General features: G+C 39.7%; 4 protein-coding genes across 7 annotated transcripts in view; all 4 read left to right on the top strand.

Annotated features, from left to right (window-relative positions):
* Positions 1 to 19,856: 19,856 nt before the first annotated feature.
* Positions 19,857 to 30,372, top strand: LOC131228197 (uncharacterized). 4 transcript variants are annotated; one of them, XM_058224071.1, is made up of 5 exons: positions 19,939 to 20,079; positions 27,406 to 27,485; positions 27,576 to 28,260; positions 28,776 to 28,816; positions 29,111 to 30,372. In XM_058224071.1, the coding sequence occupies exons 3-5, from the start codon at positions 27,942 to 27,944 to the stop codon at positions 30,089 to 30,091; spliced, it is 1,341 nt and encodes a 446-aa protein (XP_058080054.1). In that variant the 5' UTR covers positions 19,939 to 20,079; positions 27,406 to 27,485; positions 27,576 to 27,941; the 3' UTR covers positions 30,092 to 30,372. The 4 variants fall into 4 exon arrangements, with proteins under 4 accessions (XP_058080056.1, XP_058080054.1, XP_058080055.1 ...); XM_058224072.1 differs by lacking the exon at positions 27,406 to 27,485 and having other exon boundaries at positions 19,983 to 20,079; XM_058224073.1 differs by lacking the exons at positions 27,406 to 27,485; positions 27,576 to 28,260 and having other exon boundaries at positions 19,857 to 20,079.
* A 9,869-nt stretch (positions 30,373 to 40,241) lies between these two features.
* On the top strand, positions 40,242 to 44,584 carry LOC131227632 (expansin-A15-like). The gene is made up of 4 exons (XM_058223435.1): positions 40,242 to 40,385; positions 40,503 to 40,632; positions 40,978 to 41,290; positions 43,810 to 44,584. Exons 2-4 carry the CDS (start codon positions 40,506 to 40,508, stop codon positions 44,111 to 44,113), a joined length of 744 nt encoding a protein of 247 aa, XP_058079418.1. The 5' UTR covers positions 40,242 to 40,385; positions 40,503 to 40,505; the 3' UTR covers positions 44,114 to 44,584.
* A 1,321-nt stretch (positions 44,585 to 45,905) lies between these two features.
* On the top strand, positions 45,906 to 56,990 carry LOC131227101 (uncharacterized). Its single transcript, XM_058222807.1, has 6 exons — positions 45,906 to 46,047; positions 48,569 to 48,935; positions 52,161 to 52,412; positions 53,136 to 53,204; positions 53,674 to 53,863; positions 56,100 to 56,990. Exons 2-6 carry the CDS (start codon positions 48,579 to 48,581, stop codon positions 56,507 to 56,509), a joined length of 1,278 nt encoding a protein of 425 aa, XP_058078790.1. The 5' UTR covers positions 45,906 to 46,047; positions 48,569 to 48,578; the 3' UTR covers positions 56,510 to 56,990.
* Positions 56,991 to 62,819: 5,829 nt separating this feature from the next.
* Positions 62,820 to 72,089, top strand: part of LOC131227083 (protein RAE1-like) — an 18,762-nt gene continuing 9,492 nt past the window's right edge. The window contains exons 1-6 of the mRNA XM_058222787.1: positions 62,820 to 62,976; positions 65,065 to 65,147; positions 66,225 to 66,311; positions 66,783 to 66,851; positions 66,965 to 67,158; positions 72,053 to 72,089. The exon at positions 72,053 to 72,089 is cut by the window's right edge and continues 105 nt beyond it. Of these exons, the coding sequence (XP_058078770.1) occupies positions 65,082 to 65,147; positions 66,225 to 66,311; positions 66,783 to 66,851; positions 66,965 to 67,158; positions 72,053 to 72,089 (453 nt within the window). The 5' untranslated portion in view covers positions 62,820 to 62,976; positions 65,065 to 65,081. The remainder of the gene's footprint in view (positions 62,977 to 65,064; positions 65,148 to 66,224; positions 66,312 to 66,782; positions 66,852 to 66,964; positions 67,159 to 72,052) is intronic.

Genomic DNA, 72,089 nt, shown 5'->3' on the forward strand with positions numbered 1-72,089 from the left:
TTGCATCGTATGATCGACTTGAACTTTGGATATGCTTCAATTTTGGGCTCAACCACTTAAAATTGGATGGAAAAATGGATGGATAATGTGGATAAGCCACATACATTCAAGGTGGGCCCAACTGAATTTATTCAGTACAATGAGAGGCCATTGAGTAACTCGGTACGCAATCCGATGTCCTTGCGGCCACGGAGACTGGAAGCAGATTGCGTGCTGAGTAACTCAGTGTGTTAAGCGGACTGAGTAAACTCTATGAGCCCTACTGTCATTCATTCATTGTATTAACTCCGTCCATCTCTTTTACTACATAATTTTAGGTATCTATGCCAAAAATAGAGCATATCCAAACCTCAAGTGGACCACACCACCAAAAACAATGTGAATTAAACACCTACTGTTGAAAAAATCTTGGGGCAACTAAAGTTTTTGATCAAGCTGATATTTGTGTTTTCCCTTCATCCATGTCCATCTGATTTATGAACATGTTGGATACAAATAAGCATTACTGGGAGCTTTAGAAAGTTTTCAACGGTGGAAATCAATACTTCTATTTTTTCCTTTGATTTGGTCCACTTGAACTTTGTATATGCATCAATTTTGGGTTGAACCCTTAAAATGATTTGGAAAAAGGAATGTACGGCATGGATGAACCACATGCATTCACAATGGGCCCAACAGAGTTTGCTCACTACTATAAGAGAACGCAATCCTATTTCGAGACCATGCCATATAAAATCTCCCAGAAGATCAGGTCCGTGGATATTCACCAGCCTTTCTCTTCATTGCCGTCTGTTTAGGGCCTGTTTGGCCTAGTGAATCCCATGGGATTAGGAGGGATGGGATGGATTTTAAGGTAATGATGGTGGTGTCAGTGGATTGGTTTAAGATCTATGGGATTGCTACATCCCGAGACAAGTTCACTGGGTCTGTTTGGCACGCCTGGCATATCCCGGGATTTTACCTTTCAATCCATCCAACCAAGGGATGGGATCCAATTTAAGGTAATGATGGTGATGTCAGTGGATTGTTTTAAGATCCAAGGGATTGCTTATATCCCGGGACAAGTTCACCGGGTCTGTTTGGCTCGTCATGTATATCTCGGGATATTGTCGATCCCATCCCTCCTAATACCATGGGATCGGTTTTAGGGCCTGTTTGGTCAGGCAGATCCCATGGTATTAAGAGGGATGGGATCAATTTTAAGGTAATGATGGTGGTGTCAGTGGATTGTCTTAAGATCCATGGGATTGCTTATATCCCGGGACAAGTTCACTGGGTCTGTTTGGAACACCGTGCATATCTCGGGATTTTACCTTCCAATCCATCCAACCAAGGGATATGATTAATTTTAGGGCCTGTTTGGCCGGGTAGATCCCATGGTATTAAGAGGGATGGGATCAATTTTAAGGTAATGATGGTGGTGTCAGTGGATTGTCTTATAATCCATGGGATTGCTTATATCCCAAGACAAGTTCACTGGGTCTATTTGGCATGTCGTGCATATCTCCGGATTTTACCTTCCAATTCATCCAACCAAGGGATAGGATCAATTTTAAGGTAATGATGGTGATGTCAGTGGATTGTCTTAAGATCCATGGGATTGCTCATATCTCGGGACAAGTTCACTAGATCTGTTTGGCTCGTCATGCCTATCCAAGGATATTGCCGATCCCATCCCTCCTAATACCGTGGGATCTGCCTGGCCAAACAGGCCCTTAAGGTAATGATGCTGATGTCAGTGGATTGTCTTAAGATCCATGGGATTGCTTATATATTGGGACAAGTTCACCGGATTTGTTTGGCTCGTCACGCGTATCCCAGGATATTGCCGATCCCATCCCTCCTAATACCGTGGGATCTACCTGGCTAAACAGGCCCTTAGGGTTAATGTTGGGTAGGGGGCCCATAAACTACCCCAAGAGCTGGGCTGGGCCGGGCTTGAAATTTAAGCCCAGGCTAATGATGAATGGTTCAATGTAGCCTATTGGCCTGTCTAATCATGGTGTGACTCGCCAATTATATATGGAGCGGATTGAGTGAGACTCGGCTTAACCCAAGACTGTGCGACCCTTACAGTGGGGCTCACCTTGATGTACCTATTATGTATCCATGCTGTCCAATTATCTTTTAGATGGGAATAAACCAAAAAAATAAATTAGGAAGTAGTTATGATCGACGCCTTATTGCTAAAACTTCTTAGGATGTACCTTAAGGTTTCTTCATTGTTTATTAGTCATCCAATTCATTAAAAAACAAATTATATAAGTTTGATCTAAAAAATTTGTGACCTATTAATGATGCAAGACAATTAACCACTTGCTCTAAAAGCTCAAACTGTTAGAGTATGGTGAATTAATCCATTTATCTCATAGCCCAGGCCCCACATCTCATGGGTGCATCCCATAGGATTAACCACTTGCTCTAAAAGCTTGAACTGTTAGAATATGGTGAATTAATCTATTTATCTCATAGTCCAGACCCCACATCTCATGGGGTAGAGCTGTACACGAGCAGAGTTAGCTCGGTAACTCGCTCGACTTGACTCGGAAATACTCGAATTGACTCAGCTCAAAATGAGTTCGAGCCGAGCACGAGTTGATTTTTGGTGCTCGAATTGAGTTCGAGCCGAGCACGAGCTTGACCCTGCTCAACTCGAATAGTACTCGAAATCGACTCGACTCGGACTCGACTCGGTACTTGACTAGGGGTATATATACCCAATCAATGTGCGGCACCCCCACCCAATGAGCGGATCAGCCTGATTTCTGCAGCAACTAATCCTCACAAAGATCAGGTGTCCGACGGAAAGACAGCTTGCGCCATCGTTTCTAGAGAGAGAGAGATCAAACCAACATTAATATCCAGCGGGAACAGCAGCTTAAGATTCGTCAATGGGAACCGAAGGGGAGGGGAAGGAGAGATCGAGAGAGACCATGGCGACGTATACCGAATAGGAAACAAATGGGAGGTGTTTGATTTTTTGCCAGAAAGGGAATGAAAATGCGGAGAAAATGGGGAATTACCGTTCCCTGTGATTCTTCTCCTGAGCTTTGTAGTGGTTCTCAATGAACTCCCTCTCCTCCTCCTCGATCTCCCATCCGGTGCCGGTCGTTCCTACCAAAAATTTTGCTCGAACTCAGAAACTTTGCTCGAACTCGGCTCGATATCTGCTCGAACTTGGACGAGCCGAGCACGAGCTAGGCATTCGAACTCGAAGGCTGAGGCAAGCCGAGTACGAGCTGGGACTCAGGCAGTGCGAGCTGAGAACGAGCTGGGCAATACTCGGCTCGGCTTGACTCGTGTATAGCTCTACTCATGGGTTTAGGACCTCGTTCGAACCCCCTTCGTGGGCCCCAAATCACATGGGCAGCCCACTCCGAGTGTGCCCCTGCATCCCACAGGCAACCTCACTCAAGCCCAGAGTGAAAATGTCCCTGCATTAATTAATAGTCAATCACCACTGTTTCCTATGATATGGCCTACTTAATAATTGGATATGCTTTATTTTTTTGAATCATGCACTAAAATAATCCGGAAAAAGGAATGGTTGGCATGGATACATAATAGATACATCAAGGCGGGCCATGCAGTAAGGGTCACACCATCTTAGGTGAGGTCAGGGTCTCACCTGATCCACTCCCTATATATATATATATACATATATATATATATATATATATATATATATACATATATATATATATATATATATATATATATATAGTCATGCTCACCTGCGCACCTTTGCACATGTGTCATGGATGTCTAATCCGAACGGTCCATGTGATGCGGAATCTCATGAAACCCCAAGGGACAAAATTTTACCTTGATCTAAAATTTTGGTGGACCATAGCAAGGAAAAATACAAATCAAGGGAGGAAACTGTTTTCATTTTTTATGGCCCACCAAAGTTTTGGATCAAAGTAAAAATTGGGCATAAAGGGTTTCATGAGGTGTTGCTTCATGTGGACCGTTCAGATTTTGAAGTAATATAATGTATGATGAGTTATCAAAAAAGTTTGCACGAGTTCCATGCACATTGTTGGGCGGTTAAGCATTTTGATTCACACGCGCGCACATATATATATAATGGTTGCAAATGTTAGTTAAATTGTTTATTTTTTCAATATTAATGGTGACACTTATTTCCTTTTTCAGGCTGTTTTTGCATGGTTGTGGATATTTTTAGCGATGGTTAGTAAATGACCGTAGGTGCTTAGCTTCATGCTTTTAAAAAAAAAATGGATAGTGTCATATGCATACGGTTATAGATGTTTTTATGATAGTTAGTGATGAGTATATTATTAGATTATTGATTGGGCACCATAAATGGCTTTTACCAACTTCGTTTGAAAATTTTCCTAGCCAAACAAATTGATGTTAGTTTGAAAATTTTCATTGAATTTACTAGCCAAACCAACCGAAATTAGTTTGAAAATTTTAATTGAATTTACTAGCCAAACAGACTGAAGTTGTGTGTTTGAGTCTTTAATGGCCAATTCAGATTGTTAGAATATGCGACATTAGGTGGTATGGAATTGCATTTTATCCCATGCAAATTCCATCCCATGTTTGGAAACAATGGGAATGATTGGATTAATTCAAGTATCATGTCATCCAATCTCAACAATAAATATAGCAAGATTTCTCAAGGATGTTGGAATCCACTGCATCCATGAGCCACACATTAATGTATGTGCGTTATCCGCACTTTTCATACATATGCACCCTTTACATGTGGCGTACCGGCAATGGCATCAGTTGTAAGATCTAATATGGCCATTACAGTTCCAAATGCATGTGTTTACTTAATATAGTGATTTTCCTGGGAAAAGAATTTGATCTCAAATGTGGGACTGGACCGTCAAAACACCGTGGTATTTTTAGACATTCTTGGGACTATATATGTTGGAAACTGAAATCAAGATATAGCATAAGAAGAAACTTTAAACTGAGCTTGAAGTACGTATCTAATACGCTTCTCTTAAAGTGTTGTCTAATATGACAAACCTTGGTGGCTTTGTGTGCAACTATCACGAAGATACCAGAACGGGATTTCGATATATGGTTTTATAATCCCAGCAAACTCCATGAATTGTGAAAAATAGAGAATCCACTTGACACGCTTACATAGAGAAAATGACAAAAATTCTGATAGAGGACTTTTTGTCCCTCAAAGAGCAGCGCAAGATGTGATTGTTATATTTAATACTCGATTTGCATGGGGTTTTTATAACGAGTAAAAGACCGTGTGTTTCTATAAATACACATTTCTGGAAATTGTGATTACGAAACTATTCAAAATGATCATGTCTTTTACGCAGCAATGCAACTTAAAACACACTGACCAATTTAATCATTTATCATGATCAAAGATGCATCAGCCAGATTCTACCAGTTGAAACTTCAAAACATTCCAATTTGACCCACTGATTGGTGCAGTGGTTTATATCTATCGATCGAGTTTTGCAGTGGTCAATTTCTATCGACCAGTCATTTAAATGTCCAATCTTGCAATGGACATACTTGTTGCAGTTGATTATGTGAAAACTTAGCCTAATCACACCGAATTGCATTGGTCCATTATAGGTTACACGGGAGTACCACACGGTGCATACATATGAAGTGTAAAGTACGTCATTGGTGCCTTTACAACCACACCGCCTCACAACCCACTGTCCCATGCTATACACATGCAAGCACAAGCACCAATGGGTGCATGTGAATGTGTGTTCCCATGCTACACAATAGAACATGCAAGTTATTTTCTTCTCTCTCCAATCTCTAAATGAGAATACTACAAACTCATAGCTTATAAACCCTCCCAGTTTTATCTATTTAATCAATGTAAGATCAAATATATTTATATAAAAAAAAAAAAAATCACTTTTTTAGATATTTTTTGGAGGAAAAAATAAAATTCAAAATTATTTGAATAAAGTTAGAGAAGAAGTGCATGTTCAAGACTAGCATTTCTATTATTTAATTTAATCATTCCCAAATAAAAGATAAATCCTAATAAACATGTTTTGAAGGCGAGATTAAATGACATGTGATTGAGTTAGGTGAAATTAACACCGTTCCCTCTATTGTGGTATGTACTTTGAATGAAACCTATTGGGGTGCTAAATGTATGATCTACATGTTATTGAATATGGGATCCGTTTATTTTTTATTGTCAACGAAAAATGATAGAGGGGGAAACAACGAGAGAGAAGTCATATATAGTATTTATAAAATTTCAAATAAATTGAAAGATCTAATTTAAAGCCCCGACTAGAAGTCCAACCAAAAGCCTTAGTTGAAAGCCCTGACAATTTGAAATAACAAAAAGTAAAAGCAAATAAAGAAGAAGAATGAGAAGAAGAAGAAAGAAATGATATCAGCTAATAAGAGAGACTACGAAAGAGACCCTTGCCGATGAAGGGTGTCCTTTATATTGAGAAACGAGGAGGAAACTCTATCAAGTGAAAAGTTATTTTTAAAAAAAGGGAGAGAGAGAGAGAGAGAGAGAGAGAGAGAGAGAGAGAGAGAGCTATATACCTTTGCTATATATAACATTAGTAGCAAGCAAAAAAAAATTGCCATCTAATTAGTTCCTGTTGGACGTAAGCCAGTGGGGCCCACTGGTGAGCAATCACTAGTGGGTGGGTCCCACATGTTTAGGCTTTATCCGGCCTTCTTTTCCATTTGGTTGAGATTTCAAATTCAACTTCGAATTTGAAATATGATAAGAGATAAGGATTTGACTGGATAATATAGTTTCATCCTATCTCATCCGATTTCTCCCTCATTTCCTATAAAAGGGATGCGTTCTCTCTCTCGCAAATATACAATCATACGAAATACCGAGAGTATACAAAGAGATATAGTGTGCATGGTAGTCTGTCCATCTTAGCTTGTCCTTGGGACGATCTGATCCATAGATCGTAATCCGAGGCCACTATATACCGTAGGATCAGAGGTGTGAATAGTTCCATCTGCTCCAGTAGTAGATAGGCGGGCCGTTGGAGCATCAATCTTCTGCTTTGTAAAGGTTCCAAACATCGTGTAGACCATCAGATCTTGAGGGCTCACCTTCCGCGCTTCCCAATAGTCGTATCAGAGCATATTTAACGGCGGATCTTTGATTATATTCATCTAAAAAGGTAAGTAACCCATCCTTTTTTTTTGGATTGGAATCCATGTTTTACGAATAGTATCAAATCAGCATGTGTACGGTGGATTAGTTTTTGTATACACGTATGCCATGTGCATGTAAGCCCGATTATGATGGACCAAGATGATCATGTAGATCTTTATGATTCCATACATCTTAATGTACACCATGTTATTGGTTTATGGAATGGTCCACATATTGTACCCCATGCGTGTACATCATATCCACCAATAGTTGTTTAATAGAAATACATCCACTAATAGTTGTTGTATTGAACTACACCACTTAAAGGCATGCTCACCTACGCACCTTTACACACGTGACATTGGTGTCGAATCCGAATGGTCAATAAGATGCGGAATCCCATGAAACCTCAGGAGGTGAATTTTCACACTGATCTAAGATTCTAGTGGGCCATAGCAAAGAGAAATTTAAATCGAGGGAAGAAAATATTTGAATTTGTAATGGCCCACCAAAGTTTTGGTTAGAAGTAAAAATTGGTACCAGGGGATTTCATGAGGTTCTGCTTCATGTGGACCGTTCAGATTTATCAGACTCATCAGATGTGATGAGTTCTCGAAAAAAAAGAAAAGAAGCTAATCTGCAATAGCTAATCTGTACATGCCAGTACACGTCATTGTAATCTGCATCAGCTGTTGTACATGTGTACACGTGTTGGCTACCATACATGTGTTAGCTACTGTACATGTGTTAGTTGATGTACGTGCATTAGCTATTGTACACGTGTACACGTGTTGGCTACCATACATGTGTTAGCTACTGTACATGTGTTGTAATCTGCATTAGCTACTATATATACGTACATTAGCTAATGTATACAGTATACACGTACAAGTTAACTATACAAGTTGTAATCTGCATTAACTATTGTATACATGTATACACGTGTTGTAATCTGTATTAGCTGCTGTACGTGCTGTACATGAGCACCGTTCTAATCTGCATTAACACGTGTTGGCTTACAACTACAAGTTAGCTACTGTATACATGTTGTACACATGTTGTACACGTGTTATTTAGCTACTGTCACAAAGATTTGTTGACTGATGTACACGTGCTGTACACGTGTTGGCTTACGTGTTGGCTTCCACGTACAAGTTAGCTACTGCATACATGTCTAATAGAATCTGCTATACACATGTGTACACATATTGTGCATGTGTTAACTGATGTACACGTGTTGGCTTACACTGTACAAGTTAGCTACTGTACACGTACTATACACCAACTAATGTGGGCATACATGTGTAATAGTTTCTGCTATACACATGTGTACACGTGTTGACTGATGTACACCTGTTGTACACGTGTTGGCTTACACTGTACAAGTTAGCTACTGTACACGTACTATACACCAGTTAATGTGGGCATACATGTGTAATAGCTTCTGCTATACACATGTGTACACGTGTTGACTGATGTACACCTGTTGTACACGTGTTGGCTTCTGTACACATGGCTTTTGTACACATGTTAGCACGTATACACATATCAGCCAATCCGCAACAATTTTTTTTTAGTTTTTCTAATTCTTCATGAGTAGATCTGTTGAAGGATGATGGACTCATATAAAAAATATAGTTTCCTTTATAATATATTCTTCACTGTTGATCTATTGCTCATTAGTGAACGAAACGATCATCAACCATGGTGATCAATGTTGATGAAAGGATCCATCATCAACAGTGATCATTATCAGTAATGATCGGATCCATCACTAATAGTCATGATCACAGGTGAAGATTGTACTCTCTTCATAATTAAGCACTTAATTTTTCCTTTCTAATGATGATGTTAATATGCATGAAAATATTCGGCTTGATGTGTTTAGATCTAAGCCCCCTTATTTTTCATTGAAAAATATAGAAAAACTTAGTACTTAGATACTCCCTATACTCAAATAAAGGTTGTGCATAACCTGAGTGAGAGTTTATTCTCCTACACCAAATGATGCATGCAACCATGTAATGGAAGGTTGCACATTATATAAATTTATTCTTATAAAAGCATTAAATCTCATCTTAATTAGAGAACTTGATTGTTCTACACCGCCCATTCGGGTATGTGGACTTTTAGATCTCATTAAGATGTGTTAACTACTTTTATACTTTGAAATTTTATATAACACGTAAAAATGCTGATGATTAGTGTCAATACCTTAGATCATAGCTAAGTAGTGATACTCATGCAATGTAGAAATGGCCACCAAAGCGTTAATCGCTGAACAGCTAAAAGGACAACATTTCGATGACAACAACTACGAAGACTGGTCCTGCGCAGTGCGATGCCTTCTAGACGAGGACGACATATCTCACACACTCGATGTTGTTTAAGAGGAACCCATCCTAGCTGAAAACGGAAATTTACAAGAACATAGGGTTGTGATGACTCGCTATAATAAGTGGCGAAAATAAAATCGTTCAGCCCGTAATGTCCTTCTTAGCACTATGCACAAAGAACTCGTACCTACGTATGAAGTGTATGAAACCGCTAAGGGAATCTGGGAAGCACTGACAGATGCATATGCGTAGAAGTCAGATGCGAGAGTTAGGGCAATGGAATTGGAATTTTAAGAGTATAGGATGCCTGTCGGCCGCCCCATCAAAGATCATATTTATAAGATGGAGCAAATGATAGGTTCCCTCAGGAATGTTGTGTGCAAATTGATTGAAAATCAGAAGATTATAGCCATGCACCGTTCCTTGCCTGAATCTTGGGCCCAAATCAAAAGAATTATGAACCATACTGATTCTATCACTACGTTCAGAGACTTTTGTGGCCACTTGGTACGTGAGGTTGAAATGAATGTAATTCAGCCAGGTTCGGCCAAGGCCTTTGTAGCAGAGACCCATAAGCGAAAAGCTAATAATAAACGGTTCAAAGCTCGCAAGAAGGCGAAGAAGAATAATCAAGAACAGAAGACCACAACACCTGCTCCAAATCTCAAGAAGGGGAATGGAAAGAAGAAACAGGAAAAGACAAAAATAATCTGCTTTGTCTGTGGAAATTCCGGCCATTATGCTCGGCAGTGTGCCCACAAAAAGATGGTAATTTCTCAGTCACAATATACTTTGTATGTAGGCGTTTGTTCTGAAATCTTTTCCGTTGATTTTATATCTAACGAGTGGATTTTGGATTCAGGCGCAACAAAGCACGTGACATAGAGTCGTCGAGGACTCGAGGAATTTCAGCCTGTAGCCAAAGGAAGTTACAAGCTGTACATGGGCAATAACGTTGTTGAAGACGTACTAGGGATTGACGTTCTCCATCTCCGTACGCGCATAGGACAAACAATAATCCTTCGTGATACTCTTTTTGCACCGGGGATGCGTCGAAATTTAATTTATGTTTTTAGGTTATTATTTGATGGTTTTGATATTCGATTTTCTGGGACTAGAGTTTCTTTGAGACAGAATAACCTCATCTTTGCATGGAAAAATTTAATTTCAAATTTATTTATCCTAGACGTAGATTCTGATAATGCCCATCTTGCTTTATCTGCTATGTCGAATAAAAATGTAGTATCTGAATCTCAAAAATGGCATGCGAGGTTAGGTCACATCGGAAAGGATCGTATGACAAGATTAGTACGTTCTGGTCTGTTAGACTCCTTATCCAAAGTTGATTTGCCATTTTGTGAACATTATGTGTCCGGAAAGACATCGAAGAAACCATTTCCCAAAGCGGCTAGGTTTAAGGGCACACTAGAGATAATCCATTCTGATATCTGTGGACCCTTTAATGTACGTGCTAGAAACGGATGTCAATATTTTGTCACTTTCATTGACGATTACTCGCGTTATGGATATGTGTATCTCATCTCACACAAATCTGAGGTTTTTTATTGTTTTTTAAAATATAAAGATAAGGTGGAAAATCAGCTTGAGAAAAAGATTAAAACCCTTCGATCTGATAGAGGTGGCGAGTATACATCTGAAACGTTTAAATCATATTGTGAAAACGTTGGAATTGTTCGGCAGTACACAATGGCTTACACTCCACAACAAAACGGTGTCGCAGAGAGAAGGAATAGGACACTATTGGACATGGTTAGATCGATGATGGCACAAGCCAATCTCTCTACCATATTCTGGGGAGACGCACTGTTAACAGCCATCTACGTCCTTAATAGAGTCCCATCCAAATCCATTCCTAAGACTCCATATGAGATGTGGTCTGGGAGACCTCATTCTTTAGCCCACTTACGCCCTTGGGGATCATTGGCATATGTTTTGCTACCTACTCAACATAAAGGTAAACTTGATAGTAAAACCATTAAATACGTGTTCATTAGGTACCCTATGCATTTAAAGGGATACGTTTTAGTTTATGAGGACCATGGACGATGGATTGAGATAGAATCCCGAGACGTGATCTTCGTTGAAGATAGATACCCAAGCCGAATGAAGTAAAATGTTCCAATAGAACTTTTTGAAATACCCGATGTATCTCAGGAGAGTGGGAGTTCTGCTCCTCAAGATGAAGATGCTCCTATAGTTCACTAGGACAGTAGGAGGACATCTCAGCAGGCTTCTGAGTTACGTCGAAGCGAAAGATGATTGATTCCCCGAAGATACTTCGATATTGAGGGGCAAACATTCTCTTGCGTTGCAGTTGATGATGATGAACCTGATTCATATCAGGATGCATTATTATCTTCTAACTCGGCCGATTGGGTAAATGCTATGGACGAAGAGATCGCCTCCATGGAGAAGAATAAAGTCTGGGAACTTGTTAATCTGTCTTCCAATCGCAAAGTGATAGGTAATAAATGGGTACTTAAGATCAAAAGAAAGGCAGATGGTACAGTGGACAAGTATAAAGCACGATTAGTTGCTAAAGGTTTTACACAGCAAGAAGGCATTGATTACGAGGAGACCTTTTCACCTGTTGCAAAGTTCTCCTCAATCCGCATGATCTTGTCCATTGTCGCAAGTTTAAACTTAGAGTTATATCAGATGGATGTAAAGACCGCATTCTTAAATGGTGACTTGGATGAAGAGATATACATGCAACAGCCCATGGGTTATGTGGACAAAAAACATCCAAAGAAAGTCTGCAAGTTGTTAAAATCTATCTATGGGCTGAAGCAATCTTCAAGACAATGGTACATGAGATTCCACTTGGCCATCACCACTTTTGGATTCACGATGAGTGAAGAAGATCATTGTGTATACATAAAACGGTCTGGAAGATCTTTTCTGATACTATCTCTATATGTAGACGATATCCTGTTAGCTGGTAATGACATGCAATTGTTAATATTGACTAAAGATTGGCTATTCTCGAACTTTAAGATGAAAGACCTCGGTGAAGCCAACTTTATTCTTGGGGTAAAAATCATCAGGGATCGCTCTAAAAAAATTTTAGGCTTGTCTCAAGCAACCTATATACAAAAGATCTTAGAGCGGTTGAGGATGGAAAATTCAAAAGTTGTTGAAACCCCTATGGATAAAGCTACCAAGCTAGACAGAAAATCGTGTCCCCAGACTGAAGCTGAGAAATTGGCTATGTCCTCAGTACCTTATGCAAGTGCAGTAGGGAGCTTAATGTATGCTATGCTTTGCACCAGACCGGATATTAGTTATGCAGTTGGCATAGTCAGCCGTTATCAGAGTAACCCGGGACAGTCTCATTGGCAAGCCGTCAAACGTATATTCCGCTATCTCAGAGGAACAAAAGACCTAATGTTGTGTTATGAAGGCATAAGCCTCAAGCTCAAAGGATATTCTAATGTTGCTTGGGGTAATGACGCCGACAAAGGAAAGTCTACTTTGGGATATGTATTCTTACTCAGAGGAGGAGTTATCTCATGGTCGAGTAAGAAACAGACATCTATAGCTCTTTAATCTATGGAGGCCAAGTACATTGCATGTTGTGCTACAGTTCAAGAGTATGTATGGGTTCGCAGATTTCTATTAAGTCTGAGTATTGTACCGAGTATTTGTCAGCCTATATCACTGAAGATAGACAATACTTCTGCCATTGACTTGGCAAATGATTCTAAACACCACCAGAAATCTAAGCACATAGAGATCAAGTATCATTACGTTCTTGATCAAGTGAGAGATAAGAAGGTCGCCCTCGGCTACATTCCTACTAAGGAAATGATGGCTGATCCCATGACGAAACCTATAGTTAGAGATCTATTTCAGGTTCACGTCAGGCAGATGGGATTAAGGAAAGCTTGACTGATGTACTTGTTTTGTAGTACCTTTGATCTTTCATTAATGAATATTATATTCCTTTTTATTCAGTATTGAACACTAATATAACTAGGTATGAAGATCATCAGCATTTACCTTAAAATCATGTAGGATTTCTATTTTTTGTCGGCAGGCCGGTCACTTACTCGCACGGGTTGACCAACCTTGAATGTACAAGAGAGGTACATTTAGGGCTATGTTTATACATTGAGGTATGAACTTCCCTTTATTGTGAATAATAAAGGATGAGGATATGAGTGAGTCGTATCTGCCTACAATCTTATAAAGATTGAAGATGAGACTGATAAAGTCGAATAACATAATCGCACCATTCCGTTACATGCGATCAATGTTATGGTCTGAAATTAAAGCCAGGTTATGAGGTTATGGATGAGTCGTACCTTATGTAGAATGACCTGCGTATTGTAGACCCGACATTCACCTAGTATTGTCTACTTTACGACGTGGATTGTAGCCACGTGCTGGGACCTATTACCTACAGATTGCTTTGATTCGATCTAATCATTATAACGTGCGAGTAGCGAGTCCCGTAGGTGACTTTTTGTGTCCTTAGCTACCCTCCTCTTGTGTATATGAGGATGAGATTGAGTGTTGCTACTTTAGTGTACTATGACGAAAGGTCCTTGATTGGCCAGACTCAGTTACGCTAGGAAAACAGCTTGATTAATTCCAAATTACACATCTGCGTGGGGAAGATCCCGTGACAGCAACACCAAGTTTCTAGAACTATAAATACGCACTTGAAGACTTATCCGTCGGCAGTATCAAGTTGTTTTTTATTAGACTTTTGCAAATAGTATTTTTCTTAAAAAGCATATACATATATAAGTATTGTTTTAAATTGGTTTTATTCGAAGTTTGTGAAAAATCAAGTTTTCATAATAACTCGATAAGTTGGATAAGTGCGTATGTTGGCCGAGTACTTCAAGTCGGGAGTTAACTCCATTCGGTGTGGTCATGCGGACTAGGACAGGCATTGCAAAGCTTGGGTTATTGAGTACTAGTCAGATGGTCACTTAGTACTTAAGCACCTGTGAGAAGATTATGGTGGTCCAGCTGGTCTCACGCCTCTAATTCTTTTGATCGCGATGTTTAGTTTTTTTATTGTTATTAGGCAAGTTAGATGGACAAATCTTTTGTGCCTATCCCACAACCCACAATGTGATTGAGTGGGAGATGTTGGACGAAGGCCAGTGGGGCCCACTGGTGAGCAATCACTAGTGGGTGGGTCCCACATGTTTAGGCTTTTTTCCGGCCTTCTTTTCTATTCGGTTGAGATTTCAAATTCAACTTTGAATTTGAAATATGATAAGAGATAAGGATTTGACCGGATAATATGGTTTCATCCTATCTCATCCGATTTCTCTCTCATTTCCTATAAAAGGGATGCGTTCTCTCTCTCGCAAATATACAATCATACGAAATACCGAGAGTATACAGAGAGATATATTGTGCACGGTAGTCTGTCCATCTTAGCCTGTCCTTGGGACGATCTGATCCATAGATCGCAATCCGGGGCCACTATATACCGTAGGATCAGAGGTGTGAATAGTTCCATCTGCTCCAGTAGTAGATAAGCGGGCCGTTGGAGCGTCAATCTTCTACTTTGTAAAGGTTCTAAACATCGTGTAGACCGTCAGATCTTGAGGGCTCACCTTCCGCGCTTCCCAACAGTTCCATATGATTCACAGCATGTTGAAATTGCATGGAACGCTAAAGGGCTTGTTTGGATTATTAAAAACCATGGGAGAATAAATAGTGTTTCTCATAAAAGCTTATTTCCAATAATCCTTGGGAAAGGAAGCATTGTTTTCCTTATTTGTTTTTTGTTAGATTTTCTTTTATTTCTAAATTCGATGCACGACATGAGGAAGGCATTTAAAAAAAACACAAACAAATAACCTAATCCCTATTAGTCTCGTGGGATTAAATAGTATGGAAGCCTTATTGCATAATGATTGCATGTATGGAAATTTCATGGTATTTTGACCATCCAATCCTATGTTTGGGATCAAATTATTCATATGAGAAAAACAGCCATGTGAAACTTATGTTTGGTGGACTATGGAATTGTAATCAATGGATCAATTTCACAATTGATGTTGGTCACCTGTACACATATGCAACTCTTATGTCGCATGTGAGGGGTGCATATGGATGGATAACGTGGATAAAACACATGCATTAATGCGGGGCTCAGCTCACAGATGTAGTGAATGTCGAAATTCACCAAAAATCCCGTAGTATCAACTGTTAAGACTGGATGATATGATACCTAGATCAATCTAGTCCTTTGCGTGGGGAACAATGCAATTCCATATCACCTAATTCCATGTTCCAAACAAGCCCTAAGCAAATCATAGCCATGAGCTGGATAACACATGGAACGTGTAAGATACGTAAAGATGGACAATGATATGTGTAGCATCCGTAGCATATGTGAGGCAATTGAAGCTAAATTACAGCACACAAGACACACGAGGTGTTTGAAGCTGCGCGTTGACACACATGCACATGCACATGCACAAGACACGTGTGGGACACAATCAGTTGGATGGTGACACTCAACACATTGGCGCATGTGGCATGTGGCACATATGGGGCATACTTAAAGATGAACAATGCCCCATTTCACACATTGACACATGTGAGGCAAATGAGGATGCATGATTGCATATTCGGATTTAACCCTCGAGAAATCCCTTTCCATGCGCAAGTAGCACACTCCCATCGCTAGCATCATTTCACTCCATCATGTCCATCATTTACATATTCATCTCTTGATTTTTTTCCCCCCTTCATCCCTCCACATGAGTTGCATGTGCAAGTTTCCCTGTCACAGGTTCTGAAAATTGTATTTATTTATGTATTTTCTATAAGAAAGTTCCGTCATGAGGTGCAAAAATTCAATGTTCATTTCCACATAATTTGAGAGAACCAGAAAGCATTTACACATGGAAGCTGGTGAAAACAAACAAAAACAAATCATGTTTCTGTGCATAAGTCATGATTTACATGTGTAAATGCACGTAGACAAAACGGGTCCGTTACAAAGTTGTCTTTATTGAACGTGAGTCATCACTGGCATGTCTATTCAATATTTGAGCCACGTTAGTGTATGCCCGGCAGCGGAAGAGACAACTACAAATAGGACATGAATTTCCTGTGGAAGCCTTTTGTTCCTGGGTTGGGATGCTAGGTGGTCCCACTATAATATTTATGATAAATCCACATTGTCCATCCGTTTTGGGAGGTCATTTTAGATGATATGACAAAAAATGAGGAGTATCCAAAACTCAAGTAGGCCGTACAATAGGAAGCGATGTAGATTCAGTGACCGCCATTTGAAACATTCGGATGGCAAGAAAGTTTCATAACAGGCGGATTTTTTAGTGTTTTCACTTCATCCGAGTGGGAATGACCTTATAAACGGTTTGGATGGCGTGTAAATATCAACATAGATTCTAGAAAGGTTCCAACCGTAGAAAACTTTTTCCCTGATTTTCCCTCTCGATTCAGCCCACTTGAGTTTTGGAGACACCTAATTTTTTGTTAAATGTACCAAAATGAGCTCTGACAATGGATGGAAGGTGTGGATTTCTAACAAACATCACTATAGGCCCCACATATCATCCCAGTGCAGGAACTTCATGCGAAAGCCTTTAGCAGGAAATCCTTCTTACATGAGTATATCTTAAATACGAAACAACAGCATTGAGAAATTTAATAAATTTCTATATAAAACAACTGCAATGCAAACTTTATCGGATTTCTATAGATTATTCAAACATATGCCCCTAAAATGAAATTCATGAGAATCTCTTAGAAGCCTTGGGAAATCATCATTAGACACTTATTATAATCTTAATTTTTTTTCTGTTATTCTCTCTTCCCACTATCCAAATATACTAAGAAAATCATCACTATACTTTAAAGCTAAAAAAGAATTCCAAACCTTTACTAAGATGCCTTTGATTGAAGAATCAAATAAGAAATTTGTCCAAGTAATGGATTCGTGGATGGATCTAGTCCACACATGCCATGTGTGCAACCATGCAGGGCAGACATGGGTTGCATGGTGCCACCATCATTGGCTGTGGTGTCAAGACTCTATGACACCAACTGCAATATATGCGTTCTCATCCGCATTAATTGTCCATCCGTTTTCTCATTTCATTTTAAGCCACGGGCTCAAGGTTGACGCATGAGTGAACTACATTGTAGGAAAGATAGGATATTGAAGCCTTCCTGGGGTAAACAATGATGTTTATTTGTCATATAAACTTACTCATTAGGTCACACAAACATGAATAAAAGGAAATTATATATATCAACTTAATCCAAAGCTTATGGGGGCCTTGCAAACTTCTCAACTGTAGGCATTCAATCCCCACTTTTTTTTGGTGTGGTCCACCTGAGCTTTGCATATCCATCAATTTTATGCTGATGGCCTAAATGAGTCACCAAAAGGAATAGACAGCGTAGGTGAAACACATACACTATGCTGGGTCTCACATAACCCTACCACCGTGGAGATTTGCAGATTTAGTGGCGAAAACCTTTGCAGGATTGTCATGTGCTGGAAACCTAAGTGGGGCTATTATGATGTTTGCGAGAAATCTATCCTATTTATTGATTTTGTAGCTATTTTAAGACTCGATACCAAAAGTTACTGAGAACCTATATTTATTACTTGAAGTAGGCCGCGAGTAGAGGCTGCGCTGAAGTAAAAGGTGGATGGGAAAACTCCTACTGGTGAAACCTCCGTAGGCCATGCCATCAATGCCGTTAATAACATAATTCCTATTAAGGTGTACTGAAAACACAGATATTATATTGATTGAAGACATCTGTAACCCCACTAATATTTAAACTGTGGACATTTAATTCTCCTGTTTTAGGACCACTTGAGTCTTAGATCTGGTTCATTTATTGCTCCAAATCTTAATATAATCTCAAAAAATAAATGGACGGGATGGATTTCTAACAAACATCATGGCTGGCCCACCTAAATTTACAAGTGCAGTAACTTCGTGCGAAAGGAAAGGCTTACGTAGGAAATCCCCGTCCCACCGCGGGCGCGGATTAGCTAATGATCGCGCCACTGAAGTGACGTCACAAAGTTCCGTGGCCCCGCCACAATATATATTTTGTATCCACACCTTCCATCCATTTATAAAAATCATTTTAGACAGTATCCAAAAAATGAGTTAAATCCAAAGCTCCTGTGGACCCGACACAGAAAATAGCGGGGACAATGACACCCACAATTAAAAACTTCTAAAGGCCACGAAAGTTTTAGATTAAGCTGATATTTGTGTTTTACCTTATTTTATGTCTATTTTAACTTTTGAACAGGTTGGATTTCAAAAAAAAATTATGTGGGCCTTAGTATAGTTTTAACGGTGGGAATCACTCTCCCTACTGTTTTTTGTGGTGGGGTACACTACATCTTTTTATCTACCCCATTCTTTAGCTCATGCCTTAAAATAATATCTCAAAATGGATGGACGGTATGGATACAACACATACATCATAGTGGGGCCCACAGAACTTAGTGGCGTCACTTCATTAGCCAACTGGCTAAACCTGTCGGTATCTAATCCGCGTCCTCCTGCCGAGGTCATGGCGCGGTCACCACGCAATCCGCGTCCATGCCAGGGCATGAGGATTCATTTCCAAAGTGGAATTACTGGGGCTATGCAATCAAAAGTTGTACAGGTACCATACACCTAATTCAAAATGAACCGTTTAAATCATGATGATTATTTTAGGTGGGCCATCAAGCAATAATCAAACTGAACCTATAATCTAACTTGCTGATTATGAAACATCTAATGGACGGCTAAAATAAAACAATATTCAACGGTATTGATTCAACAAAAAAAAATCACTAGCTAGTAGTTATAATCTTCCAATTTATATGATTAAAGGTCATTATCTATATGAGAGTCCACTATTTGGATGGTTTAATTGGAGCCAAAGGAAGTTCACTTGTACATTTTCCCGAGTGCACGAGTATGAACTACCATACTGTTCCAGAGTATAATCGAATAACTCCTCAAAGGGGAAAGTTCATGAGCCCGCCTTTTGGATGCTTTTACCTGGCGAGGTTCTCCAAGACAAAACGCGTGTAGAGCTTGACTATCCACACGCAATATCATAGACTGATATGAAATACATCTAATAGATCTGATGCTTCCATTAGGTGGACCACACATTCTATTTAGATCTCCTGTAATAAATATCAGGCCATTTATCTATTCATTTTGATCAAAATGTACATAACAAACGGACGTCCAGAAAAAGATCTTTCAAGAAGGACGTTTATTTTATAAATTTTGGCGCACGTGAGGAGAGAAAAGGATGAATTTATTATTCATAAGATATAATAAACATGGCCCACCTGATGGTGGGTCCGGATTCCTCGCACGTGAGAAATTGGCATGTGTATTTGCGTGTAGATGGGGCTGCCAAATTGGCACGAGTATTTACGCGTGTGTAAATGTTCAGAGTCATACACGCGCGTGGCAGAGCCACTCTCTCTCTTCCTTTCAGATCATATAAATTCCGGCTCTTGTCCACCGTCCATCATCAAAGCTAGGGTTTTTCTCCCCTTCCTTTCCCTTTCTCTCTCACACCAAGCACAGAAATCCACCATCGATTTCAAAGGTAATGCCTTTCTTCCATATTTCATTTATTTCCACCTGTCTCTTTCTCTAATTCAAGCTCTTTGATCTGTGCTTTTTCTTTTTTTAATTTACTGAAACCTGGTAATTTTTCTGGATTGAAACTTTGAAGTTCATGAATTAGTTTTTGGATGGTATTTTACAGAAAAGATGGATTCTTTATTGGATTCTGTTGTTGGTTTCGATCTCATTCAATCAGCAAACGAGACATTTTTCTTCTAGAAATCCTGTAATTTTGCTCGATTGTGAGTTCATGGTTCATGTCTTCCACTTGAGTGATTTGGGAAAGATGCAATTTTCATTGAATTCCCTGCCTCTCTGTATTTATATTATTCAATTTGCAATTTATTTATTATTATTATTTTTTTTGCTTTTAATTGCGTGGTTGGTAAGATTATGTATTCGGGTGCGATTTCTTAGCCCAGCTTGACACTTATTGGATTTCAGTGCATGTTTTGATGTTTTTTCATTCAACTATTTCTGTAAGAGGCGCACTCCTGTGGTATTAGCATCTCTGTAAGCTTATGGTGGTACTGGAAAGATTTGGGGCCCACACGATGTTTGCAGGCCATCCAATCCGTTCATCAGATTCCTCACCTCATATTATCTCTAAATGCGAAAAATGTGCCTGATCCAATACTCAGGTGGGCCACAACACAATGAACAATGTGAGAGAGTAGCCAAACTTTATTGCACAGGGGCCCACCTGAATTGAAAAACAGTGGGAGTTTCGGACTGACCCGTCATTCATGACAGATGAAGGTTGGAATGGCCTGGATTTTATATACACAACATGGTGTACCATCCACAAAAATCAGGATTGGGTGTTCCCTCCCAACTTGTACCCTGTTTTCTGGCCCACCTGATTCGTGGGTCAACCGAAATTTTGTGAGCTGGGGGTAATATTCTCAGGCGAATGTGATGGATGGGTTGGATTTAATACACCCATCACATGGGTCCCACATCTGCCTGGTACCACTGCAGGTTACAGTGGTACTGGTACTGATGGGGCGTGCCCCTTTTTGTAATATGTTTTTAAACATGGATGGTGCCTGCACCAGTTTCTATTGGTGGTTTGGTCCTAAAAGTTCAAATTGATGGCCTGACTGCTTCCACCCGTGCCATGCGCATGCATAATTTAAAAAAAATGACGAATTTAGACAACTAGATGCCTGTGCCACGATTGATAATTGTACTGCGTTTGGTTCGTATAATATTGAGTGTGTGTTGAAATCCCAAATCATTTTTTAGTTTTATGTACAAACAGCTGAATGGCCAATCCAACCAAGAAAAATGGCCAATCTGGACGTTTGGACCAGTCGGATGGTGTGGTTCAAAGGGTTTCTTGCCTGAAACAGGCTTCTAGGTGATCCAACCCATTTATGTGGCCAGTTCTGAGCCAAGTCCAACCGTCCAGTCTAGTTTGGGTTTCATAACACTGGTCATGAAGTTGGCTTTTTTGGCGTCATTTAGAGAAGGCCTTAACTGTCCTTTACACCTTATTTAAATGACACCCACTTTAACTGGAATAGGCACTTTGTTTGGAAACTGTGGAACCCCTTGCTGCATTAAGTTCGAATGGGGGAAGTCTGTCAAATTGGTCTGAAATGGCAAGTGAGCCTGTTTCATCAAGAAACAAGCACAATGGCACATCGGGCATGGCCAGCTCTGGTCTATGCAAATTTTAACATCCAAATGCGCTTTCTACTTGGATGTAATCTTTTGACTTAATATTATCACGGTAGAGTGTGTACTGTTTTGGCTGGTGACATTGTCTCCCTTATCATTAATGGGTCCAATTGAGGTGAACAAATCCTCAACTCCTGCAAAAGGGGGGTTCTCACAAATTTGTTGGTATGCTTGCTCGAAAACCAATCCAATTGGTTTTGGGTGAGTGGGTTTTTTAGTGCTTATTCATCGAGTGGGGGATTGGATTATGGTTTGCGGAGGTGCATCCAAATGCACAAACTAGGGTTTTTTCTTAAAGTTGTGATAAATCCCCCTACCAAATACAATTCCCAAAGTTCCGTTAATGCCAGGTCATTTTAATCTAATCTAGCCTTATTTCATATAAGTTAACTCTAAACAGACCCTAAATAGAAAGACACTGTAGCATGTACTGAGTGCATTACTGTGGAGCACCTATTTTTATGTGGAAAAAAGGCCATCACTCATGTGATTGGGTGTGGCCTACCTATTGTTGCAATTGTTGCATTGAAGGCCTTTGCTCTCTACACCTTGGTGCCGTGGTTAGATTTCAACTTCACTGTTGCACTCGTGAAACGTGGTGTCATGGACAACCTGAAGTTCATATAAGAAAATGCACTTTGTAACAATGTGACCATTGATAATTTAATGAAGAGAGCTCTGGTGCTGAAAGATGCACAATTTGTGGATCATCTCTTCATCTTTTGCCTCTTGGAGGGGATCTTGGATGTTTTCAAAATCCCTTGGGTAATGTTGGGATCCATTGAGGGCATGAAGGCATTCTTGGTTATCATCTTAAGCAGAAATGGAGGTTTGCTTTGCTCGCTGGTCTTTGGTCTCTTTGTGTTGAGAGAAACAACCGTTGTTTCAGAAATCGCAGCGGGTCCCTTTTGGATGGCCTTTACAGGGCCCTTTTGTGCCTCAGGGAGTGGGCTCCCTGATTGTAAGGGGTGGTCCTTGGTCAGGTCTAGGTGGAATCTGTATTCTTTGCCTTTAGGCCTTCTTAATAAAATTCTTTATTACCTCTTAAAAAGAAAAAAAGGTTGCCTTGGTAATTAAGGAAGGGAGCCTCATGTCTGGTCCATTAAAATGTTTGAAGATTTGCAATGCGTAATTGAGAAGAATTGGTTAATCCATTAACAAAGAAAATAAAATAAAAGGGCAAGTATTTAATTATACAAAATATATGGAGAACATATGACACTCAAGAAATAGGCGACAATTAATCCATGCTCTTCACAAAATCTCACTTGCTTTTTTCTTTGAGAGTTGAGTTGGTCTCGAACCTGAGACCTAAATGGCTCAATCTTGAAATGTAGGTGTTTTCCATTGAACTAAGAGCTTGAATCCCACAAATTCCTTCTCACCTTGATGTCCTTTTATTGCGTCAATTGCAGTTGTAGAAATTGCTCTCCTAGATGGTACCCAAGGAGGAAACCAAATGCTGGTCGACTAATGGGGTTTTGTCAACGACTCCTCACACCCTAAGTAGAGATTGGAAACACTATTGATTTTCATTTTTGAAAGGTGAAAACTTATTAGGCAAAAGCTAAGAATGAAAGAACTGAAAAGCAACATAATCAAAGAAGATAAAAGAAAGAGAAGAAAAAATGGAAAAAACAATTACAACAGCCCAACTCTGAAACTAGGACAACCCCAAAGAACCCCCTAAGACCCCTAAAGAACCCCTAGACTCCTAAGACTAAGGGGCCCTGTCTCTAAACAGAAGGATAGCCCTATCGAAAACGCCAACCAAGTTGACTCTTAAATTCCTGAAGCATTTGTTGATCCTTTCAATCCAAATAACCCATAGGATTGCCATTAAAAGGGTCCATTTCTTTTTTCCTATCTTTCCTCTTAGATCTGTGTGCCAGGAGCATAGAAGGTCGTCAATCGATTTTGGCATAAGCCATTGAACACCAACAAAGGAAATAACTTCCCACCAGATTGTCGAAGAGAACAAGCAATGGATGAAAAGATGGTCCACAGATTCTGCATCTTCACGGCACATCAAGCATACATTGGCTAAAATCATTCCTCTTTTTTGTAGAGTGTTGATCGTGAGCACCCTGTTTCTGCCTGCTGGCCACACGAACACGACAACTTTTGGGGGGGCTCCATAAAATCAAACAACTCCCATATGGCAACGTATCTCCGACGGTGTTGGGTAGACAAGAGAACCATAGTAGTATACCGAGAAAGACCCTAAGGGAACCAAGGACTAGTGAAGAGAGTTTTCTAAATCCCGGAGAAGGGGAGAGACCCTGGAAACGAGATGAGACCAAATTGACTCTTCAACGGGGATAACTTCCTTTCCATTCTTTCTATTACCCTATCCCACAAAAACATCGGAGGTTTACCAATTCGTAATGGGAGCACCTGGTAATAAGTAGGCAATGAACCTACTTTGCACCCAAAAGAATATGCTAGGTTAGAAATTACCTCTGGAGGGAGTCAGGGACATTGATTCCAAAGAGTTCACTTTTGGATAAATTTTCCTTTAGGCCTGATGCCACTTGAAACCAACAGATTGACATGCTAAAAAAACCCACCATTGAGTTGTTTGACTCACAAAACAATAGTGTCATCTGTGAACTAGAGGTGGTTTATGCACTGTGGGAAATTGTCAACCTGGAATCCCCCAAAAAGACTAGCATCCTAACCCCTGGACATCATACAACTAAAGGCTTTACTATTACAAAAAGAAAAGGGGACAAAGGGTCTCTCTGACTGAGACCCCTTGAAGCCTTGTAAAAGCCAAAATGAGAACTGTTAATAAGAAATGAAAAGTGAGCTAAGGAAACATAGGACTAAATCCACGCCTTCCATTTTTCACCGAAACCCCAATCTTCCCATCGTGTAGTCCTGGAAGGCCCAATCAACATGGTCACAAGCCTTTTCAAGATCTAGTTTGTAGGCCTACTCAACTTATTACAATAATCCAAGCATTCATGAGCTATAAGGACACTGTCTAGGATTTGCCTGTCGTGAACAAATGCACTTTGGTATGGGGAAATAATCTTGGGAATCTTGGGGAAACACTATTGGCTTAGGGATCCAAGACAGCGTTGTTGGAACCACCAGCAATAACTCAATGGTGAAGTTAGTTTTTTCTCTTTGGAATTTGTTTATTACTTCCTCTTAAATTATCCATATGGAGTGAAGGTGGTGGAAAGAGTGACATATCACTCATTTCATGAGCCTCCAATAGTTCTATGGCAAATGTGATGGGGTAGATGATTCTGAATTTTAGAAGATACATATATTTGTGGACCGTGGGCACTCTCCCTCTAAACTGCGGGCCTTTTCTCCCTGGACCATGAGCTATCTTTTATTCTTCTCTTATTTCTCTTATTATTTTTATTTCTTTTGTTTCTCTCTTTTGACCTTGGTTTCAAGCAATGTTGTCAAATCGCGTATGCGATTTCATGCGATCAGCATATGTTGTTCGCATATGCGATCGCATAATCGCATATGCCATGGCATAAAAATAAAAAATAAAATAAAAAAAATCTAAAAATTCTAAAAAAAAAAGGAGGGAAAAACTCATCTAATTAGTACACATGATTGGATTGGATTATTTTACTTATTTCATTATAGTTTGAGTGTTTCATTAAGTGATATATTTAATTACTTATATTATATTATATAAATTTTAGCAAAACAATCAACAAGCTACATTAAAAGATAACTAATTATTATAAACTTCGAACAAAGAAATTTTAATGATAAATGGATAACTTGAAACAACTTACAAGTTATAACTTACAACTTAATTTATAAAAAGTAAGCACAACTTATAAAATACAAAAAATAAACATAATTGAAATAATTGTAGAGAGATTAGAGTAAGAAAGAAAGAGGTGTAAGAGAGAAAGAGTAAGAGATTTAGAGCTTTGGAGTAATGAATAGTGAAAATGGAGGGGATATGAGTGCCTAATTATAGGCAAAAGTTCTCCAATTTGAAAAAATAAAAAATAAAAATAAAAATCTTCCGCTCTTGGCTATTGGGAAACATGCGATCGCATATGCAATATGCGATCGCATATTTATCGCATATAAAAGTATGCCATGGCATACTTGCCAGGATTGCATATGCCATCATGGCATATGCGATTTGATCAATAGTATGCGCATATGTGATCGCATTTGATAACAATGGTTTTAAGGGTATATATATTTTGGACACCACTTAATATAAATAAGAAGGGGGCTGGAAGTCAAGCCCTAGTTAAGAGTTTTTATTTTTTATTTTTCTCTCCCAAAGGCTTTTTTCTCTTTGACAAAGGGGAAGCAATAGGCTATACAAACACATTCTCAAAATTAAGGCTGCTAGAACTACTTCCTAAAATTTTACAACATTTATGGTGGAGAGCTTTCTCAAAGAAGCTGGTGTAATTAATACCGGGGCATTTTCACACCATGCTTGAGTGGGGCGGCCTGTGGGATGTAGGCGACACTCGGGGTGGGCGGCCCGTGTGAAGCGGAACCCATGTGAAGTGGGGCTCACGAGGGGGTTTGGTTGAGGTCCTAATCCATGGGGTGGGGCCTGGGCTATGAGATAAATGGATTAATTTACTATGATCTATCGGTTCGAGCTTTTAGATCAAGTGGTTAATTGTCTTGCATCAAAATTAGTATCAGAGCGGGAGGTCTCATGTTCGAGACTCCTCACCAGGGGTGAGTATTTTCACACTGGGCTTGAGTGGGGTGGCCTGTGGGATGCAGGGCCATACTCGGGGTAGGCGGCCAATGCGACGCAGGATGCTCGTGTGAGGCAGGCCCCACCTGTGTGAGGTGGGTGGCTCATGTGAAGCGGAACCAATGTGAAGTGGGGCCCATGAGGGGGGTTCGGCCGAAGTCCTAACCCATGGGATGTGGGGCCTAAGCTATGAGATAAAGCGATTAATTCGCTATGCTCTATCAGTTCGAGCTTTTAGAGCAAGTGGTTAATTGTCCTGCATCAGTAATCCATAAAAGGAACAAGCAATGGTCCTTGCCAGATGTTGTTGGAAGGAAACACCATAAAGGACCACTCACAACCTTATTGACCCCTTGAATAATTTCATTCAATCTCACAAGAAGTTTTTCACCATATTGAGTTATTGTCGCGCAGTTATGATTGAACCTAGGATCTTGCCTCTTTTTAGTTTTTTTAATTTAATTTTTGTGTTATATGGCATGTAAACAACATGCATGTATTTACACTGTAAGGTTATCTCCATATTGCTTTTTAAGGGTGGGCTGTTTAGGTTTTGTCAGCATGTCCGAGTCTTCATTTACTACTGAATTCACCTTTTTATCTCAATAAATTGCATTACATTATGCTCCATTCTGAGTAATATGAGTTTTCATTTGTGGTTCAATTGGGTTTACATTCTTTTTAACCATGACTAAATATCATTGACCATCTTCTGTAATATATCGTTTAGCTAGGACTACAGATGGATATCATGGCTGTATTCTAAGAATGAATGCCCTTCCGCATAAATTTCACATACTTCTTGAATTTCAGAAAGTTAATGATCTTTTCCTTCAAAAAATAAAATAAAATTGATTTTAATATCATCCACTATTTGAACCAAAATTCTTCCTTCTGCAGAACAAAGAGGGTTCCCCTCCACAACTGAAGTCTGACAGAAAGGAGTAGCTGTCCAGCAAGATCCAACATAGGATTTGAATGTAGGAAGTACTCAATATGACTAATAAATTATACCGGCAATCTTGCTTGTATTGGTGAGGAGAGATCCCAATTTTTTTCTTCAATTGCAGAGCTACAATCATCAAAGACCATCCAGCGAGATGTGACATTAAGGAACTTGCATTTTTGTGGCCCATATTCATGGTGGGACGTATTGTTTAGCTCTTTCTGATTTTTGGAGCTTTAAATATCGAAGGCTGGACTAACTGGCTTGTGGTAATTCATGGTGGTGGCACCAATCTGCATTCAATGCAAAGTCTTCTGCTTTCATGATCTCATCATCCTGTGAGACGGGATAAGGTGTCTCAAGCTACCATCATAACTGCTGCCATTTACCTTTGCTTGTCACCACAACAATAGCTAAGACGGGTGCTCTTTGTTGTGTGGCCGCTGGGCCACATGGAGCTAAATCAAATGCAAACAGTAGAGACTGCTCCATGGATCCCAACGAACCTCGTTGGCGAACAAACTCAAGCTTCTCTCCTCCACCATCGAGGAGATGGGACTGCAGATTCCAGTCGGATGTATTATCTAACAGATCTTGTGGAGCTCCTCCATATGGGTCATCATTATCCTCAAATAGTAAAGGAAGCAGAAGTATTCTGACCAGTGATCCTTATCCCAACCATCACCATTCTGTGTCGGATGGTGCACTTTCTTATTTTGGAAGCCCGTCTGACAATTTCCAGGCGCCTCGGTGGACCCCGCCCCTGCAAAAATTCAGCTTTGCTGAGTTTCCTTCACCTTTGGCCGCAGGTAATTGAAGTTCATTCATTCTAAATAGACACAATTTAGTTATCAATGTTAAACTGTAACCACTGCATGTTAATAATTCTTCTTCATCATCATCTTAGCCTTATCCTAATTAATTGGGGTCAGATACATGAATCCTGTTCCGCCAGTCCACTCTATCAAGAAATGTCATATTGTTCAGATTCATGATGGAAGTAATGGCATGAGTTCGACACCGGCTGTCAAACTGATGCAACCTTGCACCTTTATCCAGGCTTGGGATGGCAATGAGAGCACAAAATTGCCACAGGCACAATGTAATAGACTATTACATGGGTTTATTGCAATCAAGCGCTATCTAATAGTCTAGTACATATGTTGGTAATTTCATTCTTCTATTTGTTGTTTTTTTTTTTCCCCTATTTCTCGTTCTTGTATCTTTCATTTGGGCAAAAGCTTATCTTCTTGTTTCAGTGTTTTTTGCTGTTCCACTTCTCATGCCACTGACCTAGATTTATTTATTTTTCTTCTGCAAATAGGGTCAAGACCTGAGAGTTCCCCATTTCCTCACTCTACAGAGGTACCTTTCTTTTCTAGCTTCTTAGGTGATTGATGTAGGCTGCGTTTGGATGCACAAGTGAGCTGACTTGTGAAAACTAATGATTTTTCCTAGCATTCATAGTGAGGAAGTAGCCCTCAAATTGCAGCGATGCTCCTTGTAAAGTCCCAACTTGAAAGTAACATAATTGTAATTTGGACCTTAGGTTATTTCCACTTTACTAGAGTAGCAATTGCAATTGAATTCAGATGTGCATCCAACTGGATGCTTAACCGTAATTTTGTTGCTGAGTATCTTCTTTGCTTCTTGCTGCAGAGTCATTTTACTGCCGGTGCATCTGCAGTGTCCAACAGCTTTGGGTCTCCATCACCACTCTCAGAATCTGATCAATTGGAGTCCTCCAGAACACCACCCATCTCCTTCCCGCAGCGGAATTTCTCAGGCAGGCGTTCTTTTATGTCAAAGCCCGTTTACCCGCTTGTGTTCCGTAATCCCGTTTCAGATAATGAAGTTTGCAGGACAGCCGATATGGCTAGTGGTAGCAGGTCGACACCAGGAGAGAATCCGACATTGTCTCTCTCACCCGATGGCACTGCAAACCTAGCGCTGAAAAAGATGGAGGCTTCGCCTGATCCGAGCTCGAGTTCAAGAAGAGAAGGGTTCAGGTGGAGCAATGCTAGCAGTTACGATATGGGCTTTGACGGAGATATCATTGACATAACAGATCACATGGATTCCGGGAACGTAAAGCCAGCTTGCAATTCTACAGCTGATCAGAAATGTGGGTTATGCGGGAGGCTTTTGTCGCAGAAATCCCCATGGAGTTCTTATCGGATTGTTAGAACTGGCGATATGCCAATTGCTGGAGTACTCTCTTGCAGTCATGTTTTCCATGCAGAATGCTTGGATCAGACAACACCCAAAACACAGATCCACGACCCACCTTGCCCAATGTGTCAGAAGGTCGCTGGTGGGGCTGAATCATCATTGTCAATATCAGAGCCGCTGCAGATGGCCTTGCGATCCATTCGCAGGAACCAAGGGATATCCATTACCACTGACGGTGAGGGGACCAGCAGCAGGCAATCTTCCGATCAAACTGAGAGTGGATTGAGGAGAAACCGGTCTCTGCCGATGGTAAGGCGAGGCGGTAGTTCCCTGATAAAGAATCATTTCAAGAAGCATTTCTCTTTCAATGGGGTGACCGGAAAAGATCTTTTTGGTGTGAAAATGTTCCGACGAACTGGGTCATCCTCTGCAGGGGCCCGTGGGAATGAGGAGCAAGTTGGGTGCTGAAGAACTACCCATCAGTCATCTACAAACTAATCAAAGCGTGCCGGATGGTGGTTGCTTGTACCATTACAATGTGATAGTAGCTCTCTGTTCTGGGTTTTCTTCTTTTTGGAAGCTGTGGTAGAGAGCATGTACATGATGTGTCCAGGAATCTGAGATCCTTAGTTCCATTTTATTTTCATAGACATTTCAGTGTCTGTTTGTTGCATCTGGGCACTCCATTTTCGTCACTGTACTTGCACCTCGAGAAGTAGTTTTATGTTGGATATTCGGCCCTTCTGCTATGTCATGCACCATATCGCAACTGTTATTAACCCTGTAATTCATAGGGTCGGCCACTCATCCTCGTATCGAGTCATTGTATTCAGTAATAGTAACAGCTGGTGTAATGGCCGGCGATATGACCATTACAGCTCTGTAATGTTCCTACATTTTTTGAAGGAAAAAAAATGTAGTGGCCCATATGTTATGGCTCACAATGGCTGTCGTTACAGGCAATTTGTTTTTTCAAATCAGCTGTTACACCCCACAATTTGTTTTTCTCTATCCGGCCATTACACCACTGTTACTGTTATGTAACAGCCATTATGTAACCGTTTTTTAATACCTACCTTCTGGAGCGGCCAGCAGATGGGCCACTCACCCAAAATTCTAGCCTGTTTGTTTTTAGTCTCATCCCAAAATTCTACTCTGTTTCTTTATAGTCTCTTCTTTTATGTGGGCAGCCACCCACGACTAGAAGATTTGGGTGATCATCTGTGACTGTTCATATGACGTAGTTTATTTCCAAGGGCAAAATGCTTGTAGAAAAGGAGTACATGTTTAGTTATGACTGGTTGTAGGTGATCACTTTTCTTTTGCTAACACCCAAATTGAGATTTTGGGAGTGTTTGGATCCTTCAAATCATCAAAATCTTGGATTCACCTATCCAAGTATTTGCTTTTTAATCTTTGAGGCCTCCAGAAAAAAGGCCATTTCAGGATTGATGAGTTCACATATCATCTCCGAAGATCCAAAACTAATTGACTAATATTTTCTCCGTCACTCCCCTATTCTTTCCCTCCCTCTTCTGGCGACAATCTGAATGATTGATGTTCAAACTTAGCCCATCGTCATGATTATTATTATTATTCTTAAGCATTTTGGGGCATGGGGATCTTCTGTTTGAAGGATTTCTAGGGTATTCTGCAAAGATTTGGGTCCATGTAATTTTGTAAATCTTTATGAATTTTGGCCCCACTTTTGAAAGGTGAAACGGTCTCCAAATGAGATGAGCCTATCAAAATGCTTGTTCAACTATCTTTCCAATAAGTCCAAGATCAATTGAATTCTGACTTGTAAGGAGCACGTTATGACCATTATCTTGGGATCGTGTGGTGGTAAAAACGAAAGCACTATCATCTTGGGATCGCACACTATCATCTTGGGATCGTGCGATGCTAAAAATGAAAGCAAATGTGAATAATTCACTAATGCTAGTAGAATTTAGGCTCATTTATAAAAAGTCAAACAATCTCCAAATGAAATTATTCCAATTCTATTTGAATGCTCATTTGCATGAATTTTCAACCCAAATCCCTTGCCCAAAACATTATGTGAGCTTTTGAACACAATCTTTCTTTTCCGCCATCATATCATATATATAGAATATCCTCAAGCCACGCAAAAGGTGGGCAAAACCTTTTTTTTTCATCTTGGGTGCAAGAACAGGGATGATCCATTCCTTGGGAGGCTCACAACATCTAAATCAATGGACAACTAATGGTATGACTTACCAAGCAGTGTGGCCCACTAATGAGTGGATTGGCTTGATTTTAAGGTTAAGCGATCAATGTTATGGTGCCGCCTTTTGTAAGGATAGGATATTTCGACCCATTCTCAGGATAAAAAAGGGTGGCCCTGAAAATTGTTGAAGTGGTTGGATGTGATCATCTCTCTTTAATTAATGACCCAAATATTTCAGTAGGGATTATGCTATTACATAGTCTAGATAATTTTCTAATTTGTGGGCAAAATGTAGGACATTGATTCAATTGATCCTGACCCTTGAGATATAACTTCTTTGAAAGAGGAAGGGTGGCCACCATTTTAAGGGGGGAGGATGGGCCATGGTCCAAAAATTAACTTGATTGGGATAACAGAATGGCCTATAAACAGATGGATAAAACAACATTGTAAAAAAAAAAAAACCAATGGTCCACTTAAGGAAGAGTCGTTTTTGGGCTATGGCCCACCAATGCGCTTCCTCATCAGATCATATCCACCCTTAGAACTACGAAGCACGTGTCAATAGATTGAATGGATGAAGTCATCCAATCTAGAAAGCTTTTGGAACATCCTCAATCCACCATTATTCGGATCACACTAACGGTCTGGATCACCAAACCGTGGGCCCCACTTGTACAGATTAGGCGAATGAGGACACCATTCCTCTTAATTATAATCCATTCCATGACTCCATCACATGGAGGCATGATTAATAGATGTAATATCATAATGTGGCAGTTGAGATTATCAACTTTCTTTATCCATACATCCAAAGGATGATGATGATGAGTGGCTGAGAACTGCCCTTTATCTAATCAGTTTATAGTAATAAAAGATTATAGCAGTTGAGAGGAGTACACATGTCCTCTTAATATCACACCTTAAAAAAGATTCTGAGATCACTCCAATCATGCAATTAATTTTAAAAATAAATTAAAATATAAATTTAAGGGGGTTGAAAGATGATGATCCATTACTAACTCTCAATCTCTATATTATAAATAATCATAATAATAGTGTAATTATCCGGGGCTCTGCAGCTCCACCATAAGTTATGGTGCTCCTACTTGCATCTGGCTATTTGGACATTCCAATTTTTCAATCTGAACCGTCTGTCAAGTTCAGAAAACATTTTTTGGGCTGCCATGCAAAAATCACATTGATCAGATGAAATGCATTGCTGATTTTCCCTTCTTTTTGCTGCCATCCTTTTTTCCGAACCATTTATGGAACGGTTAGGATTGCCTAAGAAAAATGGCTCTTTATAATGATAAGCAATCTATGATGATCTACAACAAATAGATTGATGAAATTGTTTATTGGACCTATTTTTGTGCAAGTGATCTTGACCGTCCATATTAAAGGCTAATGATCAGATTGGTGTGATATATACGTGGGCTGGACCCAATGGTAGGTCCAGATCGATCGATTTGATTGTTGGACCCAATGGAAGGTCTAGATCAATGCAACTAGGATGGCTGGAGCATTTCTTAATTTAAAAAAAAAAAACAGAAGACCTAACTACTAATACGAGAAATGATCCAGTGCTCTTAGGCTACTATAAGTTATAGTGCTCCTACTAGATGTATTGAGGCATTTGGAGATATGGACGGTCACACGAGTTGCCTGTATTACGTGGGGCCCACCGTGATGTTTGTGAGATATCCACCCGTACATCTGTTTTGCCAGCTCATGATTGGACATGATCCCAAAAATGAGGCATATCCAAAACTCAAGTGGGCCACACGGCAGAAAAGAGTGGGTAGGGAAATGCCCATCGTTGAAACCTTCCTGGGGCCCACCGTGATGATAATATGCCATCCAAACCGTTCATAAGGTCATTCTCACTGGATGAACTGAAACCACAAAAATATTATCCTGATTCAAAACTTCTGTGGCCGCAGCAATGTTTCAATGGTGGACGTTTAATCACACTGTATCCTGCCTTGTGGCCCACTTGAGTTTCAGATCTGTCTCTTTTGTGGGCTCATGTACCATCATGAGCTGTAAAAACGGATGTACGGGGTGGATTTGTCACAAACATCACGGTGGGCCCCACTGAGGATACTACAATTCTTCGGTATTGTGGGGCCCACCGTGATTTTTTATGTGCAATCCAAACCGTACATCTGGTTTGCCTCACCATATATCCCAACAATCCTCCTGATTTAAAACTCAAGTGGGCCAAATTACAGGGGAAAATGTATAATCATACCTAAGATCTATGTAATATATGTTCCCTTGTTGTCGTCCACCATGGATAAAGTTGCTCTTCCTACAAATGATCCTAACCATTAGAGAAACAGAACTGAGTGGCATTGACCGTCCAAGTTTATAAATTCAGGCCCATCAATCCAACTCCATGATCATTTCTGTCTGGAATGAATTTTCTGATGGCCTATCCATGGTGAGATCTGCCTCTTGAACGGTTCTTATCATCCCTTTACGTGAACGGATAACGAGAGCACACTATCAGTTGATGCTCCGGCGATGTACCCTACCAATACTCGTTTTTTTCAAAATCAGGTCATTGAGAACTGTGAAGTGTGTACAGCTAAGCTGAGAGGGTAGAAAAAAGAGATGGGAAAGTAGAAATACACTGCAGCCTACAGTTTGGAAGTGCACTCGCCTCTCATCAGGCCATCCTCACCGTCTATATTATTTTCATCTAAAGCCATGAAAATATGATCAGAAGGTGGGCTGCAGATGTAAATTGGATAATTCCTCTTAAACCTTTTTTATTTTTATTTTGCCTTTTTACATGTGGGTCCAACATGACTGGGTAGACTGACTTGGGCAACATAAGCGCCATGTGGGATTAATATTAATCAGATCCAAACCGTCCATATCGTTTTCTGATATATTTTCACTGTGGATCTTAAAATTCAATACATTCCAATATTTAGGTAGGCCACACCATAGGAAACAGTGAAAATATGGCTAAAACCTCTAAATTCACTTGGTATGGCCCATATAGGTCTTTTAATGTGATGATTAACATATAATCCATTAATCCCAGTGTTTTTCGTAAGATCAGCGGATTGGATGGAATATACATAACTAGGTTGACCACACAAATAATTTAGACGATTTTAGTGGTAGGACTTCGCGTTCAACCGTTTCACATGGTGTACCCTACCAGAGAGTTTAATTGATCTAATTTTTGGGAATCTGTCGAAAAACATGGTGTCCCACCTGATGGACGGATTGGATCTCCACGATCACTGTATAAATACGCAATTCAAGCAAGTGTTTTAGTTTTTAGATATAGCATCCGCATTGTACCGTAACAAGCAGCGCTGATAAATTGTATTTAACGTTGTACATTAACTCAAATTAAACCGTCCAAATTCCAGGACCCATTTTAATTTGTGGACACATTTTTTCTATACTATTAGGACCGTTGGCCATTCATCATTTCAACCCTCCGATGCATGCCCATCAACTGGCTAGTTAGATAATACAAAATCAGTGTACTTTTCTTTTGTTAATAGTTCAACTAGATTGGGGCATAAATTTTGGACGGTTCAGATCTGAGTTACTTATAAGCCATGTGTGCAGAGTTCTTAGTGTCTGTGTATCAATAATAGTGCTCTAAAGAGTATCTGAGTTTTCTTAAAAAGAAAGAGTTTTTGACATATTGCACACTACCTTTTGGCCCAACCACAAATAACACCTTCCCTTGGTCTATTTTTAGGGTTAGGATTTTGAGAGAGAGTAAGCTTAAGCTTAGGGTTTTGGGAAGGGGAAGAGAGAGAGGTTAGGGTTAAGTGTCAAGAGAGAGAGAGAGAGGTTAATGTTAAGTGTTATAATCCCTAACACCCTAGTCCATAGCTCAAGTGGTAGACCAAGTGAAAGATACATTGTTTCAACACTGAGGTCCGAGGTGGCTAACAGTGAAGTGTGAACTGATGGTGGGGTGTACTAACAAGCTAACAAAAAAAAGGTGTTATAATCCCAATGGTTTAATAGCTAACTTGATGCGTTCTATCAATCCTGGAGCTTTCGCTTGTTAGTTGGGTTCTTAACAATTGATATTAGAGCCAATACAAATAACACCTTCCCTTGGTCTATTTTTAGGGTTAAGGTTTTGGGAGAGAGTAAACTTAAGCTTAGGGTTTTGGGAAGGGGAAGAGAGAGAGGTTAGGGTTAAGTGTTAAGAGAGAGAGAGAGAAAGGTTAATGCTAAGTGGTATAATCCCAATGGTTTAATAGCTAACTTGATGTGTTCTATCAATTCTGGAGCTTTTGCTTATTAGTTAGGTTCTTAACAATTGGTATCATAGCCAATACCATATCTTGTGTTTGAGTCACAAAAGAGGTGGCCCGTGGAAAAAAAAAAACAACATCGACTAGATTGAAAGTTGCCGTGATGTAAAAAAGCTACTTGAATAGCCATAATACATCTATTATCAATGAAAAGGGTTACTCATACAACTAGAGTGCAACCGGCATAAGTGAGAAGTGCTACTTAAAAAAGAGGCTAGAGTGAGTGCTGTGGCAAAGTGAAACGTCATAGAAATTAGCTGCAGAGTGTGGTGAATTGTTATGATCCCAATAGTTTAATAGTCTCAGGAGTTTCAACACCCGGTCAAGGGTTTGAGTATCCATAGGTGGTAAAATTCCAATGTGTGTGTGAGGTGTGTGCGCGTGTTTAAAAAAAAAAACCGTCTAACTTGATACATTTAGATTGTGCGCGTGTGTAAAAAAAAAAAAAAAGTCTAACTTGATACATTTAGATACATTTTATCAATCTTGAGGCAATTAACTTGTTTGTTAGGTTTTAACATTAAGATTCGGGTTTTGGGTATTTGAGAGGAGTAATATTGTCATTTTCAAAGTCTTTGAGGTTAGTTTTTCTATCCAAATATTTACAGCAAGGTATTTTTTTACTATATTTGAAAGTATAAGCTGCTATTTGAAAAAAAAAAAAAATGCAAAAGGAAAGGGTATTTGAAAGTAGGTGTTATTTGAGAAAAATGCAAAAGGGGAGGGTGGTATTTGTCTTTTGGTAAAAAAAGAAGGTGTTATATGTCAAAACCTCAAAAAATGAAAAGAGATAAAAAGGCTAGGCTTCTATAGTAGAATAAGCTGTACATGGGAGGTGATTGTACCCTTTCCTTTTAAAAGTGGGCGGTTTGCCACATGCAATGCACTTTGATCAAAGAAAACTTTAAGATCCTGAATTTTAGGTGGACAGCCTATCTTCTATTATCATCACAGATTCTTATTTGATTGATGGTTTCAAATGTCAGTAATAGATTCCCATTAGGAATAACCTAAGTCTAAGGAGATTATATTATTCTAGGAGCTTGCTTAAGTCAAAGAAGCATACCCATCACCCATGTGCCTTGTTGTGGGCACTTTATAGAAAATGATTTTGCAGGAAAATGGAAGAATCATCACACACACCTCTCACATGTGGGTAATGTGCCACATGTGTAGGATATCCGACTGACCTGCGAAAATGGTTGGTCCCACCATGAAGCACTGACTACAAAAAATCAGACTGGTCTGTTAATCAGGTGGGCCACACAGTATGGAAACAATGGATGGTTTAAATTAGAGCTGTTAATGGTCTGATCGACATCGATATGTGGCCTATCTGATAAGTGAAACTAAATGATTTTTCTGCCTTATGATCTCTGTCGTCGGGCCCACATTTTCCACGGCATGGATTTTGTAAAAACATGACGCGTTGGCATAATGTGATTAGTTATGAGAATGGCATACACTTGATGAAATGAAGAATGACCACATATTCGACATGTGTAGGAGATGTGGTCCACTTGATTGGTGGAATGACCTGATTTTCTCACTATAATGATGATGTTCCCATGGTTTACACGGTTGGGATGTCCCACATGTGAGATACTTTAGTGGCAAAAAATGCGTAGAAAGGTAAGTTTGCATGTGATCATCCATCCAATATAATTTCTAGAGAAAGTTTTTTAAAAAAAAAACGAAGAAAGCTATGATACTCGACATAAAGAAATGTTTTTTTATTTTAAAAGAGGAAAGCTTTGATACTCTTGTAGAGTGTGATGAATGATATACATGCATTTAAAAACTATTTACAAATTGCATACTTGGCATATGAGTAATTCAAATGAAGCTGTCCGGGTTAAGTGTCCCAGTTTAGATATACATGAACCGAAAATTACGCTTATTTTAACTATCTGATCAATTGGATTGGTGGACATTCATCCAATGGTTAAAATTGAAAAAAAAATAAAATCCAATGGCCATGAGCCTGAAATTAGGGTTGTTCAAGCAATCTGATTTTGGGACTATGACTTAGAGACGAAATTTTCACAAATTAGTCTCTTTAACTTGATCCAACGTATCCTCGCGTATAGTTTTTGAGTGCCCGCATATTAAGTGTCACACTTTGCCAGAGTATTAAATAACTCAACTTAAAATAATAATGCATCTTGATCGAATCAAACGGTTGTTAACTAATTATTATTAACTAGTGGACTAAGATTCGTTCTCTCTCCTTAATCTCCTCTTTTTAAGCTATGCTTGGGTTTTAAGAATCTCTCTTTTATTTAAGTGGGATTAGGAAGACTATCTTAAGATAATTCATTCAAATGTTTCAGTTGAGACTTGGAACAGAGAAGAAAGTACTTTTGTTACAGTCCACAACCTTTTTTTCACTCCAAAAAGGGAATCTAAAAAAACAGCAGACCAAAAAGTCAAGTACTAGTAACTGTTCCACAGCTTCCATCACCATTCCCCATAGTGCTTTCCACCTCCTAATGTCTTTTGGTGGACCATCTTTTTCAGGTGGGGCCCACACCCAAAGTGTTTGCCACCCTTTGATATACCTCTACAGGATAAGGTTCTCAGATGGGGAATAATATTCACACCCCATCTTTTTTTTCTTTTTTTTTATGCACACCATTCTTTTTCTAGTTTTGAGATTAGAAGGGTGCCTGAATTTACCATTGGACTCTCAAAAGTAGAAAAGAGGGGTGTTTGTTAAAAATGTAGGGGTGTAAATAGTAGCTTTCTTTATGGCAAAGAAACCCAAAAAGGGAAATGCCATCGGCAAGCATCCTTTTTATTTATTTATTTATACAACACTACATGAAGTATACATGAAGTATATATGTAAGAATTCTATAAGGTGGGCCTTATTGATCAACGGTCCAGATTGTCCTAAGGGTTGGATAATGTGATCGGGTGCACCAGTGGACCCCACTAAGTTGTGATGTTTCTAGAATTCGTGTAAGGGGTGAAATGCTATAGTTGTAATACACAAATAGTATCCAAGTGTAACTTAGATTACCAAATTTGTTTTGAGCCATATGGAGAGGAGTTCTAATGGGTTTCAAACTCCTTTGCCCTATATAGCTATAAGAACAGGGCTGGGTCCCAATCCAAAACATCCACATGAGCAAAAATCCTACCAGAGCTTCTCTGAGGATGTAAGGAGAGGAAGTATGGGTGTATTTAGCAATCAATGTGTGATAGTGCTTGCAAACCCAAAACCATTCCTTTATTTGAACTTCTCTCAGCCACTACCGTATTTTCATTTTGCACCCAAAATGAGAAAATGGGGTGAAAATAGGTCAATGCTTGCAAGTTGGACCGACAAAAGGGATATAGCAAATAAAGCTGAAATTTAAACCCTCTTTTATTGATATATGCACCCTTTTCACTACTTTTGGCAATATAATTACATTGGGGAGATACTGAAGCGGTGAATGGATTCAGATGTTTAGATGAGTGTCATGCACCAGTGGGGGTTTATGAAAACATGCCATACACCAAAATCCAAGTTGGCACGCTCATCGGGTGGGCCATACATGCATTTTGATATTTGGAAGCCATATGGGAAAAACTGGATTCTAAATAATGATTGTTTGGATAGATGAATTTTATGATATAATCATTAGGCATATCCACAGTCAAGATTCTTTAGTATAAAAAATTAAACGGTTGTTGCCTAATAAACTTAAAATTTTCACTAATTATCTAAATAAGACACTCAAATTTGTAATCCTACTTACTATGGTAAAAGTGAAAATAATTATATTTATAATCGTTACAATTTCTATTTTCACATTTTAAATTTCAACTTGGTGAGTGGATTGGCCTAATTTATGAACCAACAGTTAGTTTGAGGTAGGCTAGCCAAATGATTGGCTTAGATCTCACACACATGTGACAGTTGGCACATGTGACTCAATTCACCTCTTAAGTCCCTCCTTGCAATATTACAACTTGGTATTATTTTATTACCAAAAGTAGAAAGAACAGATGCATATATCAACCACTTAGGTGGGTGTAGATATCACTTCCCAATAGCAAAAAGAAGCCTTGTGCTTGAACAGTTTATTTTCAGTTAGCTGTTGGGATACTGTTCTTTCAATATTCCAATTTCTCATTTTTCACCATTTGTTCATCCTTTTAACTTCACTTGCAATTCCCTCCATCCACATCTATAAATACACCCTCCTTTCCTCCCACCTTCCTCATCTCATCTTCTTTAATTCCTCTACTATCTCAATCTGAATTTTGAGTAAGCCCAAAATTCCACTCTCTCTCTCTCTCTCTCTCTCTCTCTCTCTCTCTCTCTCTCATCTTTTGAAGTTCTTGATGTTTAAACACTGATATCTGAAATGGGTTTTGTTTTCAGGACATGGGCTTTCTTGGGATTTCTCTACTAGCCCTTCTCTCCTTATTCAGCTCTGTTCATTGCTCCGGAGATGGATGGTCCAGTGCCCATGCCACTTTCTATGGAGGTGGTGATGCTTCTGGCACAATGGGTAAGCCCAAAAATCAGAATGCTATTTTCAGCTGCACATCTTCCCACGTCCCATAATTCCCAAGTGTCACATATGTTAGTGATCTGAGCCATCCGTTGGGCGATCTGCATCGCGTGTCCACAAAATGGCCTGTTAGAAAAAAAAAAAAAAAACATTTCTCGACGGTCCACATACAATGTGCATACATGGCCACCTGACTACTGGGTTGTGCCTGGTGCACAAATTCACAGAATGGTCTGAGTGATGGACATCTCAGATCTCTCACATGTGTGCTATGTTGTAGGAAGCCATCAAAATCTCTAACTTCCATTGATTATTGATAGTTTTTGTATGTTCTTTTTACAGGAGGAGCTTGTGGGTATGGAAATCTTTATAGTCAGGGGTATGGGACTAACACAGCTGCATTGAGCACTGCTCTTTTCAACAATGGAATGAGCTGTGGAGCTTGTTATGAGATCAAATGCGTCGCCGATCCGGAATGGTGTAAGCCGGGATCGATCGTGGTCACTGCAACCAACTTCTGCCCACCTAACAATGCACTGCCAAACAATGCAGGAGGGTGGTGTAATCCACCCCAACAGCACTTTGATCTCTCTCAGCCAGTCTTCCAAAACATTGCTCAGTACAAAGCTGGAATAATACCTGTTCAATATAGAAGGTAATGAAAACCTGTGAAGCTACTAATTTTTTTTCTATGACCCCTTGTTTTGTTCTTTATTTTACCAAAAAAAGACTCCTTTTCTATTTAATATTTGAGATTTTGATGCATTACACCCTCCCTTTTGGCCCAAAGACAATAACATCTTCCCTTATATGATTTTCCAAATAACATCTTGTTTTCCAAATATGGTAAAATACCGCTTTGCCATTAATTTTTTGGATGGAAAAATTAATCATGATTAGGTTAGTAAAATCTTTATAAAAATGACAATATTATCCTTCTTTGAGATCCCAAAACGAATCCTAACCTCTTTTCTCTCTCTTTTATTAAACCTTATCCTCTCCCAAATTGAGGGTAAGAAGGTCTTTTTCCATGGTCAAGAGTCAATCATGATGGCCCAAGCCGAGAGTAGGTGTTGTTTGAGAAAACAAGGTGTTATTTGTCTTTGAGCTAAGAAGGAGGGACTACGTATCAAAATCCCATACTCTTTTTTATCTTTATAGTTTAACCCCTTTCTTGCTCTTTAACTGTCATGTATCCCTTCCTTTGTAAAAGATATAGGCTGTAGACCATACATGCAAAAGAAGGAAAAGTGGGGTATGTATGAAATAGTGAGGGCACAAATATCAGCTTCTCTTTTCCCCCCTCTAATAGTTTAATTCCTCAAATGAATAGGGAGGCCCCCTTTCCTTCATCCAACTAAGGCCCAAAATCCAAAATAGAACCCAAGGACCCCATAGGCCTTCTTTTACTTTAAGGACTCCATAAATTCATATCCAAGACCCTCAAAATAAAAAAGTTCTCATTTTACACCCCATAAGGTTAATTCAGTTAATAAAGAATTTGATAAAAGCCCTCGTATAAAAGAGTTGCGACAAAATCCCCCCTACAATGGTGGAACTAGCAATTTAAAGAGGTGGAAATAACTTCCTCAGACAACCCCCTCCAAAAAAGAAAAAAGGAAAAAAGAGAAAGACTTACCCCATCTTCAAAACACCCTTCATCTGGTCTTTTTGAAAAACACCCAAAAGTCCAAACCTCACTCCCTCCCACCATCTAAGAGGACTTCAAACACACCCAAGACACCCTTTTGCAAACTGCTGCTAAGAACCCAAACAATGCACCAAAAAGCCCCAAAACTAATGGAATGTACCAAGCTAGGCCTTTTAAACTATTGGGATCTTAAAATACCACAACGTCCCATAACCGACATTCACGGTGGCCCGCTGCATGGCAGCAACCACTTTCGCCTCTTTTTGGGGTAGCCCTAGCCCTTTTCTACTTTGAGAGGACAAGGCAGCTGCACTATGGTCATGTAAGAAGCTCTTTATATTGTAAGCCGGCATCACAATTCACAACTTGTGACAGTTTTCACTCTGGTCCAGGTTACCCTTTTCATCAAGATATTCCATAATAGTAACAGTGGTTGTAACGGCCACCACTGTTATCTTTATGATACAGGCCATATTAGCCATTAAAGAGCCCTTGGAGCATGGATTTGGAACCCCCTGGATTTGAAATCCTCTTATTGTGTTTGGCACCCTAAATTCAGAATCAACTTTAATCCAAAAGTAACTATGCCTATGCGTAGTATATTTACAAGGGTTTGAATTTAGTTGCTAAATCAATTTTAATATCTTTAATTAGTGAACGTATGCAATGTTTGACACAATGGTTGTAATAAGCCCCCTGAAATATATACTTTGCCCAAAAATGATGAAATTCCAAGTCTCGGATGGGCCACAAGCACAAGATCACATCCAAGTGACTAACCAACGATTTTTAACCATTGATTTACATGGACAATGTTTGGACGACGCCGATCATCGTATTAAAGTAATTCTAGTGATGCAATTGATAATCTAATTATTTTGGGATATAATTAGTGGGCCATGTTTCCGGTAGATTAATAGTCTAGTGACACATGTTACATATGCAACTCTTGGAAAGATTTTAGATGTAATCCAAGCATTTACTGTGGTTTCAAACCCCCTTTTTGAGTGGATTTGAAACCCCCCTAGATTTGAAACCCCTAGTTACTTTATGGTGCCAAACGACCAGGGGATTTGAAATCCCCTCAAATCCCCCCAAATCCATAGTGCCAAACGACTCCTAAGGCCTATTTTTTATTTTTTATTTAAAAAAAAACCAGTATTAGCGTTGTAACGGACTATTATTCGACTGTTATAGCTTTCACGGGAGCATAACGGGCTATTACAGGGGCTGTTACAGGAGTTACAGATAAATTTTTCTATAACGATCGATGCGCCCATTACAACCCTGTAACGTATACGGATTGCCACTGTAACCTTTACACAGCGATCTTTACGGCCTCGTAATGGCCGTTACAACACATCATATTTTTCATAGGTCATGTAGGACATAGTGTTGGCTTTAATATCAATTCCCAGTATCATGGGATATATCAAACCAGGCTTTTTTAAACCGTTAAAATTTTAGCAAATCCATTTCTTCCCTCGTATCTAACTCACTCCTTTTATTATCTTTCCTAACAGGGTCCCTTGTCAGACGAAAGGTGGCATCAGGTTCACCATCAATGGCCACTCCTACTTCAACCTGGTCCTCATCAGCAACGTGGGAGGTGCTGGTGATGTTGTCTCAGTCTCCATCAAAGGGTCCAGAACTGACTGGCAGCCCATGTCTAGGAACTGGGGCCAGAACTGGCAGAGCAACGGCTATCTCAACGGCCAATCTCTCTCTTTCAAAGTCACCACAAGTGATGGACGCTCCATAATCTCAAACAACGTGGCACCTTCTAATTGGGCCTTTGGCCAGACCTACAGTGGCATGCAGTTTTAAACACCCCAACTGCCCATAACTAACAAAACTCCCCTAAATCTAGCACATTTCCTCTAACTTTAATAGTATTAACTCCCTTTACATACATATGGTCTTGTTATAGTCTGGTGGGCCCTTTTTTAAAAATGGGCCATCGATGGTTTGTGTCTGATTTCATTGGTTTTGGCCAAAGTAGCAGTTGAATTTACACCATAAGGTTGGTGTAAATCCTAAGGTCTGACATATTTAGAGGACTTCTGCTAAATTTAGGGAAGAGTGTGACTTTTAGTGTGGTGAGGTGGGCATGGTTTGTCACCCACCCATGAATGGCATTGTAGCATTGGTGAAGATGGGATTATATACCAATGCAAGTGTGTATTTCTTTTGTTTTGAGTGAGAAAAGGTCATTTTAGTTATGTGGGGCTATAGACAGACTGCTATGTGTAAATCTTTTGTTTGTGAGAAATAATTGAAGGTTGAAGCTTTACATCATTTATTTTCTAATTATGGTTGTCGACCACTGTAAATATATTATATTTATGTGTATTTTAGGGATGGCAATGGGTTGCCTTTCGTTTAGCTTAACCTGCCCCGTTTACTGAACGGGCCAAGAATTTCGGCCTAAATCCGATTCACAAAACATCACCGTGCGCCCAACCCGACCCACTTAAAATTCATCAAGCCCAAGTTTGACCTGATCCAACCCGTTAAATTTGTAATCGGTACGGCTCAACCAACCCAATTTGTGGACACATTCATTTATGAACTTGTTTTCGGTTTTGGGCTTGGTCAGGTTGGGTCATCTGGCTCAGCCCATTGATAAGCTATATGGGTGGTTAGAGCGGTACTTGAACCGAGTTAGCTCGGTTAACTCGCCCGACTTGACTCGAAAAAGCTCGATTCGACTCAGTTCGAAACTAAGTTCAAGCCAAGTCAAGCAGATTTTTGAGCTTGAAAATTTTTTGAGCCGAGTTCGAGCTTGTCCGAGCTTGACTTGACTTGACTCAGATTGAACCTCAACTCGAATCAACTCGAATCAAATTGGCTCGTGACTCAGTTATTTTGATATTCATGTTGCTCGCAAAGTGTTCGATGAAATGACTCAATGAGGTGTTATTTCGGGTACATACATTCTCAGTGAGATCGGCTAGTGGCGAGGAAGGAATGGATACAAAAAAGATCACTACAAAAAGAAAAAAAAAAAAACTTCACATTGTAAAATTACTCTCAAATCATGTTTTTGACGTTGCCCGCACAATGTTTGATGCAATACTTGTATATTGTTGTTACTGTTTTGTATTCTGTGAAAAATTGAAGGTGTACTGTATGTTTGAGAAAATGTTGCGTAGGCTCGAAATAGCCTGATCTACTGACTGAACCTAGCTGAGCTGGCCAAACAGGCTCGAGAATCGAGCCGAGCCAAGTTTGACCTGGAGTTAGTTACCCGCCGAGTAGTAGTGGCAAGCTCGACTTAGTTCAACTCGTGTACAGCTGTGTGGGTGGGTCGGGTTCAACCCGCGCTGACCCATTTACTTAAATAGGCTATATTTTCTAACCCAAGCCGGACGCACATGTGAATTTAGAGTTACCACACATCTACATGTGGCATATATGCTGGATAGGCTGTGTGGATACAATACATAAGATTGTTATATATCTCATTTTTTTTCCTCCATACTATAAAATGATCTAGAAAAATATATGGACGGCATGGATGAAACACATACATCATGGTGGGGCCCACAGAGTACTGACCACCAGCCAATGGCTTGGGGCAGAGTAGCCAAACCATTTCCGGTGGCAGGGGGAGTAACCAATCCGTTTCCCTCACCCTCAGCCCTCAAAAACCCCATCCAAAGCCCAGAGCTATGTTCCGAATCCCAACGCAAAAAGATCCAGCATTCGGAGGAAATACAATCCCATCAAGAAATCCTCTGTGAATCCGCAATCAAAAGGTTAGTTCATGGCCGTTGGATGGAATGCCTATGACATCGATCCGTTGATTGTTCATCTAGGGTTTTAGGCCCTCAAAATTTAACCCTGGCCGCGTTTGGATGCCCAAGAGATTTGGATTGCGAATATTTCCGTTGAAACAAAGAGGAATCACCAAACTGTAGCGATGTTTCTTGCGATTCGGAACTCGGAATGTCGATACGTATGCTGAGGATTAGCTACAGGTTGGTGATTTCCACTTCATCAGATTAGCTATTGCACTCTGATCCCATAGTGCATCCAAACGCAACCCTCAATGGTTATTAGTGTTGTTTATGCTATGTAGACTGCTCGGTGGCCTGAGCTGATTTTTAAGAGTACAGTTGTTGCTTGATTTTACGAAATCTAGATGTTAGCATGAAGTTGTAGAAAATTTCTTAGGTGCCGTTTGGATTGGCGGCATTTTGATGACCTAGATATTTCAATTATATTAATTGCTGGGAACTGTCGTCTTTATGTTTGGATAACATTTTGAAGTAGGTGATAGTGATTCTCAAAACTTGAATACCTGTGCTTGGTTCAATTACAAGTTGAAAATTGAAGGTGGTATTGATCATTTCTATAAAATGGTCTGGTCATTGATTTAGACCATCCATCATGTGGGCCACACACCTGGTTGATCATCCCTGTTGAAAAATCCCGTTCTTTTGGTGATCCTCAATGGCTGGTGAAATGGTTGGTCAATATTGATCATATTATGAAGGATCTGGCAGTGATCCAAACCATCCATAATGTGGGTCCAACACTTGATTGCCAATCACTATAAAAATCAGTTTCGCCAGATGAATTAACTGTCCTTTTAAGAGAGAAAATACAGCAATGTTACCCATTTAACAACAGTGGGCAGATGTTTGGTGTGTGGGCCATCCATGGTGATGCCCGTTGTATCAATGGTTTGGATCACTGAACCTTGGGCACAACTTTGTATGTAATGAAATTCAAATGTGTTGTACAGACACTTCACTCTCAGCCCATGTGTTGTTTATCTTTCATCTTGGAGTTGCAAATTATCTATTACATGCTATGGTGTGTTGTAGACTGCGTATGACATACATGGTTCTGTAGACTGGTTTTAGATTGATGATTGAGCTATGATGGGCCCTGCCATGGATGACCCATATGCCAAAAATTCCACCCGATTGGAAGATCCTAGCTATAGAATCTTCAGCTCATTTTAATTGGTTGTTGCATCTCCGATGAGACCTACAGATCCAGTTCCTCTTTTACCTGACAATTCTGATACTGCTAGCCAGTCTTTATTATCTGTCTGGGACACGGTGATCCTGGAAAAACCAGAATGCCAGCTGGTCATGTAACTTAACCACTGGTAGCTCGCTTCTCATTCCAGTCTGGTATTCGATCAAGCATGCATTTATGCTCATTTCCATGGCTCAACAACTGATTTGATCATCTGTTTTCTGGGCACAAATTGAATGATGAGGGTTTTAAAATCTGGGGAATTTTTGGTGCATGGGCTAGCCATGGGGGACCCGTCATTGTATAAATCACACCTTGGATTTTATTTGTACAAATTGATAACTTGATCATACTGTACAAACTTCAGGCTGAGCATTGCACAATACCTCTTAATAAATACATGGATGCATTGTAGAGTATTCTATTACCTCTTAATAATGAACTGAATTCATTTTAGAATGTTTTATTTTCTGAAAAATGTGAGTGGTTGATTTAGAGAGTAAGCTATTACTAGTTATAGTTTTTAGAGTATTCTATTACTTGCCAAAGTTGAGTGGCTAATTTGGAGAACAAGGGCATAGGGAACAAACTCTGACAAAGGCTCCATATCAGCGGTAACCTCGTCTTTTTGAAAATGAGCAGGTAGATTGCAATAGCTTTCTTTTCATTATCTTTTTAGGAAGAAAAATCATTAGGATTTTGGGGCTTATTGATGCAAAAATGACGAGGGAGCTGGTGATGTGGCAGTGCTCCTGTAAGTGTTGGTTCCCTACCCAAATTGATTGAAGTCCTTGTTATCTGTTGAATGCAAACAGGCCCTTCTATTAGTTGCTGTAGTTTATGCTTTACAGCTGGTCCTTTGTTGTGAATTTCTCCCTTTTGCTTTCATTTTGGCTCTCTTCTTTTCCATGGATGACTTAAATGAATTAGTGCAGTTGCAGGCTGGTGTTATGGTTTTTGCAATTCAATCACAACTGCAAATGTTGGAAATCACATGGAATTATGTTCAAGAAGACAGGGGATGCAACCGGCCAACTAAAGAAGTTAAACGAATATAGTGGAAAGATTTGTTTTTACATATTTGCGAGATTCTTGAAGGTATAGATTTTGGAAAAATGTTCAAGTCTTGCTGAAGGAAAAGTATGTTTTATTACTACGTTCTCTCTCATATGATGTCACGGATTTTAGAAAATAAGAGATAATATGCATTTTTTTCTCTCCATCTACATAACTTTTATTCCTCAAATGGATGTGTTCTTGTTCATCACATGTTTTCTTTCTTGCTAGTTTGTATATTATGGCAGCTGCGACAAGGCTATTTTGCCGCCCTCCAGCAGCAGCAGTAGCGGCGGCTGCATTCCCTTTACGTTCAAAAGGCATGCGTCGGGACCTCACCAATTGTAAAAATATTTCGAATATTAGGAGCACTAAGTGGGTGAAAAAGAAGGCTGTTGCTGCTGCTGCTACTGAATCACTTGTGAAGAGGAGGACCCGTTCGGGGAGGGAATTCGACCAAGAGCATGTCCTCCGTCAGTATATATCTGAAGGTGGCCATGTTCCCGTCATGCTTGGTGAGGTCTTGGAGGTCTTTCGTAGGCAGCAACTCCACTCCTTCATTGACTGCACGGTTGGAGCCGCTGGTCATTCTTCTGCAGTCAGTCTCTCTCTCTCTCTCTCTCTCTCTCTCTCTCTCTCTCTCCCCCATTATCTTGTGATTCTTCTATTATTTTTCCATACAAGTGCTTTCCTAGAAACCTTGCTACAGTATTCAAACAGAAACCTCTTTTTGATGTTTCCTATGTGGTTTTTTCTTTATAAAGATTTCAATGCAATTTTATGTACATGCTTCAATTGCATGTAGTGATTAGCAATTTACTGATTTCTGGAGAGAGACATGTAGTCATGTGGAATATGTGTCTTTTTCTTCTCTTTGTAAACTAGGCTGCCCCACTCATTCATTAGCTGGACCACAAGTTTGAACAAGTATCTCATTGGTGATTCTCTCCGCATCTATCAATTGTTCTTGCAGGAGTGTGGCCCACCTAATGACTGTCATCTAATAGGTGGGGCTATATGTGAGAAGAGAAGGAAATAAAACAATTGGAGGTGAATTTTCTATAGGCGTTTGTTTTCTCATTGGAAAAGGCAAAAGATGCTTGGTTGGATGATTTGCCCCCTTGCTGAATCCTTTCGGATGTTTTCCTGATTAATATCAAAGGAGGACAAAGTCATTGATTGCTATGAATTACTTGGGGCATCTATAGTGTGGAATATTAAGCTCGGAGCAAATCTTTCTAAAGATGAATTGACCCTTTTCAAGAAGATTATGGCTAGACTACATCAAACCAGATACCTTAAAAAAGAAGAAGAAGACGAAGACACCAAAGTGCATCCATCACTTGAAGACAGGAATGTTTTGGTGCATGAGAAAAATGGAAGATTCACTTTCAAGCCTATGTTTTGGATCCTTACCTAAGAAGAAGGCTTTCTCCATGTGCTAGAGTTTGTAAACCACCAATCCTACCAAGGGAGCAAGCTTTTGTGGCTTTTCTTCTTCTTCTTCTTTTTCCTGAAAGGTAATGACAATTTTATTGAAAAGAAAGCACCGAGATGGCGCAAAAGCTATAGCCAAAGAACAGTAAAATTAAAATGTTTCAAAGCATCTATACAAGAAGCCCAATCTACAACATACAACATCGCCCTACTTGCAACCCACTCCACTGCATTGTTTTCGTTTCAGAAGCACCTTCCATTCCTACCCCCCATTTGGCCCAAAGGATGACCGATGCACAGCCTCCAGACAACCCTTGCTTCTTTCCCGAGCTCCACTCCATGTCAGGCCATACCATGTCAGGCCATAAGTAGATTCCCGGTCGAGATTGACATCGACCAAGGCATATTGAAGCCTCTTAGAAGGTCATACCACAACTGTAGCACAAACAAGCAATGGACAAAAAGATAATTGGCTGATTCAGAACTTATGATGCACATGAGACACATTAAGCATAATCATTGACTATTTTGAAGATCGTCGATGGTTAAGCCCGTTCCCCTTCCTATCAATCTACAAATGCCGCGTCTTCTCTTCTGCACTACTCTCCACATCTCGAATAAGATAATAGGAGCAAACTGAGAAGCACCCCGACTTATCTATCCGCTAGACCATCCTATTTAGATCCCCGTTCACCGGGTAGCATAATTGGAGACGATCCAACTGGGAGATATACTCCTAACTATTGTCTAGGTGGAATATTCGGCATGGGGTTAACTAAACTACTGCATCTCTACACCAAGAAAAGCAATTAACAACCAGAACTACAATATGGAGAGGGTTGGACTATTCTTGAAACACGATCTGCAAAGAGGTGTCCCTGAGCCAAACATCCTCGCAAAATTGGATTCTCTCCATTACTTGGAGAGAATCCAATGGCCTTAATACACTTAAGCTTCGTGAAGATGATCCCTTTCCAAATTACCTTGTCTTATAAGAGGATGAGTCCCAAGCCCACCAACTCTCGTCTTGGCACAAGTACTTGCTAGCTATTATTACTCTCTACAATGCACCCTCCTCCAACCCAAATCTCCAAAGCCACTTTCCCAACAATTCGAGGTTCGTAGACTCTTAAGTCCCTAATGCCGGCTCCTCCCTCTTCATAAGACTTCACACCTTGCTCCATCATAACAGTTGGAATTTCTTCTTATCTTCTAACGCCTGCCACAATAAGCCGTTCCTTGGCTTCTCCATTCTCATTAGCAATGACTTTGGGCATCTAAATAAGCACATGCGGTATATGTGCAAATTTGACAATGTTGCTTTGATCAAGGTGACCTGACCAGCAAGAGACAAGTATTGGCTCCTCCACCTTGATAGCTTCCTTTCAAATCTTTCCTTGACTTTGTCCCTCAAGTGTTTAGCCGGTTTCCCAATGCAAAGGGGCAATCCAAGGTATGTGAAGGGGAAAGACTTCGCCACACACCCAAAGATCCCCATTAACTGCTTAAGCTCACTCATAGGCATACGAATTCCCTACATCTCACTCTTAGCGATGTTAACTTTCAGCCCCAATACCACTTTAAAGCACACAATGAGCATTCCTAACTTGCCACCATAACTGCATTTGCCTCGCAGAAAAGGATTGTCCTGGGCGAATTGTATGTGAAAAATTGGGGAAATCGACCCTCCACCTTAAACCTATGGAAGAATCCTAACTCCTGCTCTCCACCTAGCATCCTGCCCAATTCTTTTGCCACCACCAAGAAGAAGAATGGGGAAAGCGGATCACCTTGTCTTAAGCCTCTCAAACTTGAAGAAGTCTTTGCAGAAGCCATTAACTAGAATTGAGAACCTAGCTGATCTGACACACTCCTTGATTCATCCTTTCCATTTCCTTTCACACCCAATCAGGCCCAACTATCGTCCCCAAAGCTCCAATCAACATGGTCGTAAGCCTTTTCTATGCCCAAATTATAGAAAGCTCCTTTCAGACACTCCTTATCTCTCGAGCCAATGCACTCATGAGCTATAAGTTCACTGTCCAAATGTGCCGCATTGCAATGAAAGCACTTTGGTTCTTGGAAATGATGCTTGCTAGAACTACACAGAATCTGGAAGCTAGGACATTGGCAAGAATCTTGTACGGCCCTCCCGTCAAGCTGATTGGTCTGAATTCCCTCAAACTTTCCACTATTGCTTTGTTGGAAACTTTAAAATTTGATCTGACTTGATTATAAACTGCTGTAGTTTTGCCATTCAAAAGGAAAAAATGCTGTACATGTTTTCAGCTGTTTTTTCACTAATAAAAGAAATTTGATCTCAGAACCCCATTCTTACATGTTATCATCCTTTTCTGTGTTTTTTTTTTTTTTTTTTTCAAATCAGATAATTCGTGCTCATTCTGAGTTGCAGCTGTTTGTTGGATTGGACATTGATCCTATAGCACACAAAAAGGCTCAATCATATATCAAGGCAAATTTGAATGATGATTCCCGCAGTGCACCTTCAGGGTTGAAAATATATACCCTTTCGAAGAACTTTAGATATGTAAAGTCTGTACTTCGTGGAATTGATGAAAATCTCTTAGATGATGGAGTGGATGGGATCTTAATGGACTTGGGCATGTCATCTATGCAGGTTTGTTTAAGCTTGAATGAAAATATTTCACTGCTCTTTCACATTTAGTATTATCACAGAGTTATAACACTCAGGTTTTAGTTTTTATTTTGGGGCCCATGATTCAGGTATCCGAACTGTCAATACGATGGACCTCACTGTGGATGGTCCGTGCACTAAAAATATCCCATACCATTAAATCTATGGCCAGAAAATATATGGGTTAAGATATAATACAGCAATGGTCCATGTTCAACCATGAAAGGCCCTAGATTGGACATCTAGGATTTTTAAATCTGGTGGATTTTTGGTGCACGAGACCCATCATCTCTCTGATGTGGATCATTGAACCATGTAAGCCTCTCGTACAAACTGGAAAAGAAACTCTTGGTCCAAGCATTGTACATGCCTCTGTCACATATTGTATTGATTTTAAGTTTTTTATTTCTTGTAAATTTTTTAATGTTTTAATTATTTTGGAGGTTAGAGCAACTCTGCCTGTGATCATTCCCATTTTGAATCTTAGTAGAATTTCTGATTCAATATGGGAAGGTTGTAAGATAGGCATTAAAATGCTTATTTTTTCTTTTGGTTGGGAACATGCTTTGATTTTTTTTGCGATAGAAAGAGGGGAAGTTAATCTTGCAGCAAAAGATGCAATTTTTTAAAGTTCATGTTCATTTAGCTTTTATGTTTGCACTCTACACCTTTGCACTTCAACACCTCATGTTTACCTGCTCGCAGGTGAACAATGCAGAGAGAGGATTTAGTGTTCTCAATGATGGGCCTCTTGATATGCGGATGGATCCTCGGGTGAGAGTGGTTGCCATAGTTCATATTTTCTACTTTCATGTCATTCTTTGCTTTTGAGCCATGTTTCAAGAATTTATCTAGTGTTGCACAATGATATCTTTTTTTATCAAGCACTCAATCAATGTATACGTGGTCTCTGTGTAAGAGATCTAGACTGTTCGGCCATGGTATCCTGCCATCGATAGGCCACATGCTAAAAATTACACGAGTCAGATAATCCTAGCCATCATTGGAGGATTTTTGCCCATGTGAAGTTGACCGCTGGTTGCAGTACCTAACTGCCCGTTTATAATCCTTAAAGTGTCCTCCAAACCACCCTAGTACAAGTTGACATTAAACCCTAAGCCCTATATTATCAATGATGTTCACATAATTGAATGGCTTAATATAACCTACCCTGTATGTTTTCCAAGCATGGAATCTCTATATATCTTTGTATCATTTGACTGATTTAACAGGTCTATGACAGGGAAGCTTAAAAGCAGAAGACATCTTGAATTCGTGGCCCGGGGATGAAGTGGGTCGAATCTTGCGTGAGTATGGGGAGGAAAGCAATTGGCGCTCTCTTCAAACAAAGATTGTGAAGGCCCGTTTAGGTGGTGGGCTGCATTCTACTGGAGAACTAGTAAAACTTGTCCAAAGTACATCTGGCAGGTCAGGTAGATACCTGTCACTATTGCATAGCAGCTCATTTATTCACTTTATCTAGTTTGTAGTATAATTTTTCTAGGAATCATGTGCCAAATCTCAAGGATTTTCACCTTTTTCTTTTTCATTGAGAAAATTTATCTGATAAAATTGAATTTTATGACTAATTGTACATAATTTCAGGTAACGGGTCTTGCTTATCAAGGCCCCTCCCTCCCTCCCTCCCTTTTTTCTGAAGAGTACTAAAGCTCTCTCTCTCTCTCTCTCTCTCTCTCTCTCTCTCTCGAAGAGTACCAAATTTTTTCTTGTTAGATGTATTGTCATCATCTTTGGTTCTCTATGATAGAGCTGGGCATTGAGTCGAGTTGGACCGAGTTAGGGCTTATGATGCAGGACATGGAAAATTAAATATGATATGCAAGATTGCAGGCTTAGATCACACCAATTCAGAAACAATCACACGTTCCGATCCGGTTAGAAGTACTGATTCGGGTTGAGTTGGCACCGAGTCGGATTGAGAGATGAGGGAGGGAGGGACCAAGAGAGTGGAGAGGAGAGAGAGGAGGAGGAGGAGGAGGAGGAGGAGGGTGATGGTGGTGGGTGGTTGCCGGGCTTGGATGATGAGGAGGATGAGGGAGGGAGAGAGAGACGCTGGGCTTGGAAGATGAGAAGGATGAGGGAGGGAGAGAGAGTTTGGGATCGGGTCGGGGTAGGGCGTGGCCGGTAGGGTTAAAGATGATAGAAATTAGTTTACACACACACACACACACACACACACACACACAAACCCAAGTCTAGTCGGGTTTCGGATCGAGTCGAGTCTAACCGGATTGAGTTTCGGGTTGAGTTACTAGGCAACTCGAACTTGATTCAGTTTGAGTTCAGATTGGGCGAAGCCTACTCGGTTCGGACCGACTCACCCATTCGGTTAGGGTCGAGTCAATCTAAACGAGTCGGACGAATCGAGTTAGCCGGATCGAGTCATCCCGTTTCCACCTCTACTCTTTGATATGAAGAAGTTTGTTAATTCCACCTGTTATAATGCATGCACAATACCAAAAGATCACCTTACTCCCTTTTTCATCCTCTTTCTTGATTTCAAGTAGACCTAACCTTTCTTTTCTTCTTTATCTTTAACCAAAATGGTGAGATCCACAAATTGCCGAGACCCACAACTGAATCCCCGTCCTAGCTTTATAACTTAAAATACGAAGGTTTTTTTTCCCACTAAACCAGTCTTTGATTGACTAATTCCTAGCAATTTATTTATTTTCCATTATCTTTAGTAATTATTCATTCGATGGCACGCAGTCAAGGGAGAGTTTTCACTCACTTGACCAATTTGGAAATCAGCAGTGATTGATTTCCATATTAGCTTCAGATTCTTAACAAGGTTCATGATAATGCCTGGCTAGAAAATCTTTTTTCCTTTTTGAAAGTCTATGCAATTTTATTAAGAAAGAGGCAAGCAAAACGCCTCACAGAACTAAAAGAACAGAGACCAGCTAGAACCAAAAAATACCTGATCGATAATCCAAGAATGGCATCACCATGGTAGCCAACGCCACAACATCGAGCTTGGCCTTCTGAAACACCTCATCTGGATTACAAGGCCTATTATTAAAACACCTATTGTTTCGCTCTTTCTGGATGGACCAAATACCCAATGAAAGAGCCAACTGCCAAAGCACTTTTCCTTTTTTCTCCACATCGCCCAATGAGGGTAAAGATACTATACAATTAGCTTGATCCATATGCTGATGCAAGTTAGGTGTTAGACACATGGCAGCCCAATTAGCACACATCACTATTTTTTCGGTCCAACCCATGGGCCACTGAGCTACAATCACACTTGAGAACGATCCTAACCATCTGATCAATGAGTTGCAAAATGGTCAGGTCTAAGCAAGAAATCAGACAGACCATCTGGTAGACTAAAGTCTACCATAGATTGCTTATGCCTTTCTAAAGGATCACTTTGATACAGTGAACATAACCAACTGATTGGTGCTCTAGAAAATTGACAGTTACAGAGAAAAGGTCCATTGTTCAGATGGTTGGGATCATCCGGTTGGTATGCTTTGGCACAGTGGTCCATGAAGAGTCAACTGGACCTCATGGCCTATCCACTGAATCCATCCATGTTTTGGATCCCCAATTGATCAAAACAACTCATTTTCCTATTCTTGGTTCTAAACAGTCACCAGTCATGGCCATTTGGGAATCTCATGTATGTACAAAATACAGGAGGAAGGCAGGGCTGGATAAAGACTGCTACTCGGGTATTCCAAGCGCTGAGAATAGCAGTTAACGACGAACTGAAGACATTGGAAGATGCCCTCTATGCTTGTTTCGATTGCCTCTCTTCTGGCGGCCGGCTTGCTGTTATCTCTTTCCACAGTTTGGAGGACAGGATCGTGAAGCAGACATTTCTGGACATCATCAACCAGGGGGATGATGGTGGGGAAGACGGGAGATTTCGTCGAGGTCTAACAAAGGAGGATGGCAACGATATCGATGAGACATGGAGTGAACAAAGGATAGAGGGGAGGAATGGGACCATTCTCACAAAAAGACCTATAACGCCTTCCGAAGAAGAAGAGAGGCTGAATCGCAGGTGTCGAAGTGCCAAGCTTAGAGTAATTCAGAAGGCCTGAAATCAACAATCGGCCGCAACCCCAGAGAGTCTGTTCAACCTAGAGAAATTATAGGGGTCCTGCTTGTCAGCAGGTGTATGCTCTACACATGGGCCCATTGTTTGGTAATCCAAATCATTATGATAGGTCTCAAAAGGACTGAATGTCAAAAGGGCAATGGTCTTTCGATCTTGAAGATTTCTGGAACAACCCCACCATTCATGGTATGGCTCATCCGATCAACAATGGATTGGATCTCCGAACCATGATCCTGAAAGGTACAGACAGGTAACCTTTGCTTATGAGCAGCACCCTATAATTCCTCTTCATCCTCCTGTGGTTGTGATTCCTCATCTCACATCCTGATTTTAAAGAGTAGTTACTAAAGCAGAATCCAAGTTGTACTGTTACATTTCTTTTGTTGTATGATAACATTATAATGCATTGATTAAATTTTCTTTTAATCTATATATGAAAGAAATCCAGTTTCCTTTTGCATGCATGCATAGTAGAGATGGATAAGCAGAAAAAGGTTGATCACCAGGTCTATGTACGACTCAGACCATTGCTTATGTGGCCTGGCAAATTCACCGTTGTCCCCCAAGTGATGAGTGGCCTGGATCCATAATCATGTGCCACTTTGGCACGTTTGCTGAGTGAATATCATTGCTGTACTTTGTTATAGAATGCTCCCCCTCTGAACTTATCCAGTTTGGCAAGGTTTTCATTTTCTACAAGTGGGGCATGTTGCTTATTGAACAAACTGTTGAGATAGCTGGCTTGGACTTGGCAGGATGCTAGATGTGCCTGTCTAGAAGCGCCATGTGCATCTGATATACATAGGACCCACCAATGAAAAAAAAAGTAAAATCATCATTTCTTATGAGAAATATTTTCTAAGTCTTGCATGGGTCGTGCACACATGCTACTTTTTCATTGGCACAGGTCATAGTTTGTATTCATGACTATGTGTGGAGAAAAGAGGAGATTATTTTCTTCCTAAATGTTAACCTTGAATCTAAAGAGGAATTTTTTCTCTCTCTAAAATAAGAATTAAATTGATAAAGCAAAGCCATCTAAACCCATCAAAATAGTAAATTTAGACTCCAAACTAAAATTTGACATCTAGAATAATATGGTTTGGCAAAATCGCTCAAGGCCATTGAGCAAATAAAATAAAAGGTATGAAGAGGAGGCAGAGTTGGTTGCTACGAAAAGGAATTAAGCCTTATCTTATTTAACTGGGGTTGGCTACACGAATATTTTTTTGACTACAAGATATGTTCCAAATTATAGCATAGGTCTTGCACCATAGGCAATGAGATTATAAAACTCCCCATATGCGCAATGTAATAGACTAATATTATATAAGTTGATTACAATCAATTGCTATATAATAGTGTAGTGATAAAATCCATAATCTTATTATTTCAACCCTTTGATAATTAGGCTATTTTTTTAAAACATGAACGGCTACCATAACCTTCATCGACTGGTTGAATTATTAAATATGAGATTTTTTAAAAGTAATCCCCAATTCAAGCTGAGCCCTATAACATAATTAATACAGATGATTCAATAAAACCCAAACCCAAATCAAACTAGGCTGATCTTTTGTATATACATGAAAATAAGGATTGCCATCTGATGTAAGACTTCTATTAGGTGGGCCACACATGATTATCAGTTTTGATATGACCATTGAATTATTCAGTAGACCCACTGCACACCTGATGGATGGAGTGAATTTCGTGAATTTCATGTATAAAGTATGGTGGGCCCGAAGAACTAGTACTTCGACTATTTTGGTCACTTCTTCATTAATCCTTTGTTGCAAGTAGGGTTGTCAACGGGAGTGAAAGCTCACTCTTGAATTTTGGCCTGATCCTTTATCCAAGGCAGATGAATGTTCTGAATGGCCTGGATTCTATATATACAACATGTTGGGCCCCGCATCTGAATCAACAGTGAGCGTCCCAGCTCATCTTTTTCCTGTGCTGTGGCTTACCTGAATTTTGGATCGCTTATTTTTGGGCATCAGAAGATTTTATGAGGTAACGCATCTGATGGACGGATTAGATATCATCAAAACATCATGGTAGGGCCCACCTGAGTTGGACAGCATGGAATGCTCCCTACAGTCTTGCTCGCAGGTGGTTCTAGCTACTGACAAGTTGAGTAGCAAGAGTCGCTACTGAAGTGACGTCACCAAGTTCTATGAGCCCACTATGATGTATGTTTTGTATCAATACCGTCCATACATTTGTGTGTGTGTGTGTGTGTGTGTGTGTATATATATATATATATATATATATATATATATATATATCATATTAACGCATGACCCAAAGAATGAGGCAGATCCAAAGCTTGAGTCGACCTCACCACAGAAAACAATGGGGAGAGCGACGACCACCCTTAAAAACTTGTAAGGGCCGTAAAGGTTTTTTGACCAAGCTGATACTTGTGTCTTCCCTTATTTCATGTGTGCGTTGATACATGAACAGGTTGGATCTCAAATAAACATCATGGTGGACCTTAGGAAGGTTTCAATGGTGGGTGTCACTCTCCCCACTGTTTCCTGCGGTGGGGTCCACATCAGCTTTGGATCTATCTCATTATTTGTGTCATGTCATAATATGATCTCTCCAAATGGATGGACGGTGCAGATATAATACATACATCATAGTGGGGCTCACAGAACTTAGTGAAGTCACTTCAGTAGCAGGTATGGCTACTCAAACCTGTCAGTAGCTAATCCGCGTCCGGTAATGCATGTATCTTTGCGGGAAACGGACTCGCTACTCCCTGCCACTAGCCCGGTGGCTGGTAGTAGCTGCTCCGTGGGCCCACCATGATATGTATGTGTTTCATTCATCCCGTTCATCCATTTTTACATATCATTTTATGGCTTGATCTCAAAAATGAGAGGGATATAAATCTCATGTGGACCATACCACAGGAAAACTATAATGATTGGATATCCACCATTAAAAATCCTCTTAAGGCCCACTGTACTGTTTATTTTACATCGAATCTGTTGATTAGGTCATACAGACTTAGATGAAGGGGAAAGCAAAGATCAGTTTAATCCAAAACTTTTATGGCCCTCAAAAGTTTTTAATGGTGGACATTCATTCAACACTGTTTCCTGTAATGTGGTCCACTTGAGACCGGAATATAATTCATTTTTGGTCTCATAAATAATCTAGAAAAATAGATGGGTGGCATGGATGAAACATATACATCACTGAGCACCGACCACTATGTTGTGCACGTGAAAGTCGTGGGAGAGGGAAAGCGCCCACCCAGATCTTTGTAGATCATTAGGGCCCACCCCAATCTCATGTGAATCACACACCATACTAAAACAGTGGGGATTGAAAGACCATCATTAAAAACCTCTTAAAAGCCACAAAAGTTTTCTATCAAGCTGACATGTATCTTTTCTCTTTATCTATTTCTGTTTGACTCAATTAATAAGTTTATAATGAAAATAAGCATTATAACAGACTTAGGAAGATTTAAATGATGGGCTTTTAATCACCACTGTTTTAACGAGGTGTGGTCTACCTGAGATTTGAATCTGCCTCATTTTTGTCCCAATCTATGTTTTCCGAGGTAGCTAATGGATAAAGTAGATTTCACATAAATATCACACATCACAGGCAACTCAGTGCTCTGTACTGAGTAAACTCTATGGGGCCCACCATGATTTTTGTTTTTTTATCTCCTCCGAGTTAAAAAATGATGCATGTCCAAAACTAAAGTTGACCATATCACAAAAAACCATGTGAATTCAAGGTCTATTGGTGAAAATTTTATAAGGGTCAAGGAAGTTTTAAATCAAGCCAATATTCGTGTTTTCTTTTCATCCATATCGGTATGATTTTATGAACGGAGTGGATGACAAATAAATATTATTATGACCTCTAGGAAAGTTTCAATGGTAGAAATCATTATTCTCATTATTTCCTTTGGTGTGGTATACTTGAGTTATAGATATAGTTCAAATTTAAGTTGAAAAATTGGTGAACAACATCAATAAACAAAACAGGATGCATTTGTGGCGGACCCAACAGAGTTTACTCAATACCATACAAGTTTATCGAGTTAATACGATTTCTAGTAGGCATCCCCTCTCTTACTTGTTTCTTTAGTATTGTTAGGGGTGTACATCGAGTTGAACTGAGTCGAGCTGGCCTCAGCTCGACACAGCTCAGCCACTAGTTGACCTCAGCTTGAACTCGGCTTGGCTCGGTCCTCGAGCCTGACTAGCCAGCTCAGCTCAGCTCGGTTTGGTTAGCAGCTTGGGCCGAGTTCGAGCCAAGATTGAGCCATGTTCATCATTGAGACATTTTCACGGACATCTGAACTACACCTTCAAAATCTCATTGTATTTGAGATAGCAGCAATGGTTTTACAAGTATTTTATCAAACACCTTCTAAGCAACATTAAAAAAGAAAAAGAAAAAAAGGGTGTTGGTTTCATATACATACCTTCCTTGCCATCAGCCACACTTCTTTGAATCATTTCATCAAACACTTGGTGACCAACATCAATATCAAAGTAACTAAGTCATTGAACTAGTTTGATCCGAGTTCGATTCAAGCTGGGTTCGATCCGAGTCGAGTCGAGCTAGGGCTAGCTCAAACTTGGCTCGAACTTAGCTTGAACCGACTCGAATCGAGCTTTTTCAAGTCGAGTTGAGCGAGCTAACCGAATTAGCTCGGTTCATGTGCACCCCTAAGTATTGCCCACCTGAATCACAAATCCATGTGGTTTTTGAGCCCTACAGTTGAATGATCAGAGTATATTTGAAGAAAGCACCATGGTGAGCCCACCTTATCCTTAGCATGGCCCATCTGAATCACAAAAAACCGGAAGCGGATTGCCTAGTAACTCATTACGCTTACCGTGCTGAGTAAACTCTCTGAGGTTCATCATGATTTATGTATGTTTATCCATTCTGTCCCTTCATTTTCCCAAATATTTGTAGGACTTTAGCCCAAAAATGAAGCATAAAAAAATGTTCAAATGGACTATACCATAGGAAACAGTTGAATTGAACTTCTGTCGTTGAAAATTTCTCGATGCCACCGAAGCTTTGGATCAAGCTTATCTTTGTGTTTTATGTCCACCCATGTTTGTATGATCTTCCGAACAGATTAGATGACAAATAAATATCACTGTTTCCTATTGTATTGTCCACTTTATTTTTAGATATGATTCAATTCTGGGTTCAACCCCTTAAATTAGATAGAAAAACGGATGGACGTCAAGGTGGGCCCAACTGAGTTTACCAGGTACGATGAGAGGGCAGTGAGTAACTCAGAACGTAATCCGATTTCCAATAAACCTTGCTCCACGGCAGTGACGTGGATCCCCTGTCTGCAGACACGGCGTTGGTCCTACGCCACGCGGGACTATATCAAAGCGAAGGGCGGTGGCTAGTCGTCGGTGATACATGAACCCTCGATGATATATGTGTTTTATCCACGCCGTCCATCCATTTTGAAAGATAATTTTATAACTTTGTGCCAAAATTAAGGTAGATACAAATCTTAGATGGACCACACATGGGAAACAGTAGTGATTGAATGTCCACCGTTAAAAACCTCCTAGGCCCAATGTAATGGTTATTTGACATCTAACCTGTTGATTATTTCATACAGGCTTGGATGAATGGAAAATAAAATATATAAGCTTGATCCAAAACTTTTGTAGACCCCAAGAAGTTTTTAATGCTGGGCGTTCATTTAACACTATGCTGTCTACTTAAGATTTGGACTAACCGCATTTTTAGTCTTATACCGTAAAATGATCCGGAAGAATTGGTGGACGGCATGGATGAAACACATACATCATTATGGGGCCCACAGAGCACGGTCCATTCATCAGGCGAGTCCCACTAAAAAACTCAAGTGGGCCACACAAGAGAGAAAATTTCGGAAACAAATTACTACCATTGAAACCTTCCTGCCCTCCACCTTGATGTTTATATGCTATCCAAACATTTTATAAGGTCATTACCAATAGGATGAAGTGAAAAAACCAAAAATATAATCTGATACAAAACTTTTTTGGCCATAAGAATGCTTCAACGTTGCTCATTGAATGCCCGCTAGTTCCTCTCATGTGGCCCATTTGAGACATGGGTACATGTATTTTTTGGTCTCACATTTTAAAATGAGCTCACAAAACAGATGGACGGGGTGGATTTCTAACAAACATCTTGGTGGGCCCCACCCAGCATCCTTGCGCAGGAGCCTCATGCGAAAGGCTTTCGCAGGAAATCCGCGTCCATATAAACGTATGTTTTATTTCGAAGGCCGATTTTCTTATCGTACGCTCCCCCTCCGATCATAAAACCTTCTCCTCTAAGCCTACGCACCCTTCTGGCTCTCTTGTCGCGGCTTCTTTTTAATTTTTTGAAAAAAAGCCCTCCTCCGCCCCTTCGTTTTACCCTACGCACCACCAGCTGCAGGTAATCTCTCCTTCTCTCCTGGCATTCTCAATAGCCCTTCTCTCTCTCCCTCTCAGCGAATTCAGCAGTGGTTTGTCTCCGTAAATTCTCTCTTCTTCTAGGCGATTTCTTCTCTTTTTCCATCTAGGGTTTTCTCCTCTCTTTTCCTTGTGTTGGCCATCTTTTCTTGAAATTTTTATTCGTGAATATGTACTTAGTTGCATGTGTATCTGTATTGGAAATAACCCTACACAACTAGTCTTCGCTGTACAAACGAGTTGTATCAGGTACATAGACAACCCAACACTTCAATCTGGACCGTTCATCTAGTCCAGACAACTGTTCAATAGGGATGGACGGTGTGGATATAAGGAATGTACATCACGGTGGGCCCCTCAGTCAGGGATCTGAAACCGCCCTAAGCCAAACCGCGCCCCTTCCGCCCTGACGCACAAGGAAAAAAAAAAGGCTCTTTTCGCTACAACCGTTAGTTTTCTTTTTTGGTGTGCTGATCAGATTTTGGGTGATCAGAAACATTCAAACTGATTCTTCGGCACAATATGTCAATCTGGACCGTTCATCTAGTCCTGTCAACTGTTAATTCGCTACTGTGCCAAAACCACACTAATCCAATGAGCCTGACCATCTGAGCAATGGCTCTTTTCACTACAGCCGTCATTTTTATTTTATTTTTTCCCCCTGATCAGGTTCTGGATTATTGGATCAAACATTCAAACTGATTCTTGAGCCAGCAACACGTCAATCTTGTCCGTTATTCTACTCCTGCCAGCCGTTCATTGTCCGTCAATCTTGTCTGTTATTGTACTCCCATCGATCAGATTAAACTGATTCTTGAAAGTGATAATTGTGTTCTCTGGGTTTGGATTCTCCAGTTTGATGATAGACCTTATTCAGGTATAAATAATCTCAACTGTCTAATTTGCAGCTCATCAATTGGGTGTTTAGAATCATCTGATCAGCGGGACAGAATGGACAGTCCAGATTTGGCCATTGGTCTGTCCACACATCCAATACAACATATTTGCCATAATATGCTATGAGGTAGTTGCATAGAAAAAACCCCTCTATGGTTTTTTATTGGAAACATAGACAGTCTGGTATATCATTCCGGACCTTCCAATCCAGCCAACCATTCATTGGCTACCATGCCCAAACCACACTAATCCATCTATCTGAATCATCTGAGTAATGGCTTCTTTTGTTTTAACCGTCAGTTTTCTGGTCCATTGATCATGCTTTAGGTTGATCAGATCAAACTGATTCTTGAAAGTGATAAATAGGCAAGTGTCGAGTCTCCCGGTTGAATTATCTAGTTCGATGATAGCCTTTTTTAGTAAGTAACGTAGACTGTCCAATTTGGTGGGACCCAATGGATGGTCCAGATTTGATGATTGTTCTGTCCACATGTCCAATAAAACTCATTGCTACCATAATATGCTGCAAGCTAGTTGCATAGAAAAAATCTCCATGTGGTTCTATTGGACAGAGTTAGTCCTGCACATCAATCTAGGCCTTCTAGTACAAATCAACTGTTCATTAGCTACCACGCTAGAACAACACTAATCCAACGATCCTAACATTATGAGTAATTACTCTTTTTGCTATAACTGTCAGTTTTCTGGCCCACTGATCAGATTTCAGGATGATCGGATCAAACTGATTCTTGACAGCGATAAGCAAGATAAGGGCGGGGGTCTTCCAATTGGATTCTCTAGTTTGATGTTAAAACTTTTTTCTGTATAAATAACCTGGACCGTCCAATTTGTGATCCATCAATTGGATGTTTAGGTCCTGAGGATCATCTGATCATTGTGATTATTGATTGGTGGGACCCAATGGATGGTCAAGATTCGATGATTGATCCGTCCACATGTTCAATACAGCTCAGTTGCACCACAATATGCTGCCAACTACTAGTATAGAAAAATCCTCTCATATGTTTTTCTAGGCTATGTTTTTTGCACTGTCTTTTGTCAAATTACATCTTGGATGTTCATGCTGTTGCCTATAGCATTTCCAATTAGATACTTTCATGCTTGTTATTTCTGCTGATGATGTGATGCTCCTGCTTTCATGTTTGATGTGAAGGATTTGTGAAAACACTGATGGCCAATCTTTCGGGTCTCAATACTTCCGCTGGTGCAAATCCAAATCCGAACAAGTCATTTGAGGTAATTATCTCTGCAGATTTTTCTTACTATAAGTCCTCTCGCTGTTCAATATATTTAGTGTAATGTGAAGTTATTTGATACTCTGGTAGAGTATGGCGCTTGATACACAAGCACTCAAAAACCGTATGCGGTACACGTGTGGGGTATATTAACTCAAACTAAAGCGACTAAATTGTGGAGCCCACTTTTGCTAAATAACATACCAAAATCATATTTGTTGTGCAATTCTAACCTTTGATTCGTGGACACTTGTTTGTTGAAATAGAACAGTTGGATATTTTTCATTTTAAACCGTTCAATAAACGTCCTCCATTCTAATATTCAGATAATTAAATAAGCAATTAAGCATAGTTTTTGGTTCATGATACATCTAAATTTGGACACATCAATTTGAATTACTTGTATGCCATATGCAATTTCTAAGTAATTTGTAAGTTCCTATGTATCATCAGTCACAATCTGCCAGAGTATCAAAGTTTCTCTGTTGTTTGGCTGTAATTTTTCTTACCATATCACATGTTTTCCACATACTCACCAGGCTACCTCATATCTTACTTTTAGACCGAGTTGGCTGCAGTTTAAGCTTTTGAGTTCCAAACGGGACTCGTGCAAGTCACTTGCCAGCGCACTCCCAGGCCACATGTGCCAATGTTGTGCATGTGGCCGAGGTCCAAGTTCATCATTAGGCAGGCCTCATTTGTGGATTCTGTCCAAAAGGTCAGACAGGTCTCTGCCCATATATGTTGCCTCTCTGTTAACTTCTATAACAGACTGCTTTATTGTATATGTGTGGACCACCTAATATTGTCCTGGGCGTATCTCATTGGGGGCTTGGATTTCACACATGTATGCCATGCTAGCATGTGTGGTCCCTTTAGCAGGGTTCCATGTTTTTTTTTTTTTTTTTGGTTAGTAGTGTTTACTTTCTTGCACAGTTATATGAATTATCTATTTTATTTTTGTTTCGTCATTTCTGTGGCTTTTCTCATGGACTGACATGCAAAGTAACTAAGCATTTCCTGACAAATGAGTCTTTGGAAACTGTTGAGTTCTGATTTATATATTTCTTTCTTGCAGGTGGTTCAGCCTCCTACTGATTCTGTTTCTAGCCTCAGTTTTAGTCCCAAAGGCAATTACCTTGTTGGTACTTCTTGGGACAATCAGGTTTGTTCTCATGTTTAATATAAAATGGGCTAAACTATGCGTGCATTTTCTCTACCCCTTAAATGACAGTGAATCATTGAGCATACCTGGTGGCATCTATGTAACTACGTAAGTTAAAATAGACTGCCTGACTTGTCAAGTTCCATTTCAGATGGAGGATGCTCAGAAATTCACTGTTTGGACCATCTTAACCTATTCTGTTGCCCGGTGAATTTGGATTGCTGTAGTTTTTCTTTTGAAGTGTCTATCTCATGGTTTGGATTCGTAGCGTGTGCCATATTTATGGTGCATGAGTCGGCACCACCAAAGAAATGGTCGAAAGCACAATAGTCTATTCTCTAGCCCACTTCAGTAATTGTATCTTTGTTGAGATGATTTTGTCAAACTAAATTCTTTCTTTCCTTCTCTTCCCTGTTTTTTTTCGGCTCTATAAAGCTAAGACATCACTTTGTTATTATAAAAAAATGACAGGTTAGATGTTGGGAGGTACTCCGGACAGGAAGCAGCATGCCAAAGGCATCAATATCGCATGACCAACCTGTATGAATCCAGTTAACACTTTGAATGACAATTAAGATTTCATCTCTAAACCGCCATTTTCTTCCATTGATGCTAAATGGATGATGTTTTGATAAATGGGGATATTTTCTTAGGTTCTGTGCTCAGCTTGGAAGGACGATGGAGCAACAGTATTCTCAGGAGGGTGTGATAAGCAGGTCAAAATGTGGCCTTTGATGTCTGGTGGCCAACCCATGACAGTGGCCATGCATGATGCACCTGTTAAAGAGATTGCTTGGATTCCAGAAATGAATCTCCTTGCTACAGGAAGCTGGGACAAGACTTTGAGGTTTGCATAGCTTGATCAGTGTGATTTTAGATATATGCTTCATTCACAACTGGACCTACAATTTTGATGGTCTACATAGCTGCACATCAGTGCCACATGTGTGGAGTATGAGCCACCACCATTTTAAAAGGGTGCTAAACTATCATAACCTTAACTTTTATAAGTTTTAAACCGCGAATATCTCATTGCATAAGCTGCATATGCTGTACATTATGTAGCATATAGCTTACTCTACACCTGAAATAGCGTATGCTTACTGGGTTTTGTGCTATTTTTATGTGCTATGCGGTGGGAAGGTCACGCTCAATGTTTTAAATATCATTATCGCGTAATGTATCACACCCTTGAGATTTGGATACATATCGGTTATCGCATAGGATATATTGGTTGTATCGTGTAATGTATTGCTGTTGTTGGGAAACATGGGAACATTGGGAAATTGGTTGAATTTTTCAATGAAACTTCAGGGATTGTTGAAAAAGACATCAATACACACTTTGAAATCAAAACATTATCAAAAAAAAAAAAAATGCACATAATGGGAGTTTCCTTTATATGGGGTCCTAATATATGCGTTTCCCAACTGAACTGATGCAAATATATTCAAAGTCTATTCGTATAATTTATAAACGTAAGAAATGTATGGAAACACAAGCAATACGTTCAAAAGCAAAAGAAAAATCGCTAGATCATGTTACATACATGTTTAATTTTGTGTTTGGATACAAAGATTGCAACTGATTTGCAAGAAATTGAGAAATTTTGATTTTTCTCAGTTTTCCGCAGCTTGACCCATCTCCCCTATATCTCGAAATCGAAGTTCAAAATTCATGATTTTTCATGGAAAATATGAATAATCATAAATTTGTAACCATTTGACACTGGTTTAATGTGATTTACAACAAAAACATAGATCGAAAATCGAAAATGATCACTAGATCAAATAGGTGAGATATATCGGTACTACCTGTGTGTTTCGTATCGCACAAGTGGGATACAAGATATATCGTGGGATATATCGGCTGATATCGTTGATATTTAAAACACTGGTCACGCTACATGCTGTGCAGTGTATACTGGGTAGGGGAGGGTCACTTCTGCTGGGTTGTCTGTAGTTGTTGTTCTCCTTCTTTAATTTTGTCAATTTCGAAAAATAAATAAATGTCAAAACTGTAAGGGCAAATTTTTATTTTTTTTCTGAAGATATTGTACTTGACCCTGATCAAAGAATACAACTACATGGAATTTACTTGGCATGAGAAATGCAAATCAATGATAACTAGCAAACTATGATAAATGGAAATTTCCTGTTCTTTAGGATTTTGCATAGTAAAATTTTCCAAGCATTGATTTCTTGTACTAAAAGATTCTGCAGTCGAAAATTTTCCTTATAATGATAGCTTTATGCATGTGTTTCTTTCCTTTTCAAATTGAATGCTTATATGGATTATGGATTTATCATTTACACAGTTAACACAAAAATTCTATTTCTCTTAAAGAACTGATCACCTTCAGGCAAGGTACCACAGCTTACCATCTTTTCCGCCAACATGTCATACAAAAGGTAGGCTCTGTTAAGATACCGGAACAAAATCATGCTAGTTTGCTTATCAGTTGGGCTAGACTGTTGGAATAAATGGACATCTGACCGTCAGATTCAACATACAAGTTGTAACAGCTCCAGATTTCGGCCTTTGTAGACAACACGAAAAACCGAATTCCAGGGTAATAATATGATTTTTTTAGAGTATAAATACTCCACATATTCTTTACAATATTATAAATTCATGTTTTTATGGTAATCGTGGCATAAATGACAGAAAAGTTTAAATCTCATTCCATTACATAACTACTCTATGTTCCATTCATCATCATTACATCAATATATTGCATGTTCGATTCTTCTATGGGACTTATTACAATTCGAAAATTTTAAAGAACTACTATTAAGAAAGCAAAATAAATAAAAGAAGAATAATCTTATCCAAGTCATCTTGGCTTCATCATTTGTCATCCGTCGTCATGGGCCATAATAATTTTTGCCTTGAAGCTCTGGCTCATTCTTTGGATCGTCACCTACAGAGTCTACGATTGTTTTTCCAATAAGAGGAATGAGTTGCCTAGTTTCAACTGATTGAGGCATCTCTCAAGATTATTACATTAATAGCATAATCATTACAAATAACTTGAAGACACAACATTCATAAGCAATCTTGATTAATACAATGCATGATATGCATGCTCCAATGAAGGGTCCCTGACTAAATAAGACGGTGAAGCGGGAATCCCCAATTACAACTTCACACGCACTTAATATTCACTAGTCACCAGAGTTTACCGAGTTACACGTGAAGCAGGAGTCCCTAATTACGACTCCACACGCTCTAAATACCCATCTACGAAAGCGAAAGTCCCCAATTACGACTTTCATTAGATAGTGTACACCTGGAAGCGGGAATCCCCAATTACAACTTCCATTGTAACACCCATAGTGGATGACCCAACTCCTGGATCCCAGTGAATGCATGAGATTAAGCAAAACCATTAATTAATCCGGTTTAGCATCCAGCCGGTTTAACAATGCCCACACCCACCAAGTCACCACCTCACTCCATTTCACAGTCCACCACACCTTAGAATAGTCGTTACCCTTTCTCGATGGCCAATCGCAGAGGGATGTGCATACCTTAGCCGTGATGCTACACATGACTCTAATTCAACCATTGGATCTTCCATGATTCATAATAATCCATACACATGGATATTCCATATCAATTTCACATTGTAAACCACATGAGCTTCTATAACTCCATAACATATTTCCGAAACACATGGGATGAGGGGTTTCCTTGTGACATGTCATTTATAATACATTAGTTCGTCATCACAACATCACATGAGCGTGCCATGTCCACCATCATAACATATTCATTGTGAAACGTTCATAGTTTCTACATAGTTCCATCATATATATGATTTCATCTACAATTCCATGTTCGAGCGTATAGGTTTAGATTGATGTCCTATGGTGTTGGATATCATGGGAACGTGTAGAGCAGCGAGTTAACCCGTTGCGATGAGCTAACCCGCTGAGTCTACATGGTGAATCCACTAGGTTAGTCCATATGGACCCTATATGATGTAGATTGGGTTGGCCTATTCGTTGTGATGTTTGTGAATGGTTTGATGATGTTTAATATGAGGTATATGTGATCATAGGTTGCTGGACTTTTTAATAAACATGAGAATGATGTACGTTTGGACGCTTGAATGTGGAACTGTAGATGAAATCATGTATATGATGAAACTATGTAGAAACTATGGATGTTTCATGATGAATATGTTATGATGGTGGACATGGCATGCCCATGTGATGTTGTGATGACGGACTTATGTATTATGAATGCTATGTCACAAGGAAACCCCTCATCCCATGCGGTTTACGATGTGGAATTGATATACAATATCTATGTATATGGATTATTGTGAATCATGGAGGATCCAATGGTTGGATTGTTTACTTATGGTGAATCCATGTGTGGATGATGGTGAATTAGAGCCATGTGTAGCATCACATCTAGGGTATGCACATCCCTCCACGATTGGCCATCAGAAAAGGGTAACGACTATTCTAGGGTGTGTTGGACCGTGGAATGAGGTGAGGTAGTGACTTTGTGAGTGTGGGCATTTTTAAACCGGCTGGATGCCAAACCAAATTAATTAAAGGTTTGGCTTAATCTCATGCATTCACTGGGATCCTGGAATTGGGTCAACCCCTCTTGGTGTTACAATGGAAGTCGTAATTGGAGATTTCCGCTTCCAGTTGTACACTATCTGATGGAAGTCGTAATTGAGGACTCTCACTTCACATGTAGCTCGGTAAACTCTGGTTACTAGTGGCTATTAAATGCATGTGAAGTCGTAATTGGAGATTCCCGCTTAACCGTCTTATTTATTCAGGGATCCTTCATTAGAACATGCATTGTATTAATCAATATTTCTTATGGATGTTTTGTCTTGAAATTATGTGTAATGATCATGCTATTATTTTGATAATCTTGGGGAGATGCTCTCACTGAGTTGAAGCTAGGCAACTCATTCATCTTCTTGTAAAAATAACGCCAGACTATGCAGGTGATAATTCAATTAGTGAGTTAGAGTTTCAAGGTGAGAATTATGATGATCCGTGATGAATGATGAAGCCAAGATGGCTTGGACAAGATTCTTCTTGTTTTATTTATTTTGTTTTCTTAGTAGTTCCTTAAAAAATTGAAATTTTAATATCCCATGGAAGGACTGAGCATGTAATATATTGATGAATAGAACTTAGAGTAGTTATGTAATGAAATGAGATTTAAATTTTCCCGTCATTTATGCCGCGATTGCTATAAAAACATGAATTTATAAGATTGTAAAGAATATGCGGACTATTTATACTCTGACATATTCATATTATTACCTTGGAATTCGGTTTTTTTTTTTTTGTCCATCAGGGCCAAAATCACAGGTTGTTACACAGGTGTTGCTCACATAGTGAGCTGATCCCTTCGATTTTCGGGAACGGTGAAGTTGGGGCCTATCTTTTATTTGGTATCGATTTTCTACACAAGTGGCATGTTGGCAGGAAGGATGCTATGGTACTGCAAGTTGTGGTACCGTTTCCCGTAGATGATCATTCTTTTTCCTCTATCTTGTCCGCTCCATATATTTTTGTTCTTTTCTTTATTCCTCATCAATAAAGATAATTATTTCATAATGCATTTACATGTGCTATACAGTAGGGAAAGGTAAGTTGCCCAAGTAATAAGATCACATGCTTTGTTCTTCTTTTTCTAGAGCTTTGATTTACTTATCTTTGCATGATCGTATCTAATCATTTTGCTACCCTTGACAGGTATTGGGATACTAGACAGCAAAATCCAGTGCACACC

Source organism: Magnolia sinica, chromosome 15 (genome assembly GCF_029962835.1).
Source record: "Magnolia sinica isolate HGM2019 chromosome 15, MsV1, whole genome shotgun sequence".
Taxonomy (NCBI): Eukaryota; Viridiplantae; Streptophyta; class Magnoliopsida; order Magnoliales; family Magnoliaceae; genus Magnolia; species Magnolia sinica.

Bases quoted from the DNA above. Each gene is read 5' to 3' on its own strand.
- LOC131228197 (XM_058224071.1), top strand. From the start codon at position 27,942: ATGGATCCCAACGAACCTCGTTGGCGAACAAACTCAAGCTTCTCTCCT. The intron at 28,261-28,775 runs GTAATTGAAGTT...TTCTGCAAATAG, and splicing joins TCCTTCACCTTTGGCCGCAG to GGTCAAGACCTGAGAGTTCC. The intron at 28,817-29,110 runs GTACCTTTCTTT...TTCTTGCTGCAG, and splicing joins CATTTCCTCACTCTACAGAG to AGTCATTTTACTGCCGGTGC.
- LOC131227632 (XM_058223435.1), top strand. From the start codon at position 40,506: ATGGGCTTTCTTGGGATTTCTCTACTAGCCCTTCTCTCCTTATTCAGC. The intron at 40,633-40,977 runs GTAAGCCCAAAA...TTCTTTTTACAG, and splicing joins TGATGCTTCTGGCACAATGG to GAGGAGCTTGTGGGTATGGA. The intron at 41,291-43,809 runs GTAATGAAAACC...CTTTCCTAACAG, and splicing joins ATACCTGTTCAATATAGAAG to GGTCCCTTGTCAGACGAAAG.
- LOC131227101 (XM_058222807.1), top strand. From the start codon at position 48,579: ATGGCAGCTGCGACAAGGCTATTTTGCCGCCCTCCAGCAGCAGCAGTA. The intron at 53,205-53,673 runs GTGAGAGTGGTT...GGTCTATGACAG, and splicing joins ATATGCGGATGGATCCTCGG to GGAAGCTTAAAAGCAGAAGA. The intron at 53,864-56,099 runs GTAGATACCTGT...TACAAAATACAG, and splicing joins AAGTACATCTGGCAGGTCAG to GAGGAAGGCAGGGCTGGATA.